General features: G+C 50.2%; 2 protein-coding genes and 1 pseudogene across 2 annotated transcripts; 2 read left to right on the top strand and 1 right to left on the bottom strand.

The window, feature by feature from the left end:
• Window positions 1–8,386: 8,386 nt before the first annotated feature.
• On the bottom strand, window positions 8,387–9,353 carry LOC147118669 (uncharacterized). Its single transcript, XM_085984534.1, has one exon. It carries the CDS (start codon window positions 9,336–9,338, stop codon window positions 8,580–8,582), a length of 759 nt encoding a protein of 252 aa, XP_085840660.1. The 5' UTR covers window positions 9,339–9,353; the 3' UTR covers window positions 8,387–8,579.
• An 8,639-nt stretch (window positions 9,354–17,992) lies between these two features.
• Window positions 17,993–44,424, top strand: LOC147118668 (uncharacterized). Its single transcript, XM_085983953.1, has 5 exons — window positions 17,993–18,049; window positions 25,590–25,720; window positions 37,080–37,088; window positions 43,435–43,669; window positions 43,894–44,424. The coding sequence occupies exons 1-5, from the start codon at window positions 17,993–17,995 to the stop codon at window positions 44,422–44,424; spliced, it is 963 nt and encodes a 320-aa protein (XP_085840079.1).
• A 13,518-nt stretch (window positions 44,425–57,942) lies between these two features.
• LOC147118667 (uncharacterized) lies at window positions 57,943–59,050 on the top strand (annotated as a pseudogene).
• Window positions 59,051–62,200: the final 3,150 nt, after the last annotated feature.

Genomic DNA, 62,200 nt, shown 5'->3' with positions numbered 1-62,200 from the left:
TTGTTCAGACCTTTAAAAAGGCAATAAAGGCAATGCATAATGACAACATACCACTACAACACAAGGTGGATAATTTCTTGTTTGCTTACCGGAATGCGACACATGCAGTCACCAACCAAGCTCCAGCCATAATGTTCTTCAACCGAAGGCTAAGATGTCGCCTGGATTTGCTCAAACCAAACATAAGACGAGATGTTGAGGATAAGCAATTCCAGCACATAAATGAGAAGCCAACCAGGAGCTTCAAGATAGGGCAACCAGTCTTGGCCCGCGACTACCGAACAGAAAAATGGCAGCCAGGAATGATATGCACACAGCAGGGACCACTAATGTACACAGTGGACGTTGGAGAGAGCATCGTGAGACGCCATGCTGACCAGATTCTAGAGTCACAGGAACAAGCCAAACCCATACCACGAGCAGGTGCACCTGGTAATCAACCCGAAGTACAGAATGCGTCTACCTCAGAAGCAATGGTATTGGAAGCTGATGAACCAACCAATGAAAATGAGCCAGAATCAACTCCGCTGCAAGAACAGGATACTCGAGAAAGGCGCTATCCAGTCAGGATCAGGAAGCCTCCTCAAAGACTGAACTTATAAATGATTATTTCAGTTGATGTATATAATACAGAGAAAATTGTAATTGTAATTAGTTATTATTTAGTTGCTAAATGAATGTTATGTACTGTTTATCTAAAAGGGGAGGAACTGTTGTGTATGTACCTTTAAGAGAAGAACTGATTCTATACTGCAGTACCGGCAGTGACCACCCCTGTATATAAAGCCATAGCAGGCTTCTGTATTTCAGTCTTAAGTTACCCTCTGTTCCAGCATTTCCTGCCTGTGCAGCTGCGTCAGTCAGCAGGAGGAGAAGGAGCAGACAAACCAGGAGAGTGGAGAGTGTAAAGTGGTGGTCTCCTGACCAGGAAGAGGAGGATATCGTTCGACCACCACCACCTCCACCTCCACCATCATCACAGCAACTGAGGTGCCTGGAGAGAGAGGACAGAGGAGGAGGAGGAGAAGGAGAAGGGAGGCCAGCAACAACACCAACCAGGGGAGAGGCCTTTCCCATTACTGCCTCCCCAAATTGGCCTCCATTCCAGGAGAGAGGGGAGAGAAACAACCAACAACTACCAACTGTTTGGAAGGAGGGAAGAACAACAGCATCTTTCAGGTGGGTGTTATTTGGTGCACTCTCCCAAAGACTTTGTATTTTAGGTGGGGGGAGAAAAGAAGAAAAAAGGGCCGGATCATCAAGGGGTGTGTGTGTGTGTGGCTCTTGTAAAACACTAGGCCACACACACCACTAATTAAGCACCCCTTCCTATTGCCTGACCTGGGATAGCTGGAGCTGCCTAGGTGATCAGCCCAATTGTACATCGTTAAGACCTGGTGTGGGACTGAGCCTGGGGCGTCTCCAGTTTTCCCAGGTGAAGACATCTTCTCCCCCTGCTAGAAGACCACCTTCAAAGACTTAAATTTTTCATCGGAGAGTGCACCCCTGCCGACACCCACCCACCCACCATCCTAAGTGGCGACCCTGCCTTTGCGGCCTCCCTCCTTCCCACCCCCCACTCTCTCTCTCTCTTTGTCTTTCTCTGCCTTTCTCTCTGAGGCACCTCATTTCATCTTTAATTATTAATTGCCTATTGAGCAGAGGGGAGAAGGCCCCTCTCCCAATTTCAATCAACAAGGGGTAGAGGTGTGCCTTCAATTTAAACAGCTCCCTCTGCTCAATTGAGGACCAAAAAAATACCTGAGGCCACATTAACACCTTCAGGCCTGTGACTTGGGGTGAGTGTAGCCCTTTTTTAGAAAACACCCCAGAATGGCGACTGCATCTTCGCCAGTGACGGGGCCAGCCAAGACGTATGCGGGAGTGGCAGCCATAGCCACAGCTGTTCCCACTGCTCCTGCTGCCCCGTCACCATTCAGACTAATAACAAAAAAGCTTGCGTTAAAGCCATGGCTGGGGTTGTCGGCCCCTCAGCCATCGTCGCGGCCTCAAAAATGTATGGGAAGGCTGTGTTCTTCCTGGGGTCGGAGCGGGCGGTGTCCCTGGCTGTCACCAAGGGGCTAACCGTGGGCAGGACCTTCCTGCCGGTGGACCCCCTCGAGGCCACCGCGCAGAGGGTGGTTATTTCGAACGCCCCACCCTATGTTTCTGGTGAGCTCCTCCTTCCCCATCTACGTCAACTTGGGGAGGTGAGGTCGGGGATCACACCCATCCCGCTCGGCTTCCGGGAGGCCAGCCTTCGCCATGTCTTCTCCTTCCGGTGCCAGCTGTTCATCCAGCTGGCGCGGGAGGAGGACACTGATGGGGCATTTGTCGTCCACCACGAGGGGACCGCCTATCGCGTCTTCTGGACGTCGGACGGTGTGCGGTGCCACGCCTGCAAGGAGGTGGGGCACATCCGGAAAAACTGCCCCGCCTCCAAGGCCGCCGGATCATCTCGTGTGGCCGAGGCTGGCGCCGCCGACGCTCCTCCCCCCGGATCTGCCCGCGCGTCGGGAACGTCTGATGCGCGGTCGACGTCAGGGGCCGATGCCACCAAGGCCTCCGGCGGGGGGGAGGGAGCTTGTCCGGCCAGAAAGAAGGCGCGGTGAAAAAATAAACACCTTAGGGCAGGTCCCCCCATGGATGGCCAGCCCTTGCCCATTGAGCCCCTCACACCTGCGCTCCTCGCGGAGTTAATTGGGGCAGATGCGAGCGGGAGGGGCCTCGTGCCCGAGCCTGTGGCCGCAACAGCTGCAGCGGTAACGCCGATACCTGCAACCGGGCTCGGGCCCGAGGAACCCGACAAACCTGCTCCGCTGGAGGGAGCTGAGGAGGAGGCCTTTGCAGACATGGAGGTCTCCCTTGCTCCCTCCATGCTAAAAAGAAGGCGCGACCCCCTGGAAGAGGAGCAGGACCGGGAGGAGGAAGGTCCCTCTGAGCAGGGGGAGTCATCACCCACCACGGATACTGCGCACCCCCCCCTGTCATCATGACCAGCGATCGGCAGGGGTCGCCTGTCCCTCAGGAGGCTGAGGCTGATGTGTCTGTCCGGCGCGTGCCTCCCGGGGATGGGGACGAGACCCTGCCCGTGGGGGGGGTCGCGGAACAACCCGCGGCGGAAATTGATATTCTATCCGTGCCGTTACCCCTCGCCGGGTCGGGCGGCCTGGGGTCTGGGTCAGGCGAGCTCGAGGATAATGAGCTCGCCCAATGCAACCCAGACATCTCCCAGGGGCTGCTCGACCTGGTAGAGGGTTTAATTCAAAATACCCCATCTGCTGGGTCGGAGGTTGGTGGCGGGGAGGAGGATGGCCCCCTGGCTGCATCTCTGGTGCCGGACGTACTGGAGGAGCTGGGAATTGTTCTCTCCCCGGTTTCTCCGGTCATTCCGGCGTCTGGGGCGGAGGGGAGCTCTGAACCGCTGCCGTCTTCTGGCCCAGCACCCCTAGAGGAGCACAGGGAGAAATCCTCTGCCACCGATCCTGGGGGTGGGATCCGGGCGGAGGCGGGGCTGGCTGGTGCGGCCGAGCCGTTCGCTGCGCACTGCGTGGCGGATGGGCCGGCCGCTGGTGACGACACCCTGGAGGAGGATGGGGACTCGGTGATGGGCACGGAGGACGATTCAGACTCCAGCGCCGGCGAGGCAATGGATGACCTCATGCCCCTTGCCGAGTCTCCCCTCATTCCCATAAGGGAACTCTGGGATTTTATGGCTACATGCCTGGGTCAGCGCAATAAGGTCCAGCTGGCCCTCGACAGGTGGTCAGAGCTGGCGCTGCTCATCGTATCCGTCCGCGCCGCCGTTAAGATCATGGGCGCGGACGAGGGTGTGAACCCACTCGAGCTGCGTCGGCTCACAACATTTCTCACTGGGCTGCTGAGGAAGTGGCGGCTGACCAGTGGCTGCGCTACCTCCCCCCGTTAGGTGTAGGTAGAGGTTGCACTATGCTTCTGACATGAAGATAATCATAGCCAGCCTCAACATCAATGGCAGCAGGGAGGCGCGCCGCAGATTCAATAACTTCTCGGTCCTTTGGGACGGGAAGTATGCGGTGTGCTTCCTGCAAGAAACCCACACCGTTCCGGGAGACGAAGTCACGTGGCTCCTGGAGTGGCAAGGAGGGGTCAGCATGAGTCACCTCTCCAACAATTCCAGCGGGGTGGCTATCTTGCTCGCCCCGCATTTTCAGCCGGAGATCTTGGGGGTCAAGGAGCACATGCCGGGCCGCTTTCTCCAGGTCACTGTTCGCCTGGGGGGGCATGCCGCTCCATCTAGTGAATGTGTACGCCCCTCAGACCGGTGCGCAGCAAGTGCGCTTCTTTGAATAAGTGTCCGCTCTTTTGGGCTCCGTTGATGTGGGCGAGTGCGTCATCCTCGGGGGGGATTTTAACTGCACCCTCGAGGCGAGGGACCGTTCGGGTCCCCCGCAAAGCCTGGCGGTGATGGAGAAGTTGAGGGACCTGGTTGGGTCCTTCAACTTGGTGGACGTCTGGCAAAATCTCCACCCCGACTCCAGCGCCTTCACTAGCGTGAGGTCTGGGGGAGGAAGGTCCAGAATCGTCTGCCTTTACATTTCCTGGGCGTACGTCTCCTGCGTTCTGGCGGCTTCCATGCGGCCGGTGCCGTGCACGGACCACCACCTGGTGTGGGCAGAGCTCGCTTCACTGCGCGTGCAGGGGGGGTCCGCGTACTGGCATTTTAACAACCTGCTGCTGGAGGACGCGCGGTTCTGGGATTCATTTCGTCTGTTCTGGGCCGACTGGAGAAGGAAGCGGGGGGGCTTCCCCTCCTTGAGGCTATGGTGGGATGTGGGCAAGGCTCACATCCGTCTCTTCTGTCAGGAGTACGTGAAGGGGTCGACCAAGAGGCGGGAGGCCTGGGTCGGGCGGTTGGAGAAGGAGGTGCTCGACCTGGAGTCCCGTCTCGGTCAGGTCGTCGAGGACCCGGCCCTGCGGAAGGTGTATGAAGAGAAGAAGGGTGCGCTGAAGGACCTGCAGCTCGTCGGGTCCCGAGGCGCGTACGTGAGGTCGCGGATCCAGCTCCTGCGGGACCTGGACCGCGGCTCCCCCTTCTTCTACTCGCTGGAAAAAAGATGGGGGGACCGTAAGCAGCTCTTGTGGCTGCTGGCTGATGACAGATCACTGGTCTCGGATCCGGAGGGAATCAGTGCGGAGACCCGGGCCTACTACGGGGCTCTGTTCTCTCCGGATCCGTCCGGCGAGGATGCGCCCAGAGTTTTGTGGGAGGACCTGCCAAAGGTCAGCCCGGAGGGCGCCGAAAAAGTGGATGCTCCGCTAAGCCTGGCGGAGCTGACCGGCGCCCCCCGCCAGCTCTCTAGGGGAAAGTCCCCGGGGCTGGACGGGCTGACCGTGGAGTTCCACAGGGCATTCTGGGACGTCTTGGGGGGCGACTACGTGCGGGTACTGGGGGAAAGTTTGGCAACCGGGGAGATGCCCCTCTCTTGGCGCAGGGCGGTCATTGTCCTGCTGCCTAAGAAGGGCGATCTCTGCCTCCTTAAGAACTGGCGCCCGGTCTCCCTCCTCAGCACGGACTATAAAATCTTTGCCAGGGCCATGTCTGCTTACCTTGGCACTGTGCTGGCCCACATGATCCACCCTGACCAGTCCTACACGGTCCCGGGCCGGACCATCCACGATAACATCCATCTGGTCCGGGACCTGGTCCACCACTCCCAGAGGGCTGGTCTGTCAGTCGCCTTCCTTTCCCTGGATCAGGAGAAGGCGTTCGACAGGGTGGATCACGAGTATCTCTTCGGAACTCTGCACGCATTCGGTTTTGGGACGCATTTCGTTGCCCGGATCCGACTTCTGTACGCCGCCGCGGATTGTCTGATTAAAGTTAACAGGTCCTTGACGGCGCCCCTTCGCTTCGGGAGGGGGGTGCGACAGAGATGCCCCATGTCCGGTCAGTTATACGCCGTTTGCGTGGAGCCATTCCTGCGCCTCTTGCGGAAGAGGTTGACGGGACTGGCTCTGCAAGGGCCGGGCGTGGCAGTGGTCCTCTCGGCTTATGCCGATGACGTGCTCCTCACGGTCACGGATCCCGCTGACTTGCGGAGAATGCGGGAATGCCAGCAGATTTACTCGGATGCATCCTCCGCCAGGATCAACTGGGAGAAATGTTCCGGACTCCTGGTGGGTCAGTGGCGGGTGGACTCCCTGCCGGAGGAGTTCAGGCCTTTCGCCTGGAGCACCACGCACCTCCTCTATTTGGGAGTCTACCTTAGCCCTGCCGAGGACGCCTGGCCGGTGAACTGGCAAGAGCTGGAGGCCAAAGTCACCACTCGCCTAGGACGCTGGACAGGACTGCTCCGAGTGTTGTCCTACAGGGGTCGAGTGCTGGTCATAAACCAGCTGGTGGCTGCCATGTTGTGGTACTGGTTGGTCACTTTGATCCCTCCCCCTGCGTTTGTTGCCAAGGTGCAGAAGAAACTCATCGACTTCTTCTGGGACAAAAGGAAGCACTGGGTCTCTGCCGCAGTTCTGTGTCTCCCGCTTAGGGAGGGCGGTCAGGTGCTGGTGTGCCTTTGCACCCAGGCTGCGACTTTCCGTCTTCAGACACTGCAGAGATACCTGTACGTCGAGAATCCTCCGAGATGGTGTGCGCTGGCGACGTTTTTCTTCCGCCAGCTGCACGGCCTCAATTATGACACGCAGCTCCTGTTCACGAAAGTGGGTGGCTGGCGTGCCGGCCTGCGGGAGCTGCCTGTCTTCTACCAGGAACTGCTATGGGTTTGGAACTACGTCGCTTCCAGGTGGAGCTCTCCCCCATCAGGAGCAGCGGCTCTCCTTCAGGAGCCGCTGCTCACGAATCCGCACCTCCACGAACGCAGGTTCGGGCGGCTGGCGGAGGGCAGGGCTGTGCTTGGCAAGGTGACCAGAGTTGGGGACCTGCTCGATGGCGGAGGAGCGGGCTGGATGGCGCTGGAGGAGCTGGCGCAGCGCCTGTCCTGGGCCAACGTCCGGCTCGCGGTCGAAGCCATCGAATCGGTGAAAGTGGCACTGGGCCCCGACTCCACTAAGTGTATCGAGGCGGCTCAAGCACGTGGGGCGATCCCGTCCGAGCTTACCCCCGTTCGGACGGAATTCCTCATCGGCGCTCGGCCCCGAAACTCCCCTCGGGAACTGGCGCCTCACAACTTGAGCTGTCTCGAGGAAATACCCTCCGTGCCTTTTCATTCCGCGCGGAGGGGTTTCCTGTACGGGCTGCTCCTGCACACTCTCCACTTTGCCATCTTCGTCTACCATCCGGACACGCCTTGGCGTGGCGTCTTGCCGACTGGCGGTGGCGGAGGTCCCCAATAGAGGGCTCTCTATGCGGGAGTCCTCCCTTGTTCCATCGGGGACTTGGCCTGGAGGGTGTTGCACGGAGCGGTCCCATGCAATAAGGTTTTAAGTAGGTTCACGGACTCCCAGGCCGCCTGCATTTTTTGCGGCCTGGAGGAGTCCGTGTTTCACGTTTATATGGAATGTGAGAGGTTGCAGCCCCTCTTTCACTATTTGAAGGGGCTGCTCCTCGATTTTTGGTTGCACTTCAGTCCCACGCTCTTGATCTACGGTCACCCGGTGCGGAGGGGAGCGGACAGGTTGGAGGACCTCCTTGTGGGCCTGCTCCTGGGCCTGGCTAAAAGAGCCATCAATTGGTCCAGGCAGCGGGCGGTCGAGGGGGTCGTCCAGCCGGATTGCCTGCCTCTCTTCCACGGCCATGTTCGCGCCTGGGTGGCCCTGGAGATGGAGCACGCGGTGTCCGCTGGTGCGCTTGAGTATTTCCGCGACCGGTGGGCGCCGCGGGGACTGGAGTGCATCATCAACCCGGAAAACCAAATTTTAATTTGATTTGTTAAGTTTTAGTTGAACTTTTGTTTACAGTCCAATTTTTTTTTTTTTGGGTACAAACAAAAGTGTTACCCTCTGTTCAGTAAATACCTGTTATTATTGTTCTCCTGCAGTCCGTGTATTATTTATACTCGGACACTACAAACACCACTTCCCACCTTCCGCCCGTCTAAGTAAATACCTTTAACTCTTCCCATCACTATAACTGGACTTGTCTCCATTCCCGTGCCGAGGGGATTGCTGTACCAGACGGGAGGAGCAACATTTGGGGACTCTCGATTCTCCACCAATTCCCATTCCCCTTCTTTCTGGTGGATAATGGAGGTGCCATTGTGTGTAATGTGCAAGTCAGTAAGAATTGTCAGCAAGGATTAAGCAGCACTTTCTAATTGGAGATGTTAATCAGTGGAACCTTTCAGGCACTGAATTGTAGATTTTGTACCAAAGATTAATATACGATTGAAGTAAAAGTCCATAGTTTTATTGTAAAATAATTCAGGGACTCTCATCAGAAATTAACGGGAAAGATCAGACAGCGGTTCTTAAATGAACACTGCAGCCCCGACAAGTCAATCAACTTATATCCAGAATATGAAACTGCAGCCCAGTTTTAGGGGTTATTAATGCCAGCAGAAACAAACCCCAACTGTCAGAATGAACATGGTTCAGTCCTGGATGTGATTAGCAGCAGCAACAACACCAGAATTCAACCTCTGCAGTCACTTGTGAACTTGCTGGTGTCTCAGATGGGTGGATGACCGGGTGAATCCGTTCCCACACACGGAGCAGGTGAACAACCTCTCTCCAGTGTGACCTCGCTGGTGTGTCAGCAGGTTAGATGATCGACTAAATTCCTTCCCACACACGGAGCAGGTGAATGTCTTCTCCCCAGTATGAACACACTGATGTGTCCGGAGACTGGACGAGCAAGTGAATACCTTCTCACACATGGAGCAGGAGCATGGTCTATCTCCAGTGTGAACTCGCTGGTGTGTCAGCAGGTGAGATAACTGAGTGAAACAATTCCAACACACGGAGCAGGTGAATGGCCTCTCCCCAGTGTGAACTCGCTGGTGTGTCAGCAGGTGAGATAACTGAGTGAATCTGTCCCCACACATGGAGCAGGTGAACGACCTCTCCCCAGTGTGAACTCGCTGGTGTAGAATGAGGTTGGATGACTGCTTGAATCTCTTCCCGCAGTGAGTGCAGCTGAATGGTTTTTCGTCAGTGTGAACTCGCAGATGTGTCTGGAGATAGGATGGGTGAGTGAATCCCTTCCCACACATGGAGCAGGTGAACGGCCTCTCCCCGGTGTGACAGCATTGATGATTTGTCAGCTCAGACGGGTAATTGAATCCTTTCCCACACACAGAGCAGGTGAACGGCCTCTCCCCTGTGTGAATGCACTGATGAGTTTCCAGCTTGGATGGGTAATTGAATCCCTTGCCACAGTCCCCACATTTCCACAGTTTCTCCATGGTGCGGGTGTCCTTGTGCCTCTCCAGGTTGGATGATCAGTTGAAGCCTCGTCCACATACAGAACATGTGTACGGTTTCTCCCGCAGTGAACGGTGCGATGTTTTTTCAGGCTGTGTAGCTGGTTAAAGCTCTTTCCACAGTCAGCGCACTGGAACACTCTCACTCGGGTGTGTGTGTCTCGGTGCTTTTCCAGTCACACTGATGTTTGAAATCTTTTCCCACAGACAGAACAGACAAACATTTCTCCTTCCACATTCAAAGGCTGATGATATTCAGGTCCTGATGAATTGAGTGACTCTGTCAGATCTTGACGTGATGTTTGGTTTGAGTTTCACATCTGCAAATCCTCCCCTTCTAATACCCTGTAAAAGGAGTTTACAAAAGTCATCACTGTAAGTACAGGATAGAAATTCAGAACAGACAATTCTAGTTTCTGTGCAACATTCTTTCCTCTCTTGTTCCCCCAAAGCTGTAAATCCCTGTCCCACACACTCTCCCTCCTCCCTGTGCTGAAATCCAAACCCATCGCACCATCTCCAACATTTCTTTCCTCCACTCCCAGTTTTCCCCCTCCCTCTACTCTGGTTGGGTTCAGTTCTACAGCCGCTGTGTGCAGAGTGAGAATAAAATCAATCAGTCAATGATTGACTCTCCTGGCACCCTGAAGCCCCGCCCACTCCCTGCCCAAGATGGCTGCGCATGCGCTGTGATCCCGCCCTGTCCAAGATGGCGGCCAGTGACCCCGCTGACCCGGGTGGCCGAGCCTGTCACCGCGGGGCTAACACGGGGCCTGTGGGCTCTTATTCGGGGCTTGAGGCCGATACCAGGTGTTCCTGAAGCTACCTAGCCCACCCGCGGCTGCAATTCCTCCCCGAGCCCACAATCTCCTACCGCCTGCCAGAAACGTGTCTCCCGATTCAATCCATCGAGACCACTCGCACTGTGTATGCTCAGAGCACTGCCTGGTCCTGCGCCTGTGCAGTGGGCTCCTGTAGTCATAGATAGGCACATTCTGCCATGCGGTGGATTCTGGGTAAAGACCCCACCATTGAAAGCCCCAATTGGTGCAAAGAACATTTTTTATCATCCCATCGAGATTGAGGCCGGAGGGGCAATAAACAAAATTAATTTTAAAAAGAGCCTGGTCCCTCAGCCATCGTGCAACCCTTATACTCACTGGAGTTTAGAAGAATGAAAGGGAATCTCATTGAAACTTATAAAATTCTAACAGGACTAGACAGACTAAATGCAGGAAGGATGTTCCCGATGGCAGGGGAGTCCAGAACCAGGGGTCACAGTCTAAGGATAAGGGGTAAGCCATTTAGGACAGCGATGAGGAGGAATTTCTTCACCCAGTGTGTGGTGAACCTATGGAATTCTCTGTCACAGAGGCCAATTCATTAAATATATTCAAGAAGGAGTTAGATATATTTCTTAAGGCTAAAGGGATCAACGGATATGGAGAGAAGACAGGGACAGGGTACTGAATTTGGATGATCAGCCATGATCTCATTGAATGGCGGAGCAGGCTCGAGGGGCCGAATGGCCTACTCCTGCTCCTATCTTCTATGTTTCTATGAAATGTGCTTCCGACCACATATCCGCAGCATAACAAAGACTGCCTACTTCCACCTCTGTAACATCGCCTGTCTCCGCCCTTGCCTCAGCTCATCCGCTGCTGAATCCCTCATCCATGTCTTTGCTACCTCTAGACTTGACTATTCCAATGAACTCCTGGCTGGCCTCCCACATTCCACGCTATGTAAACTTAAGGTTATTCAAAACTTGGCTGCCCATGTCCTAACTCGCACCAAGTCCTGTTCGCCCATCACCCATGTGCTCGCTAACCTACATTGGCTCCCAGTTAAGCAGTGCCTCAATTTCAAAATTCTCATCCTTGTTTTCAAATCCCTCCATGGCCTTGCCCCTTCCTATCTCTGTATCTCCGCCAGCCCCACAACCCCCTGAGATATCTGCGCTCCTCTAATTCTGCCCCTGTGAGGATCACTGATTATAATCTCTCAACCTTTGGTGGCCGTTGTTAAGTCTGTGAGTTGTTCAAGTAATTAATACTCAGACTTAATCAGTAACAATAAAACAGGTCTTTACTGGTTGGAGGTAGGGACTACACTGAATACAAGATTACTGCACAGTGCTTATATACCGGTGTGTTCACCCCCGGTATTACGTCTACAGCAGCCTGAGAAAGTAGTACATCTCTTAAGGTGGAACAGGCTTAAGCTCTCTTAAGGTGGAACAGGTTACATACACAACACTCCTCCCTTCTTAGCTTTATAGTCATCCCCCCCATTTAACATAACGTAATAACATATATACATATATAACTTCATGTTTAACGTAACATATCACAGATTCAGTCTCTGCGGAAAACAGTTCACAGATTCAATCTCTGTGGTGTAGTCGGTTCACGTTACTCATTCAATAGTCCTTTCATGGATTTAACAGCTTGAACTTCCGAACTGATTTGGCTCCGTTCGGAGGGACCACGTGTGTGATCTGGTCGAGGTGATAATGGTTCAGATGGGTCATCTTCTGTTTTTACTTTTCCTTTTCTGCTTCTTGGAGACTCTCTGGGCTCCATTGTCAGCTGCCACAGCTGCCAGCTGCATGCGCAGTTCCTCCTTCTCTTCCTCCTTTTTTCGTAGTAGAGCCACCTTCTCCCGATGTTCCGTAGACTTTCGGTGCTCCTCCATGATTTCTGTATGGTGGGAGTCGAAGTTACAAGTTGGGCAGGACAGGACATAGTAATATTCGGAGTCGTCCGACAGGTCAGCGAGAGGGTCATCTATTTCCTCCATACCCAGCTGGACGTTAGCCAGCTCTTGTTCCAAATCCAGATATCTTTCCTGAAGAGACTTCTTCATGTGTACCTCTGCATCCAGCTTTTTCTGGGCTTTCAGCAAGTCGTTTACTAGTGACCTCATTTGTGATTTTAATACTTCAACTTCCTTTGGAGATTGATTGATCGGACTATGCAATCCCTCTACCGGAGCAGCTGTTTCAGCGGTCTGTTGTTCTACATTGACGTGAGTCAGCGTACTTTTGGCATCCAATGGCTGCTCTGTTGCAGTCGTTTCAGTCTGTGTCGTCACATCAGCCATCTCAATGACTTTTGAGAGCTCTGAACCCCTTTCGTTTGAATATTGAAGTTCGTGTTCAAGTTTTTCCCATTTCAGAGTCCTGTCCCTCAGCATATGAAGGAGTTGGCTGACCGTTAACTCTTCTGACACCAGATTATGGCACGCACCTTCAGAACCTGAATCAGCTTTGATTCGTTCGGCCTCCTCGCGCAGATGGTTGGTGTGCTCCTGCTCCATTTTCTCCATCAGTCGCTTCTGTTGCCTTTCCAGATTCTCCCACTCTGTAACAAAGAACTTTTTTATTTCATTCATCTCTTGCTCAAAACGGTGAATCATTTGTTCTAATTGCTGTTGTAGTTTGAAATGGAGTTGAGTTCGAGCCCAGTGTCCCTCAAAAATGTGCATATCAGTAGACTTGACAGACTCAGAATTCTCTGTTAAACTATGTTGTTGTTGCTCAGTGGAATTCTGTGCTGAAATTTTGTCTTTTGCACATGGGTTGGTCTTACCATCATCAGTTCTAGAGTCTGGGCTGATTATCTGCACCGAGTTCTCACTCTTTATGGCTTTTAGCGAATGCCAGTCCATATTTATGTTTCTAAACCACTCCCGGCCTAGTAGTGGTGGACCTCCCTCCGGTAGCACATATAAGTCCATTATTTGACTTCCTTCGCCCTTATTGGCCACTGCAACCTTTATTGTCCCAATGGGGTACACTCTCTGCCCCGTGTAGGTTGTCAATATAATCTCTGTATCCTGTAGGGGAATATGTTGGAATAACCTTCTGTAATCTTTCTTATTCATGACCGACAATGCCGATCCAGTGTCCAATTCCATTTTTACTTGGACTCCTTCTATCTGAAGAGTAACCCAAATTGTCTGGAGGTCTGCACCCTTACCAACGTTGAGTACCCTTAAGCTAGCCAGTTCAATACTGCTTAAGCCAGCCAGTTCATTACTGCTAGCGTCTGAATCGGACTCCTGTTCGGCCACCTTGTGTACTTTTGCGTATTTTCCTTGCGGTGACTTCTTGTTGCTGGTCTTCTTCCCTGACCTGCATACTCTAGCTATATGTCCAAGCCTACCACAAGTTCTACATTCTTGGTTTTTAAACCAACACTGGTTCTGATCATGCGTTGTCTTTCCACAACAATGACATTTGCCAGAACTCACACCCAATTTGTGTGCACTGAGCTCCGGTGACCGTAGCTGCATTATTGCCGTGCCTCTCGCTGCGGCTTCGTGTGCTGCTGCCATAGTGACCGCCTTCTCAAGCGTCAGCTCATTCTCCTCGAGCAGTCGCTTTTGTGTATCCTGTTTAAATAAACCACACACAAATTTGTCTCGTAGTGCATCTGTCAGTCCCGTTCCAAACTGGCAATATTTCGCTAATTTACGCAATTCCAGCAAATATTCAGCATTGCTTTCATGCTGTAGCTGCCTTCTGTCGTAAAATTTAAATCGTTCCGCTAGCATCAGCAGCGTGGGGTTTAGATGATCTTTCAGGACAGTAACAATCTCATCGAACGTCTTATCTGCCGGTTCATCTGGTGATAACAGGTGTTTCAATTGCCCGTATGTCTTCGCACCCATTAAATTTAATAATGTTAGTGCTTTATCAGCCTCACGAATTTTATTGGCCTTACAATAATTTTTAACTCGTTCAACATATATGGCCCAATCTTCGATGTCACTATCAAAGTTGCTAATATTCCCGTATTTAGGCATTGTAGTACTTTATCAGATTAGCAATTTCTCAGATTTTTTTTTTTACTGCTATCCAAGATGGCGGCTTCCCGCTCTTGCCGTCGTCCTCCGCCCACAAAATGGCGGTTTTCCCGCGCTTGGCGGTCTTCACCCGTCCCCCGACGCCGTCTCCCTTCAGCCCCGAGTGCGGCCCTTATCTCCGCCGCGATCGATGGCCCGCGCTTTTCACCGCGGCTCTCGCGCCTTCAGTGTCTGCCGACGCTGCGCCTTTCAGCCCGAGTGCGGCCCTTATCAGGGATTGCGATCGATCGCCCTTCTACCTCCGACTTCCCCCAGCCCTGTCTTTGCAGCCAACGCTGCTTGGTTTACCCACCACCGAGGTTGAAAAAGAAGCTGCAGGATGTCTTCTGTCCTCCAGTTTTTAGTCGCTGATGGAGGCTTCAGGGTCCTAATGCCTGTCGCTTCCAGTGGGGTGGTGAGATTTGAAACCTCTCTTCAACGTCCTGTCTGTGGACGAAGCCGCCCTGGAATAACTGCCGCAGGGTAAGAACCTGACTCGTCGCCAGTGTTAAGTCTGTGAGTTGTTCAAGTAATTAATACTCAGACTTAATCAGTAACAATAAAACAGGTCTTTACTGGTTGGAGGTAGGGACTACACTGAATACAAGATTACTGCACAGTGCTTATATACCGGTGTGTTCACCCCCGGTATTACGTCTACAGCAGCCTGAGAAAGTAGTACATCTCTTAAGGTGGAACAGGCTTAAGCTCTCTTAAGGTGGAACAGGTTACATACACAACAGCCGTGCCTTTTGTTTCCTAGGCCCTAAGCTCTGGAATCCCCTGCCTAAGCCTGTCGACCTCACTACCTCTCTTTCCTCCTTTAAGATGCTCCTTAAAACCTACCTCTTTGTCCAAGCGTTATGTCACCTGCCCTAATTTATCTTTATGTAGATCGGTGTCAAATTTTTTGACTTAAAAAAGTCCTGTGCAGCTCCTTGGGATGTTTCACTACGTTAAATGCGCCATATAAATAAAAGTTGTTGTTGTTGTTGAAGTACGATGGCCGCCAATTTTCAGTTAGCAACTCGTACCTCAGGCCCCACCCAGTCTGGTGTAATTTTTTTAAATTCGTTCATGGGATCTGGGCGTCGCTGGCAAGGCCAGTCTTTATTGCCCATCCCTAATTGCCCTTGAGAAGGTGGTGATGAGCTACCTTCTTGTGTTAACCCCTCGCTTCTGTGAGGAGGATCAACTCCAAACTTGGGGAATCAAGGTTCGCTGCTTTAGGAGACTCAACACGCCGGTCAGTCTATTGTCACTTTCTCAGTAATACACAAAGTCAGAAACTGTAAAATAAGTAAAGTTTTATTCCGGTAACCAGTACTGGACTTCACTCTGAGAAACCCCTTGTGTTTGCACACAAGGAAGTCTCCTCTAGAGTGCGCCCTTAGACTCACGGGGCTACATTATTTTTACATTTTCATAAATTGCAAGTCATCATGAGAATACACAAAACTAGGCGATCACACGCTGCACAAGTCATTTGTTTCTTTTTACAGAGTTCTGTTTAAAATTCACTTTTGCTTTCAACAAAATTCGACCATGAGACTGTCTCCAACAGTTATCTAAACATTCTGTTCCTGTCCTTTCTTATCTATGTGTACTGCATTCCCACAGCCCTGCATCAGTTTTTACATTTAAACTATTCACTGCATGTCAAGTAGTCCATCATGCCTTGCGAATCATTGGTACAGCAGTATTGGATTAACACCTAGCTTAACATTTGAACTGCTGCAGTCCATGTGATGAAGGTACACACACAGTGCTGTTAGGGAGGGACCCAGCAACGATGAAGGATCAGTGGTATACTTCTAAGTCAGGATGGTGTGTGACTTGGAGGGGAACCTGGAGGCGGTGGTGTTCCCAAGCACCTGCTGCCCTTGTCCTTCTAGGTGGAAGAGGTCACGGGTTTGGGAGGTGCTGCTGAAGAAGCCTTGGTGAGTTGTTGCAGTGCATCTTGTAGATGGTACACACTGCAGCCACGGTACATCGGTGGTAGAGGGAGTGAATGTTTAAGGTGGTGGATGGGGTGCCAATCAAGTGGGCTGCTTTGTCCTGGATGGTGTCGAGCTTCTTGAGTGTTGTTGGAGCTGCACTCATCCAGGCAAGTAGAGAGTAATCCATCACACTCCTTACTTGTGCCTTGTAGAGGGTGGAAAGGATTTGAGGAGTCGGGAGGTGAGACACTCACAGCAGAATACCTAGCCTCTGACATGCTCTTGTTGCCACAGTAATTATGTGGCTGGTCCAGTTAAGTTTCTGGTTAATGGTGATACCAGGATGTTGATAGTGGGGGATTCGGTGATGGTAATGCCATTAAATGTCAAGGGGCGGTGGTTAGACCCTCGCTTGTTGGAGATGGTCATTGCCTGGCACTTTTGTGGCACGAATGTTACCTGCCACTTATCAGCCCAAGCCTGAACATCGTCCAGGTCTTGTTGCATGCGGGCATGGACTTCTTCATTCTCTGTGGAGTTGTGAATGGCACTGAACACTGTGCAGTCATCAGCGAACATCCCCATTTCTGACCTTATGTTGGAGGGAAGCTCATTGATGAAGCAGCTGAAGATGGTTGGGCCTAGGACACTGCCCTGAGGAACTCCTGCAGCGATGTCCTGAGGCTGTGATGATTGACCTTCAATGACCACAACCATCTTCCTTTGTGCTAGGTACGACTCCAGCCAGTGGAGCATTTCCCCCCTGATTCTCATTGACTTCCATTTTACTAGGGCTCCTTGATGCCAGACATGGTCAAATGCTGCCTTGATGTCTTGGCGGAACCCAAACTGGGCATCAGTGAACAGGTTATTGGTGAGTAAGTGCAGCTTGATAGCACTGTCAATGACATCTTCCATCACTTTGCTGATGATTGAGAGTAGACTGATGGGGTGGTAATTGGCCGCGTTGGATTTGTCCTGCTTTTTGTGGATAGGACATACCTGGGCAGTTTTCCACATCATCGGATAGATGCCAGTGTTGTAGCTGTACTGGAATAGTCTTCTCTTTTCCAGGGAAAAGAGCCACTGGCTGCTCAATCTTGCTTGATAGTTGCATCCTCCTAATTCTGGTAACATCCTTGTAAATCTTTCCTGCACTTTCTCCAGTGCTTCAATCACATTTTTGTAGTATATAGATCAGAACTACATGCAGTGCTCCAACTGTGGTCAAACACAGGATCCATATAAAGTTAACATTACCTCCCTGCTTTTTTATTCTATTCTAGAAATTAATTCCTGTACATTCTTTGCACTCTTTATAGCCTTATCAACGAGTAGATGGAGAAATGGTACAGATCACCCAAGATCTAATTGAATGGTGAAACAAGCTAGATGGACTCAATGGCCTCCTCCTGTTCCTATGTGCATCCATTTTATGATCCAAATGATTGTGGACAAAAGTGGTCCCAGCACAGATCCCTGCATGACACCACTTTTCACTTTCTGCCAGTCCCGTTACTACTACCCGCTGATTTCTGTTTTGTAGCAAAAGTTCCATCCATTCTGCTCATTGGACCTTGAATCCAAACGGCCTGATTTTGGTCATCTTGCAGATGGTGCATACCACAGGGTTCGGGCACTGTTTTACAAAAAGAAAGTTATTTATTACTTTTATTTATTTCCCATCCGGCCCCAAACTCGATGGTTTGAAAAAAAAATTCTGTTCAACAACTGGAGCTTTCAATGGCGGGATATTTACCCAGATGCCCCCGCGCAGCAGAATGTGCCCTATTATTGACTACAGGAGCCCAGTGCGCAGGCAGGGAACCGGGCGGTGCTCTGAGCATGCGCAGTGCGAGTGTTCTCGATGGTCTGAAGCGGAAGAGACGGTTCTGGGAGTCGGTAGGAGATTGTGGGCTCGGGGAGGAATTGGAGCCGTGGGTGGGCTGGGAAGCTTCATAAACACACGGTGTAGGCCCCAAGCCCCAAATAGGAGCCCACAGGCCCCGTGTTTGCCCCGCGATGACAGGCCTGGCCGCCCTGGTCAGCGGGGTCACTGGCTGCCACCTTGGATAGGGCGGGATCACGGCGCATGCATGGCCATCTTGGCCAAGAACAGAGAGTGGGCGGGGCCTCAGGGTCTCTGTTCCCAACCGGGTCCCAGTGCCCGGGAGATGGAGCATCCTGGTGTGGTAAACCACTGTTATTGTTGTTCACCGTTGTTGTTGTTGTTGCACACTGTTGTATCTATGCATGCCTCAGCTGGCTCCGCCCCTGGCTCCACCCACATGCCCAGGTATAAAGGTGACTGCTCTGCAGCCCCCTGCCCTCTTGCAAACCAGTCAACCACGAGAGGCATGCTCTGTTCTTTGTTAATAAAAGCCTTTTAGTTACTCTCCTAACTCTCCGTCTTTTATGAGTAATTGATAGCGCATCAATTTTATTAAAAAAAACAAAATGTCGGCACCAAACGCTGAGCAGCAGGCGCTGCAGCAAATGACAGCACCAAACGCTGAGCAGCAGGCGCTGCTGCATGCCCTCAGACCAACACGCCTGGACCTAGACCCTCAAGAGGCGGGTTCGTCTACCAAGTTCGCACAATGGCTGCGTTGCTTCGAAGCTTACCTGGAAGCCTCAGCCATGACACTAGATGGAAACAAACTAAAAATCCTGGCCTCCAAGGTGGGCCACCAAGTCTACACGCTCATCCAGGATGCGACTACCTACGCGGCGGCTATTGATCTGCTAAAAGGACAATACACACGCCCGGTAAATATGGTTTATGCCAGACACCTCCTGAGATCCCGCAAACAGCAGTCCGGGGAATCGGTGGAGGCATTCCTACGGGCACTACAGATACTCGGCCGAGCCTGCGATTGTAAAGAGGTATCGGCCGTGACACACACGGAGGGACTTATCCGAGATGCTTTCGTTGCGGGCCTCAAGTCCGACTACCCCCAGCAGAGACTGCTGGAGAAGGGCGAAATCAACCTGAAGAAGGCAGTGTCCCTCGCGCTCTCGCTAGACGCGGCCCACCGGAATATGGACGCATTCTCCCCTAACCACTCCGCACCGTGGACGCCGCAACCTTGGGTCATGGGACCGCCACCCCCGGCACCAACTGCTGCAGCGATGTCCAAGGGCCCGAAATGTTACTTTTGTGGCCAGGCAAAACACCCCAGAGCACGCTGCCCGGCGAAAAATGCTACCTGCTCTGGCTGCGGGAAGAAAGGACACTACGTCAGCGCCTGCAAAGGTAAAACCGCTAACGCCAGCAGCGCCGCGTGTGAACCGTGGGGGCAGCCATCTTGTCCGCCATCTTGGACACCTCCAGCCGCGTGGGGATCGGGACCATGGGCGCAGCCATTTTGTCCACCATCTTGGACGCCTCCAACTCCAATCGCGGGTGACCCAGACTCAACCACCGCCTTGTCTGACGACCACAGCGACTCGCTCGACCAAACGCTGGCCTCCGTGACGCTGGACCAATCTCTCCCTCACCAACTGTCCAGGTCCATGATGGACATTACGGTAAACGGCCGCACCACTACCTGCCTTTTCGACAGCGGGAGCACGGAGAGCTTTATCCACCCCGACACGGTGCGCAGTTACTCTCTCCCGGTCCTGCCAACATGCCATCGGATCTCTATGGCTTCCAAATCCCATTCAGCAGACATCAGTGGCTACTGTGTAGTGACCCTTTCAGTAAGGGGCACAGAATACAAAAATTTTAAACTTCTTGTCCTGCCCCATCTCTGCGCTGCCGTTCTACTGGGGTTGGATTTTCAGTGCCACCTTAAAAGTGTCACATTAGCGTACGGCGGATCCCTCCCCCCACTCACAGTCTGCAGCCAGCAGCTTTTAAATCGCCCGCCGCGCACCAGTTGCAGCCTCTCCACGCTTAAAGTCTCCACCCCGCTTGTTCGCTAACCTCACCCGCGACTGTAAGCCCATCGCTACCAAAAGCAGGCGGTACAGTTCCGGGGATAGGAGCTTCATTAAATCCGAAGTAGCAAGACTCCTGAAGGAAGGGATTATTGAGGGTAGCACTGGCCCATGGCGAGCACAAGTGGTGGTAGTGAAGACTGGCGAAAAACAGCGCCTAGTTATTGACTACAGCCAGACGATCAATCGCTACACCCAGTTAGATGCATACCCACTCCCCCGCATATCTGACATGGTCAACCAGATAGCACAATACCGGGTGTTCTCGATGATTGATCTGAAGTCGGCATACCACCAGCTCCCCATCAGGGCTGAGGACCGCCAGTACACAGCTTTTGAAGCTGACGGTCATTTCTACCACTTCCTCCGAGTCCCCTTCGGCGTCACCAACGGGGTTTCGGTCTTCCAAAGGGAGATGGACCGAATGGTTGACCAGAACGCGCTGCAGGCCACCTTCCTCTATCTAGACAACGTCACCATCTGCGGCCACGACCAGCAGGACCATGACGTTAACCTAGAGAAATTCCTCCGTACGGCCCAGTGGCTGAATCTAACATACAACAAGGACAAATGTATGTTTCGCACCACGCGCCTCACCATTCTTGGCTGCGTAGTGGAGAACGGAGTCATCGGCCCCGACCCCGACAGAATGCGCCCCCTTATGGAGCTCCCCCTCCCCCACTGCCAAAAAGCACTGAAGAGATGCCTAGGGTTTTTCTCTTACTATGCTCAGTGGGTGCCCAACTATGCGGACAAAGCCAGACCCCTCATCAAGTCCGCCTCCATCCCCCTGACAGCACAGGCATGTGCAGCCTTCATTCTCATAAAAAGAGATATTGCGAAGGCCACAATGCACGCAGTGGATGAGTCCATCCCTTTCCAAGTGGAGAGCGATGCATCCGACTTCGCCCTAGCTGCAACCCTTAACCAGGCGGGGAGACCCGTGGCCTTTTTCTCAAGGACCCTCCAGGGCCCTGAGATTCGACACTCCTCTGTCGAAAAGGAGGCCCAGGCCATTGTGGAAGCGGTGCAACATTGGAGGCATTACCTGGCCGGAAAATGATTTACCCTGCTCACTGACCAGTGTTCAGTAGCTTTTATGTTTTACAATAAGCAGATGGGCAAAATCAAGAACGACAAGATCTTGAGGTGGAGAATTGAACTCTCCACCTACAATTACGATATCTTGTACCGGCCCGGGAAACTCAATGAGCCCCCAGATGCCCTATCAGGTGGTACATGCGCCAACGCGCAGGTTGATAGACTGCAGACCCTCCACAATGACCTCTGCCACCCGGGGGTCACCAGGTTCTTCCATTTCATCAAATCCCGTAACCTGCCCTACTCCATCAAGGAGGTCAGGACCATGACCAGGAACTGCCAAATCTGTGCCGAGTGCAAACCGCATTTTTATAGGCCAGACAGAGCAAGCCTGATCAAGGCCACTCGCCCATTCGAGCACCTGAGCGTCGATTTTAAAGGGCCCCTCCCCTGCTCTGACTGCAACGTGCACTTCCTCAACATAATTGATGAGTACTCCCGTTTCCCATTTGCCATCCCTTGCCCAGACATGACCAGTACCACGGTCATTAAAGGTCTGAATGACCTTTTCGCCTTGTTCGGCTTCCCTAGCTATATCCATAGCGACCGGGGCTCATCCTTTATGAGCGACGAACTCCGTCAGTACCTGCTCACGAGAGATATTGCTACAAGCAGAACCACCAGCTACAACCCCCGGGGGAACGGCCAGGTGGAAAGAGAGAACGCGACGGTTTGGAAGGCCGTCCTCTTAAACTTAAAATCTAAGGGCCTTCCGACCTCTCGCTGGCAGGAGGTCCTCCCTGCAGCGCTCCACTCCATTCGGTCACTGCTTTGTACGGCCACCAATGCCACCCCCCCATGAAAAAATGTTCACTTTCCCCAGGAAGTCCACATTGGGGACCTCGCTACCGACATGGCTGACGTCTCCAGGACCCGTCCTACCGCGGAAGCACGTGAGGTCCCATAAAATGGACCCCCTGGTCGAGAGGGTGAGCCTCCTCCATGCCAACCCCCAGTATGCTTACGTGGCGTACCCGGACGGGCGGGAGGACACAGTCTCCATACGAGACCTCGCACCTTTGGCTGCCCCTGAAACACTACCATTGCCATCCACCACTACCCACAACCCAACCCCTGTAGACGGCATGCCGCAGCCCCAGGACCCGTCATTGACCACCCAACCACTCAATGAGACGCCAGATTCAACGTTGGATGCTGCGCCATCACCGCCGCCACCACGACGATCAGGATGGCATACAAGGCCACCTGATAGACTTACTTACACGAACCTTTAGTACACTTCACCCCGCTGGACTCAATTTTAAACAAGGGGTGAATGTGGTAAACCACTGTTACTCTTGTTCACCGTTGTTGTTGTTGTTGCACACTGCTGTATCTATGCATGCCTCAGCTGGCTCCGCCCCTGGCTCCACCCACATGCCCAGGTATAAAGGTGACTGCTCTGCAGCCCCCTGCCCTCTTGGAAACCAGTCAACCACGAGAGGCATGCTCTGTTCTTTGTTAATAAAAGCCTTTTAGTTACTCTCCTAACTCTCCGTCTTTTATGAGTAATTGATAGTGCATCACCTGGGCAACACGTTTTTAATCACCTTCACCCACTCCTAGGCCGCATGTGATGTTTGCGGCCTAGAGGAGTCCATTGGCCGTGTATATATTCAGTGTGAGAGGTTGCAGCCCCTGTATAGTTACCTGAAGGGGCTGCTCCTCAACTCTTGGTTACACTTTAGCCCCACGCTCCTAATCTTTGGCAGCCCAGTGCGGAGGGGGGTGGGTAAGTCGGTGGATCTTCTCCTGGTCTTGTTCTTGGGCCTGGCGAAAACAGCAGTTTGTAGGTCCAGAATGGGCGGAGCCCATGGTGGGGGGGCGGTCACTCTGGCTGCCTGCCTCTCTCCCGTGGTCAAGAAAGGAGGGAGAGAGAAAACGGGGAACTACAGGCCAGTTAGCCTAACATCAGTCATTGGGAAAATGTTGCAATCCATTATTAAGGAAGTGGTAACTGGGCACTTGGAAAATCATAATATGATTAGGCAGAGTCAACATGGTTTTATGAAAGGGAAATCATGTTTAACAAGTTTATTAGAGATTTTTGAGGATATAACTAGCAGGGTGGATAAAGGGGAACCAGTGGATGTAGTATATTTGGATTTCCAAAAGGCATTTGATATGATGCCACATAAAAGGTTGCTATGCAAGAGAGCTCAGGGAGTTGGGAGTAATATATTAGCATGAATAGAGGATTGGTTAATGGACAGAAAACCGATAGTTATTTTCCGGTTGGCAGGCTGTAACTTGTGGGGTGCCGCAAGGATCAGTGCTTGGGCCTCAGCTATTTACAATCTATATTAATGACCTAGATGAAGGGACCGAGTGTAATGTATCCAAGTTTGCTGATGATACAAAGCTAGGTGGGACAGTAAGCTGTGAGGAGAACACAAAGACTCTGCAAAGGGAGATAGATAGACTAAGTGAGTGGGCAGTAAGGTGGCAGATGGAGTATAATGAAGGGAAATGTGAGGTTATTCACTTTAGTAGGAAGAATAGAACAACAAAATATTTTTTTAAATGATAAAAACTAACAAATGTTGGTGTTCAGAGAGGTGTCCTCATACAGGAAACACAGAAAGTTAACATGCGGGTACAGCATTAGGAAGGCAAATGGCATATTGGCCTTCATTGCAAGGGGGTTGGAGTATAAGAGTAAGGAAGTCTTGCTACAATTGTACAGGGCCTTGGTGAGACCACACCTGGAGTACTGTGCACAGTTTTGGTCTCCTTATCTAAGGAAAGATATACTTGCCTTAGAGGCGGTGCAACAAAGGTTCACTAGATTGATTCCCGGGATGAGAGGGCTGCCCTATGATGAGAGATTGTGTAGGATGGGCCTATACTCTCTGGAGTTCAGGAGAATGAGAGGTTATCTCATTGAAACATACAATATTCTGAGGGGGATTGACAGGGTAGATGCTGAGAGGTTGTTTCCCCTGGTTGGAGTGTCTAGAACTAGGGGTCACAGTCTCAGGATAAGGGGTCAGCCATTTAAGGCTGAGATAAAAAGGAATTTCTTCTCTCAGGAGTTGTGAATTGTTGGAATTTTCTACCCCAAAGGACTGTGGATGCTGAATTGTTGAGTATATTCAAGGCTGAGAGAGAGAGATTTTTGGACTCTAGGGGAATCAAGGGATATGGAGATCCGGCAGGAATGTGGAGTGAAGGTCAAAGATCAGCCATGATCTTGTTAAATGGTGGAGCTGGCTCGAGGGGCCGTATGATCTATTCCTGCACCTAATTCTTATCGTCTTTTGTCTTGTCCATGCCCGAGAGGCCCTGGAGAGGGAACATTCAGTGTCCACGGGTTCACTTGATAGCTTCCTCGACCGGTGGGCACCTCAGGGTACAGAGTGTCTCTCAGATACTGGGAACAACATTCTGGCTTAGTTGGAAGGGTCCCTTTGCTTTTGTTGGGACTTTGTTGCTTATTTTGGCTTCTTTTCGTTTGATTGGACCACATGTTTGTGGGAATAAGAGAAGAATGAATGTTCCATAGAAACTAAAATTGTCTGTTCTGAATTTCTACCCTACACTTACAGTGATGACTTTTGTAAACTCCTTATACAGAGTATTAGAACGGGAGGATTTACAGACAGGAAACTCAAACCAAACTTCACATCAAGATCTGACGGAGCCACTCGATTCATCAGGACCTGAATAGTATCGGCCTCTGAATGTGGAAGGAGAAATGTTTGTCTGTTCTGTCTGTGGGAAAAGATTTCAAACATCCATGTGACTGAAAAAGCACCGAGACACACACACCCGAGTGAGAGTGTTCCAGTGCACTGACTGTGGAAAGAGCTATAATCTGTTACACAGCCTGAAAAAACATCGCACCATTCACAGCGGGGAGAAACCGTACACGTGTTCTGTGTGTGGACGAGGCTTCAACCGATCGATCAATCTGGAGAGACACAAGGACACCCGCACCATGGAGAAACCGTGGAAATGTGGGGACTGTGGGAAGGGATTCAGTTCCCCACCCCACCTGGAAACTCATCGATGTAGTCGCACTCGGGAGAGGCCGTTCACCTGCTCTGTGTGTGGGAAGGGATTCACTCAATCATCCCAGCTTCTGACACACCAGCAAGATCATATTGGGGAGAGGCCATTCACCTGTATTGAATGTGGGAAGGGATTTAATGCTTCATCAAGCCTCCTGGCACACCAGCGAGTTCACACTGATAACAGACCTTTTAAATGTGTTTACTGTGAGAAGAGCTTTAAAAGCACTAATGGTCTGCTGAGACACCAACGCAGTCACACTGGGGAGAGGCCGTTCACCTGCTCTGTGTGTGGGATGGGATTCCCTCTGTCATACACCCTGGTGAGACACCAGCGAGTTTACACCGGGGAGAGGGCATTCACCTGCTCCACGTGTGGGAAGAATTTCACTCTGTCACACCACCTGCTGAGACACCAGCGAGTTCATGCAGAGGAGAGGCCGTTCACCTGCTCTGAGTGTGGGAAGAGATTCACTCAGTCATCCCACCTGCTGAGACACCAGCGAGTTCACAAGTGACTGCAGGGGTTGGCTCCTGCTGTTACTGCTGCTGTTAATCAAACCCAGGACTGAACCATGTTCATTCTGACAGTTGGGGTTTGTTTCTGCTGATGTTAAACTCCAGCCCAGTTATAGGGGTTATTAATATTCTGGCAATCTGTTTGCTTTAATGTGTAACCTTTACTCTTCAAATAAAGTCACCCTCTTCGGTCTATTCTCTAGGTTTCTTGGGATGAAACCGAACATTGATTTACTTGTACTCCTTTCAATTTAGTATATTGTATTCGCTGCTCATGATGTGGTCTCCTCTACATTGGGGAGACCAAACACCCATTGAGTGATCCTTTTGCTGAACACCTCCGTCCAGTCTGCAAGCGTTACCCTGAGCTTCCGGTCGCTTGCTATTTTAATTCTCTGCTCCACTCCCACTCTGACCTCTCTGTCCTCGGCCTCCGACACAGTTCCAATGAAGCTCAATGGAAGCTGGAGGAACAGCACCTCATCTTTCGATTGGGCACTTTACAGCCTTATGGACTCAACATCGAGTTCAGCAATTTCTGTACCAGCCGAGAGTTGTCAGGATCTGGAACGCTCGACCTTAAAAGGTCATGGAACCTGAATCCATAAATAATTTTAAAAGGGTGCTGGACAGGTACTTGAGGATGAGGAACAAAAGGTGTGTGTGTGGGCCTGAGCACAACTACTCCTTCAAAGACACAGGCACGACAGGTCGAATGATCTCCTGTGCTGCATGTTTCTGTGATTCGAGGAGTTGGCCATTCAATGTGATCATGGCTGACCTGGAAGGGTTCAGGTGAAGGGGAATTTAGAAAGTCAAAGAGAAAGGAGAAGGCAATGAAGCAGGGTGGGGACAGGATTAATGATAACCAGAGTGTGACAGGAGGAGACAGAGCATACCAACATAAGCGGGCACCAGCAAATAGAGTCAGAGTAGGGAAAAATGGTATAAAGAAAACATTTAAAGCTCTTTATCTGAATGCACGCAGCATTCATAACAAGATAGATGAGTTGATGGCACAAATAGAAATAAATGGGTTTGATCTGATAGCCATTACAGAGACATGGTTGCAAGGTGACCAAGGCTGGGAACTGAATATTCAGAGGTATTTAACATTTCAGAAGGATAGGCAGAAAGGAAAAGGAGGTGGGGTAGCTCTGTTAATAGAGGATGAGATCAGTGCAGTAGTGAGAAATGATATTGGCTTAGAAGAGCAAGATGTAGAATCAGTTTGGGTGGAGATAAGAAATAGTAAGGGAAACAAGTCACTGATGGAAGTGGTCCACAGGCCCACTAACAGTAGCTACATTGTAAGACAGAGTATAAATCAAAAAATAATAGGGGCTTGTAAGAAACATCATCTCCCTTTGATTTCTATTTCTGACACCAGGCAACAGAAAAAGGTCATTACAACACGACATAAACAGACTCTTCAGATGTGAGACATCAGACTTCAGAACAACACGTCTGCCAGCTCTGGCCACAAACCTCAGTACAGTCAACCTTTCAGCAGCTGCAGCCCTGATTAAATAACTAGTAGTTTAACATGTCCAGTAGAGCTTTTGTATCAAAATAGAAGAAATGTATTTGTGACACACACACAATTAATAATTAAATCACAATGTGATTGTCAGGGTTGATTATCACCTCTTGATACCTTCCGTGCCCACCAGTCGAGGAAGGTATCAAGTGAACCAATGGACACCGCCTGCTCCATCTCCAGGGCCATCCGGGCAGGGACAAGACCACGGGAGAGAGGCAGGCAGCCAGAGCGACGCCCCCATGGGCCCCGTCCATCCTGGGCCTGCAAATTGCTGTTCTTGCCAGGCCCAAGAGCAGGTCCAGGAGAAGATCCTCCGACTTACCCACCCCCCTCTGCACCGGGCGGGCAGAGATTAGGAGTGTGGGGCTAAAGTGTAACCAAGATTTGAGGAGCAGCCCCTTCAGGTAACTATACAGGGGCTGCAACCTCTCACACTGAATATATACACGGCCCATGGACTCCTCCAGGCCGCAAACATCACATCTGGCCTTGGAGTCCAGAAAGGAACTTAAAAATTGTTGCACACGACAGCTCCTTGTAACATTCTCCACCCCAGATCCCCAATGGTGCAGGGAAGGACACCCGCGTAGAGAGCCCTCCATTGGGGAACCTCGCCTCCGCCAGACAGCAAGATGACCCGCCCGTCTGATTCAGATTGGGCAATAAACTAAATGAATCAATAAATGATACAGAAACCTGAGTACGTGGGACACCTTTCTTTAAAAAATTATAAGAATAACTTGCTGCTGAAAAAAATTAATATTTTAAGAATTTTAAAAATGGTCATCGCAAAAAATTATGAAAGACAATTTTTGTCACAATAACAGGACACATTTTGAAGTCAAAATGTATGGTGACATAAACAATGATGAATGTTAAAAAAATCAGCTTCAGTTCAGAGCCATGCTGGCGACCAATTTTCCGTTAGTAACTTGCACCTCAGGCCCCGTCCAGTCTGGTTTAATTGCTAAATGTTTTCTAACTTGGGTTCAGGCCTGTCATTCTGAGGGAAACAAGGCCTCATTTATTGGTGTGTCCCACCCGAGCGGCTGTTAATGGCTTTAATAAACTGGCAGCAAGGTTTTTTATTTAAAGGTGGAAAGTGGTGAAAAACACCACTAGTGATGCCTCAAAACTCCCGGACAGAGAAATCTACTTCATCAGCACCCCTGCCACAGGACTCAATAACCACCCCCTCCACCACTGGTGCACTGTGTCTGCAGTATGTACGGTCTACAAGATGACCACGGTCAGGCCGTGTGGAGTCAAGGGTCAGGCAGCAGAATGGATGGAAAGATCGCAACAAACTTCCCTTAACTCCAACCCTCTGATTTCTGTTTTGTAGCCAGCTTTCCATCCATTCTGCTGCCTGGCCCTTCACTCCACACGGCCTGACCTGGGTCATCTTGTCGATCTTACAAACTGTTTATGGATCGCAAGCTGGTTACAAAACAGGAAACAGAGAGTAGGGGTTGGGAGTAGCTACTCAGACTGACAAAAGGTGGGAAGTGGTGTTCCACAGGGATCGGTGCTGGGACCACTGTTGTTCATAAATGATTCGGACTCGGGAATCAGAAGTACAATTTCAAAGTTTGTTGAGGACACCAAATTGGGAGGTAGAGTTAATTCTGAGGAAGACAAAATGCAAGAAGATATTAATAGATTTCAGAATGGGTGTGAATTGGCAAATGAATTTCACTATAGATCAGTGTGAGGTGGTGTGTTTTGGTGGGAAGAATAAGGAGGCCACTCACTACTTGGAGAAGGGGGTGAAATTGGGTTGCTTTGTGCCTCCCGCGATATTCAGTGGGAGGTTAGTGGCGGCGGTAGCCGGTAGCGCCCCGCGGCACTGCACCACCGGCAATGACGTCATCGCCATGCGCAGCGCCCCAGCTGCAACCTTGGGTTGTGACCCCTGACCTATCGCTGGACGATATATCCGACAGGGTCAGGGGTCGTTCCTGCAGCCGCGGCGGCACCACTTAAAGGGCAGGTGTCGGGCAGCAACTTTTTATTTTGACCGACTGCCAGCACCTGCACCCATCCCCTTTCTTCTTCGGGGTGCTGGCTGCGATCGCTCAGCCTGGCGCTCCACTTGATCTGACACCCCACTCCCCGGTGGTCCAGCAGGGCCCCAGTGTGCGCAGTGCTAGGCCCCTCCCCTTTAATCGGGGAGAGAGGTCTGCTATGATGCGGTGCTATGTGCCGACGGGCGTGGTGCTGTTACACAAAGTGCCGTGAAATTCACTGGTAGCGCCTCGAGGGAGGAGAGCGCTTCCAGTAGCACCCCGCCTCCTGCCTGGGGCGCTACCACTGAATTTAATGCGCAGGGGCGCTAACTTTTTCGGGGCACTAAGATTAGCCCCGGCGACGTTAGCGACCCAAAGTGGGCGCCACCGAATTGTTCCCCTAAGAGTCTAAATGTGCTGGAGGAGCAGAGGGATCCGGGGATACAGATACACTAATCACTAAAAGTAGCGACACAGGTTAATAAGGCCATTAAAAAAAAAGCACTGGGGTACATTCCTAAAGGAGCCTTCTGTTCCATGCCTAGGAGCTCTGAACCATGGCAGAGAGCAGCTGGGACACGTTTCTCACACGCCTCGAGATTAACCCGCATGGAGCCTTTGCTGTCAGTGAAGAGAGATGAGAAAGGCCAAAATGCCGTTTGCCCCTCTCAGTGTGGCCCTGAAGGACTGTGTCCAGGCTGAAGTTCTGTTCCCGCAGTACGATCCTCCCCCAGATTGTCCTTTCTGATCTCCAGCCAGGTGATGCTAAACACTCAGGTGGGAAAGAAGAAAAGCTACAACAATGTGTTTAAAACAAAGCTGATTTATTTGACATCTATCCAGAATATTAAACACCAGCCCAGTTCCTGGAGTTATTAACATCAGCAGAAACAAACCCCAACTGTCAGAATGAACATGGTTCAGTCCTGGATGTGATTAACAGCAGCAACAACAGCAGAATCCAACCCCTGTAGTCACTTGTGAACTTGCTGGTGTGTCAGCAGGCTAGAGTGTTGAGTGAATCCCTTCCCACACACAGAGCAGGTGAACGGCCTTTCCCCGGAGTGAGTGCGCTGATGTACATTGAATTCAGATGACTGCCTGAACCCAGTCCCGCAGTGAGAGCACCTGAACGGTCTCTCGTCAGTGTGAACACATTGATGGCACATCAGTTCCCCAGAACTTTTATAGCACTTCCCACATTCCGGGCATTTAAAAGGTCTCTCATCAGAGTGAGCGCACTGATGTTTCAGTAGGTTGGATGAACGAGTAAATCCCTTCCCACACACAGAGCAGGTGAACGGTCTCTCCCCAGTGTGAACTCTCTGGTGTCTCAGCAGATGCTTTTTGTTTTTAAATCTCTTCTCACAGTCAGAACATTTAAAAGGTCTATCATTGGTGTGAACAAGTTGGTGTGTCAGCAGGGTGGATGAATGAGTGAATCCCGTCCCACACACTGAACAGGTGAACGGCCTCTCCCCAGTGTGAGTGCGCTGGTGGACAGTGAGTTCAGAGGACTGCCTGAACCCAGTCCCGCAGTGAGAGCACCTGAATGGTCTCTTGTCAGTGTGAACATGTTGATGGCACATCAGTTCCCCGGAACTTTTATAGCACTTCCCACAGTCCGAGCAGTTAAAAGGTCTCTCATCAGTGTGAACTCGCTGATGATTCAGCAGGTTGGATGACTCAGTGAATCCCTTCCCACACACAGAGCAGGTGAACCGCCTCTCCCCAGTGTGGACTCGCTGCTGTCTCAGTAGGTGGGATGAATTAGTGAAACCTGTGATGAAATATATTTCATTCATCACTGCCTGTTTTCTGTGTCTTGTAACTGCCTGCTTTCTGTGTCTTTTCCCTTCCCCCAGTCCTCATGTATTATGTATTGGAATATGCTGGAACTGGTTGTGTGCAGGGCTCCGCCCATACCTGGCTCCTTTGTAATCTAAGTTCAGTCGGGCATCAGCCTCCTGAAGGAAGACATCTCTCTATTTTACGTGTTATGTTCTGAGTTAATAAAAGCCTTACTTTTGTTCTGCTAACTCCGAGTCTCGGAATAATTGAGGCACATCAATTTTATTAACTCAATTTTCAACACTATGGATCAACTCCTGAAACCCGAATGTTTGGATTTGGATCAACATGCTCCAGACGCATCAGCACGCTTCGGACACTGGTTTGACTGTATGGAATTCTTCCTGGACAATTCCGCAGCCGTCAAAGACGCTACGGACACTGCGAAGATGAGACTCGGAATGCTACGGAATTGGGTAAGCCACCGGGTTTACCCCCTCATCCAAGACGCCGATACGTACCTGGCCGCCTGCAACACCTTAAAGGCGCATTACCAGCAGCCTACGAATGAGGTGTATGCTAGGCATCTACTCGCTACTCGCGCACAGCGACCTGGGGAATCGGTGGAGGAGTTCCTAAGCATCCTGAAAAAGCTTGGCAAGGACTGTAAGTGCCAAGATGTAAAAGCCGCAGTGTACACCGACGAGCTTGTTCGCGATGCCTTTATCACAGGCCTCAGCTCCACTCACATCCAGCAAAGACTGCTGGAAAAAACAGAGTTGGACCTGAAACAGGCTGCGGACACCGCGCGGTCCCTGGAGATGGCCCAGAGAAACTCGGACGCCTACTCTTCAGCCCGCGCCGCCAACGCCACCATGTGTGCGCCGAGGGCGCCGCCATCTTGGAAGGCATCTTCCCCGCCCGGCAGCCCGACACCGGCGGGGCCCAGCTCTCCCCCCAGAAGCCCTACGACAGCCGCGATGCGTCAAGGACCCAACTGCTACTTCTGCGGGCAGCCAAAGCACACCAGAAACCTGTGCCCGGCGAAAGGCACCACCTGCTTTAAGTGCGGTAAGAAGGGGCACTTCAGGAAGGTGTGCAGAGGGAACCCCGCCGGAAAACCAACCGCCGGAAAACCCGCCACCGCCGCGTGTGCGCCGTGGGAGCGGCCATCTTGGACGCCATCTTGCCCGACCTCGTGGGGTCCGCCATCTTATGAGCAGACAGCGTGGATGCCATCTTGTCTCGATCAGGGCCCTACAGTGGCATCGGTCACAGTGGACCAGACCAGGCCGCATCCGCTATCCAAATCAATGGTGGACATCGAGGTAAACGGGTGCCGGGTTAAATGCTTAATTGACAGTGGAAGCACGGAGAGTTTTATCCACCCTGAACTGGCACAACAACTCTCCCTAAAGGTGGTCCCTGCTCAGGGTACCATCTCTATGGCCGATAAAACCCAGACATCGACCATTCTGGGTTACTGCATGGTACAATTGTGCGTTAACGGAACTGTGTATGATAATTTTAAAGTATTAATCATGAAGAATCTATGTGCGAGCGTGATCTTGGGTTTGGATTTCCAGTGCAACCACCAAAGCATCACGCTGAAGTACGGTGGGTCCCAGCCGCCCCTCACAGTGTGTGGTCTGGCTACCCTGAAGGTAAAGCCGCCTTCGCTATTCGCGAACCTTACCCCTAACTGCCGGCCAATAGCGACCAAAAGCAGGAGGTACAGCTGGGAGGACAGGCGGTTTATCGCGACCGAGGTAGACAGGCTCCTGAAAGAGCGCATTATTGAACACAGCAACAGCCCGTGGCGCGCCCAAGTGGTAGTGGTAAGGGGTAGCGAGAAGAAATGGATGGTGATCGACTATAGTCAAACGATCAACAGGTACACCCTACTAGACGCCTACCCGCTACCCCGCATATCAGAAATGGTGAACCAAATCGCCCAATACCGGGTGTTCTCCACCATCGACCTCAAGTCAGCGTACCACCAGCTCCCTATCAGACCAGAGGACCGCCCGTACACCGCCTTCGAGGCGAACGGACGCCTCTACCAATTCCTCAGAGTCCCCTTTGGGGTGACGAACGGGGTCTCGGTCTTTCAGAGGGAGATGGATCGCATGGTCGATGACCACCACTTGCAGGCAACCTTCCCCTACCTCGACAACGTCACCATCTGCGGTCACAACCAGCAGGATCACGACTCGAACCTCGAGAGGTTCCTGAAAACTGCACAAAAACTCAACCTCACCTATAACGAGGACAAGTGCATTTTCAAAACCACGCGCCTCTGCATACTGGGCAGCGTGGTGGAGAATGGGGAAATCGGACCAGACCCCGACCGATTGCGCCCCCTACGGGAGCTGCCCCTGCCCAACACTCCCAAAGCCCTGAAAAGGTGCCTGGGGTTATTTTCTTACTATTCCCAATGGGTCCCCAACTACTCCGACAAAGCCCGCCCCCTCTTGAAAGCATCCTCTTTTCCACTCTCTGCTGAGGCCCATGCCGCCTTCAAAAGCATTAAGCAGGATATTGAGCGGGCCACGCTACAGGCAGTGGACGAGAACACTCCATTTCAAGTGGAAAGTGATGCATCCGACTTCGCCTTGGCGGCCACCCTCAGCCAGGCGGGGCAGCTCGTAGCTTTCTTCTCGAGGACCCTCCAAGGCCCCGAGATCAGACACTCCTCCGTGGAAAAGGAGGCCCAAGCCATCGTGGAGGCAGTGCGCCACTGGCGCCACTACCTAGCCGGCAAACGCTTCACCCTACTTACCGACCAGCGGTCGGTAGCGTTTATGTTCAACAATAAACAGAGGGGGAAGATTAAAAATGATAAGATTCTTAGGTGGTGGATCGAGCTCTCCACTTTCGAGTACGATATCATTTACCGGCCAGGGGCCCTTAACGAATCCCCTGACGCCCTCTCACGAGGGATGTGTGCCAGCGCCACCGAGGATCGGCTACAGACCCTCCACAACAACCTCTGCCACCCAGGGGTCACGCGTCTGTTCCACTTCATAAAGTCCCGTAACTTACCCTACTCGATTGAGGAAGTTCGGTCTCTGACCAGGAACTGCCGCACTTGCGCTGAGTGCAAGCCTCGGTTCTACCGCCCAGATAGAGCCCACTTAATCAAAGCTACACGGCCCTTCGAGCGGCTCAGCTTAGATTTCAAGGGCCCCCTCCCGTCCGTCGACCGCAATGTTTACTTCCTGAACATTGTGGACGAATACTCCCGTTTCCCATTCGCCTTCCCCTGCCCAGACATGACCAGCGCCACGGTCATTAAATGCCTCAACAGCCTGTTCTGCCTGTTCGGTATGCCGAGCTATATCCACACGGATAGGGGGGCGTCCTTCATGAGTGAAGAGCTACGCCAGTACATGCTGTCCAAGGGGATCGCCACGAGCCGTACCACCAGCTACAACCCCCGGGGTAACGGCCAGGTGGAGCGAGAGAACGGGACAGTGTGGAAAGCAGTCACTCTAGCTCTAAGGACCATGGGCCTCCCTATCTCCCGCTGGCAGGAAGTCCTCTCGGATGTGCTCCATTCGATACGGTCGCTATTGTGTACGGCCACTAATGCCACGCCTCATGAACGAATGTTTGTCTTTCCTCGGAAATCCACCTCAGGCGTATCCATGCCGTCATGGCTCTCCACCCCAGGTCCGGTACTCGTGCGAAGGCATGTGAGGGGCCACAAGACGGACCCTCTCGTGGAGCCAGTACACCTACTCCACGCCAACCCCCAATACGCATATGTCTGGCACGCCGACGGAAGGGAGGACACCGTGTCCATAAAAGACGTCGCCCCAGCCGGCATCGACAACAACCACGGCAATAGCAGCGACGACGATCACAGCAACCCTTACCCACCCACTATTCTTTCATCACCCCCGGAAGAACATCGACCAACGGCACCCCCACCAACTACCCCTTCAACAACCCCAGCGGCACCCCCGGCAGAGACCCAGGAGGCTACCGGGGACACCCAGCCGACACCCGCGGCACCACAACAGCCACGTCGGTCGCAGAGGACTATCAAACCCCCGAACAGACTAAATCTATAGAAGGGGTGAATGTGATGAAATATATTTCATTCATCACTGCCTGTTTTCTGTGTCTTGTAACTGCCTGCTTTCTGTGTCTTCTCCCTTCCCCCAGTCCTCATGTATTATGTATTGGAATGTGCTGGAACTGGTTGTGTGCAGGGCTCCGCCCATACCTGGCTCCTTTGTAATCTAAGTTCAGTCGGGCATCAGCCTCCTGAAGGAAGACATCTCTCTATTTTACGTGTTATGTTCTGAGTTAATAAAAGCCTTACTTTTGTTCTGCTAACTTCGAGTCTCGGAATAATTGAGGCACATCAAAACCCTTCCCACACTCAGAGCAGGTGAATGGTCTCTCCCCGGTATGACTGCGCTTGTGTCTCAATAGGCCAGAGGGTTGGCTGAAGCCTTGCCCACACACAGAACACATGTACAGTTTCTCCCCACTGTGAACAGTGCTTTTTGCTTCCATGTTCAGAGGCCGATGATATTCAGATCTGATGAGCCGAGTGACTCTGTCAGATCTTGACGTGATGTTTGGTTTGAGCTTACCGTCTGTAAATCCTCCCCTTCTAACATCCTGTAAAATGAATTTAAAACAGGGAGCGTGAGAGAGAACCCAGAAAAACAGGTTGTGAAATTGAGCTCAATGAATCTGGTCATTTGTGGGGCCGGCAGCAGAAACAAGTGACCATGAAAGCTGCTGGATTGTCATAAAAACACAACTGGTTCACTAATGTCCCTCAGAGAAGGGAATCTGCCACCTGGTCTGGGCCTTCACACGACTCTAGCCTCTATGGGAGGAGAGAGAGAGAGGTGGGAGTGGGAGGGGGAGGGGTCGAAGGAAAGGAACTTTATACATCTGCAACTTTATCAGAACTTTGACAGAACATCCCAAACCCGCAACCTCCACCACCTAGAAGGACAAGGGCAGCTGTTGCATGGGAGAACCATCATCTCCAAGTTCCCCTCCAAGTCACACACCATCCTGACTTAGACATATTCATCGTTGCTGGGTCAAAATCCTGGAACTCCTAACCTAACAACATTGTAGGAATACCCTCACCACACGGACTGCAGGAGTTCAAGAAGGCGACTCACCACCCCCTTCTCAACGGGCAACTGGGGATTGGCCATATTTGCTGCTCTTGCGAGCGGCGCCCACATCCCAAGACTGAATTAAAACAAATCTGCAGATGTAAACTGGATTAAAAACCTCTGCAGAAATACTTGTTCCTAAAACAATACTCTTTTACATTGTAGGGACAGCGTCTGTTTAACAACCTAATCTCCCCCAGGATCCACCTCCCTTCACAGTCCCACATTGGAAATTGTTGGGTCCTCCTGGGCTCAGAAGTACTGGGTATTAAACCCAACAGCATCTCCTCCATCTCCACTCCAGCTCAAACTGAAGCAACAAAAAGACCTACACAGTCGGCCAGGGACCAACCTTCCGTCAGCCTGCAATAAAACTCTTCCCGACAGCCGCTGACTAATGGCGTCCGCAGCACCCACAATTCCCCGTGCCACAGAAACCGCTCTATCCAACGCGCTGATTTCCCCGCTGAGAGTGCGCATGCTCCCCGGGGCCGCGAGCCATTCTGGGATCCTGGCTCCTGTCCTTTGTCCAGAGTCGGACTCGGTCGAACCGACTGAAGAAACTGGGAAATGGCAGCTCGGATGGGGGAGGCGCTGCACCCTGGGCTTCCTGGTGCCGGGGCCCTGGCCGCACGTCCGCCGGGCCCGGCCGCTCTGATTCTGATTGAGGTTTTTAATGAGGTAACAGAGAGGGTTGATGAGGGTAATGTGGTTAACGTGTTGTACATGGATTTCCAAAAGGTGCTCGACAAGTGCCACGTAATAGGCTTGCCAGCAAAGTTGAAACCCATGGAATAAAAGGGACAGTGGCAGCATGGATATGAAATTGACTAAGTGACAGAAAACAGAGAGTAGTGGTGAACGGTTGTTTTTCGGACTGGAGGAAGGTACACAGTGGTGTTCCCCAGGGGTCGGTACTATACATCTGCAACTCTACCAGAACTTTGACAGAACATCCAAAACCCGCAACATCCACCACCTAGAAGGACAAGGGCATCTGTTGCATGGGAGCACCATCATCTCCAAGTTCCCCTCTAAGTCACACACCATCCTGACTTAGAAATATTCATAGTTGCTGGGTCAAAATCCTGGAACTCCTTACCGAACAACATTGTAGGAATACCTTCACCACACGGACTGCAGGAGTTCAAGAGAATGGCTCACCACCCCCTTCTCAACGGGAAGCTGGGGATTGGCAATATTTGCTGCTCTTGCTAGCGGCGCCCACATCCCAAGAATGAATTAAAGCAAATCTGTCTATGTAAACTGGATTAAAAGCCTTTACAGAAATACTTGTTCCTAAAACAAGATGCTTTTCTTGATATATATTAATGACTTGGACTTGGGTGTACAGGGCACAATTTCAAAATACGCAGATGACAAAAAACTTGGAAGTATAGTGAACAGTGAGTAGGATAGTGATAGACTTCCAGGGGACATAAACAGGCTGGTGGAATGGGCGGACATGTGACATGTAAAATTTAACGCAGAAAAGTGCGAAGTGAGACATTTTGTTAGGAAGAACGAGGAGAGGCAATATAAACTAAAGGGTACAATTCTAAAGTGGGTGCATGAACAGAGAGACCTGGGGGTATGTGTGCACAAATCATTGAAGCTGGCAAGGCAGGTTGAGAAAGCATTTAAAAAAGCATACGGGATCCTGGGCTTTATAAATAGAGGCATAGAGTCCAAAAGCAAGGAAGTTATGATGAATCTTTATAAAACACTGGTTCGGTCTCAACTGGAGTATTGTGTCCAAGTCTGGGCACCGCACTTTATGAAGGATGTGAAGGCCTTAGAGAGGGTGCAGAAAAGATTTACAAGAATGGTTCCAGGGATAAGGGATGAGGGACTTCAGTTACCTGGATAGACTGGAGAAGCTGGGGTGGTTCTCCTTAGAGCAGAAAAGGTTCAGAGGAGATTTGATAGAGGTGTTCCAAATCATGAGGGTTCTGGACAGAGTAGATAGAGAGAAACTGTTCCCATTGGCGGAAGGGTCGAGAACCAGGTGACACAGATTTAAGGTGATTGGCAAAAGAACCAAAGGCGGCATGAGGAAAAACTTTTTTATGCAGCGAGTGGTTAGGATCTGGAATGCACTGCCTGAAAGGGTGGTGGAGGCAGACTCAATCACAGCTTTCAAAAGGGTATTGGATAAGTACCTGAAGTAAAGAAATTTGCAGGGTTACGGTGAAAGGGCGGGGAGTGGGTCTAGCTGAAGTGGTCTTGCAGAGAGCTGGCACGGGCTCGACAGGCCGAATGGCCTCCTTCTGTGTTGTAACCATTCTATGATTCTATAAAATATTAGAAAGTTTGTTGTACAGAAGCATGGGGTATATCTGCTTTTATTCATGAATTTAAAACGTCTCTATTAAAACCTGAGCCAGTGTGTTGTGAGACAAAGAGCCTTGTGTCCAATAAGGGGAATAAAGGCCCACAGCCTCCCCTGGCCCCGGGCCCTGAACAAGGGACTGGAGAAACTCGCTGCCCTGCGGATCAGACAATCAGCTGACGCGAGTCCCGCCCCTCGGGCTCCCCGATTGCTTGGAGGACCCGCCGCCGGCTCGCTCCTCCAGCCCCGCCCCGCTCGCTCCCTATTGGTCGGAAGCTCCCGTCAATCAGGCCGTGGGTCCGGGTCACGTGTCCCCGAGGAGATCACGTGAACCGTCCAAATGACGCCGCTCGGTCCGGGGCCTCGCGGACTCTCAGGTTTTTCTATTTCACTTTATTCTCTCCCGATCCACCCCTCCACCCACCCCACGCGAGTCACCACCCATTCGGAGCGGAGAAAACTTACTTTGCGTCACTGATCACGACTCTGTAACCGACACCAAGGCCTTTCCCCGGAATGCCCCGCGCCGACTCCGTCCGACAGGACCCAAGTGTGCAGACGCAGCTCCGAGTGGGGCAGGGGTTTTGTCTCCTCTGGACATACGCGGTTATTACCCTTGGTGACCGGGAGGGGTCGCTGTGCCGGACTCGGCCCAAGCCATCACGTGTGCGCATGCGCGGACTCTGGGCTGTCCCCAGTCGGAGCAGGAGTGGCCATTCAACGAGATCATGGCTGATCATCGACCTCAACTCCATTCACTGGCCCTATCGCCACATCCCTTGATGTACTTACTGGCCAGAAATCTATGGACTTCTGTTTTGAATATACCCAATGACTCAGCCTCCACAGCCCTCTGGGGCAGAGAATTCCAAAGATTCACCACCCTCTGTGTGAAGACATTTCTTCTCATCTCAGTCCTGAATGGCCCACCCTTTATCCTGAGGCTGTGGCCCCTGGTTCTAGGCTCCCCAGCCAAGGGAAACATTCTCCCAGCAGCCACCCTATCAGCCCTGTAATCATTTTGTATGCTTCAATGAGATCCCCTCTCATTCTTCTGAATTCAAGAGAATAAAGGCCTAGTTTACTCAATCTCTTCTCATACGACAGTCCCGCCATCCCAGGAATCAATCTCGTGAACGTTCGTTGCACTCCCTCTATGTCAAGTATATCCTTCCTTACGTAAGGAGACCAAAATTGTACACGGTACTCCAGGTGTGGTCTCACCAAGGCCCTATATAATTGGAGTAAGACTTCTTTAGTCCTGTACTCAAATCCTCTTATAATGTCAATCAACCATCAGCTAGAAGAGGTCGCTGGTGAGATCAGTGAAGAAACAAAGACTTGCATTTATAAAGCACCTTTCACCACCACCGGACATCCCAAAGTGTTTTACAGTCAATGAAGTACTTTTGAAGTGTAGTCACTGTTGTAATGTAAGAAACACGGCAGTCAATTAGCGCACAGCAAGCTCCCACAAACAGCAATGCGATAATGACCAGATAATCTATCTTTTTATGTTGATTGAGAGATAAACATTGGCTAGGAGACTGGGGATAACTGCCCTGCTCTTTCCCACATTACAACAGTGACTACATCATTGTAGTACTTCATTGGCTGTAAAGCACTTCAAGACATCTGGTGGTCATGAAAGCACTGTATAAATGCAAGACTTTCTTTCTTGAAATAGTGCCATGGGATCTTTTACATCCACCTGAGAGAGCAGACGGGGCCTCAATTTAATGTCTCATCCAAAAGACGGCACCTCCGACAGTGCCACACTCCCTCAGTACTGCGCTGGAGTGCCAGCCTGGATTTTGGTGCTCAAGTCTCTGGAGTGGGACTTGAACCCAAAACCTTCTAATACAGAGGTGAGAGTGCTGCCCACTGAGTCACAGCTGACACTAAAGAACAAGCAGTTCTGACGAAAGGTCATCGACCTGAAACATTAACCCTGTTTCTGTCTCCACAGATGCTGCCTGACCCACTGAGTATTTCCAGCAGTTTCTGCTTTTATTAAAGAAACGAGGGAGTGATTGCTGGCAGGAAGAATGTTGGGTTGTCCTGCGCATGTGCACCTCCCTGGCGGCTGAGACGAAACATCGACTCGCCCCCACCTGAGCCGCACACCAGTACCAGATGTTGTGGCTCTGCATGTGCGCCCGATGTTCATGGAAACTTAAAAACATAGAAGATAGGAGCAGGAGTAGGCCATTCGGCCCCTCGAGCCTGCTCCGCCTTTCAATGAGATCATGGCTGATCATCCAAATTCAGTACCCTGTTCCTGCCTTCTCCCCATATCCCTTGATCCCTTTAGCCTTAAGAAATATATCCAACTCCTTCTTGAATATATTTAATGAATTGGCCTCCACTGCCTTCTGTAGTAGAGAATTGCACAGGTTCACCACTCTCTGGGTGAAGTAATTCCTCCTCATCTCTGTCCTAAATGGCTTACCCCTTATCCTTAGGCTGTGACCCCTAGTTCTGCACTCCCCTGCCATCGGGAACATCCTTCCTGCATCTAGTCTGTCTAATCCTGTTAGAATTTTATAAGTTTCAATGAGATCCCCTCTCATTCTTCTAAACTCCTGTGAATATAAGCCCAATCGACCCAATCTCTCCTCATACGTCATTCCTGCCATCCCAGGTATCAGTCTGGTGAATCTTCGCTGCACTCCCTCCATGGCAAGAACAATACTCAAGGTGTGGTCTCACCAAGGCCCTGTACAACTACAGCAAGGCATCCTTGTTCCTGTACTCAAACCCTCTCGCTACGAAGGCCAACATACCATTTGCCTTCTTAGCCGCCTGCTGCACCTGCATGCTTACCTTCAGCGACTGGTGCATAAGGACACCCAGGTCTCGTTGCACTTCCCCTTTTCCCAATCTATTTCCGTTCAGATAATAATCTGCCTTCCTGTTTTTGCCACCAAAGTGGATAACTTCGCATTTATCCACATTACACTGCATCTGCCATGCATCTGCCCAATCACCCAACCTGTCCAAATCATACTGGAGTTTCTCGGCATCCTCCTCACAGCACACACGCCCACCCAGCTTTGCATCGTCTGCAAACTTGGAGATATTACATCTAGTTCCCTTGTCTAGATCATTTATATATATTGTGAATAGCTGGGGTCCTAGGACCGATCCCTGATGTACCCCACTAGTCACTGCCTGCCACTCGGAAAAAGACCCATTTATTCCAACACTTTGCTTCCTGTCTGCCAACCAGTTCTCTATCAAAGTCAGTACCTTGCCCCGAACCCCATGTGCCTTAACTTTACACGCTAATCTCTTATGCGGGACCTTATGGAAAGCCTTCTGAAAGTCGAAATACACCACATCCACTGGTTCTCCCTTATCTATTTTACCAGTTACATCCTCAAAAAATTCCAGTAGATTAGTCAAGCACGATTTACCTTTTCTAAATCCATGTTGACTTTGTCCGATCCTGTCACTGTTTTCCAAGTGCTCTGCTATTACATCTTTTATAATGGACTCTAGCATTTTCCCCACTAGCGATGTCAAGCTTACCGGTCTATAATTCCCCGTTTTCTCTCTACCACCTTTTTTGAATAGTGGGGTAACATTAGCTACCCTCCAATCCATGGGAACTGTTTCAGAGTCTATCGAATTTTGGAAGATGACCAGCAATGCATCTACTATTTCTAGGGCCACTTCCTTAAGTACCTTAGGATGTAGATTATCAGGCCCTGGGGATTTATCGGCCTTCAATCCCATCAATTTCCCTAACACCATTTGCCTACAAATACTGATTTCATTCAGTTCCTCCCTCTCATTAGAACCTATGTTCCTGGACATCTCTGGGAGGTTATTTGTGTCCTCCTTTGTGAAGACAGAAACAAAGTATGTATTTAATTGGTTGCCATTTCTTTGTTCCCCATTATAAATTCCCCTGATTCTGACTGCAAGGGACCTTCGCTTGACTTCACCAATCTTTTTCTCTTCACATATCTATAAAAGCTTTTACAGTCAGTTTTTATGTTCCCTGAAAGCTTACTCTCATACTCTATTTTCCCCCTCTTAATTAATCCCTTTGTCCTCCTTTGCTGAATCCTAAACTGCTCCCAATCCTCAGGTTTACTGCTTTTTCTGGCCAATTTATATGTCCTCTCCTTGGATCTTATGCTATCCCTAATTTCCCTTGTTAGCCACGGTTGAGTCACCTTTTTTGTTATATTTTTATGCCAAACAGGGATGAACAAATTCTGTAGTTCATCAATGCAATCTTAAATGTTTGCCATTGCCTGTGCACCATGAGGTTTTGTGTGCTGAGCATGCGCGCTGCGGACCACTCGGGATGGGCGATTGTGGAGCAGGAGGGAGAGTGCGGGGGCCATGAGGTGCATGCGCGGGACTCAGCATCAACAGAGCACTTTCTGCAGCTCGGGGGCTTGTGGGTATTACAGCCACCATTACTGCTGATCCATTCAACCAACCTGTGCAGCAGCTGGAGCCTGAAAATCAGCTTCACTGCCCCTAGGGTCGGAAAGAGGAAAATTAAACAACAGTTTGCCTCTGATCCTTTTTTGAACTCAATTTACAGGGTTATAGAAGTGGAGCAGTTACAGGCGGGAAGCTCAGATCAAACATCACATCAAGATCAGACAGAGTCGCTCAATTCATCAGGACCTGAATATCATCAGTCTTTGCACATGGAAGGAGAAACAGCGATCGCAGCGATGACAAACTGCACACGTGTTTGGTGTGTGGACGCGGATTCAGCCAATTGCCTGACCTGGCAAGACACGTGCACCGTCACACCGGGGAGAAACTGGGTAAAGGTGGGGGCGGCGGGAAGGGATTCAGTTCCCCGTCTGCATTGGAAGTTCAACGGCGCAGTCGCACCAGGGACAGTCCGTTCACCTGCTCCATGTGTGGAAAGGGATTTGTTTGTTCATCCCACCTGCAAACACACCAGCGAGTTCACACTGGGGAGAGACCATTTCAGTGTTCTGACTGTGGGAAGAGCTTTAAAAGCCCCGGGGAACTGAAGGGACACCAGCTTGTTCACACTGGTGAGAGACCATTTCAGTGTACTGACTATGGGAAGAGCTTTAAAAGCCCCAGGGATCTGAAGGGACACCAGCTTGTTCACACTGGGGAGAGACCATTTCAGTGTCCTAACTGTGGAAAGAGCTTTAAAAGCCCCCAGTATCTGAAGCAACACCAGCGAGTTCACACTAACGAAAGACCCTTTAAATGTTCTGAGTGTGGGAAGAGTTTTAAAATCCCCGGGAGCTCAAGCAACATCAGCGCCTCCACACTGGGGCGAGACCATTCACCTGCTCCGTGTGTGGGATGGGATTCACTCAGTCATCCAACCTGCAGACACACCAGCTTGTTCACACTGACGAGAGACCCTTTAAATGTTCTGACTGTGGGAAGTGCTTTAAAATCTCCGGGGAGCTGAAGAGACACCAACTTGTTCACACTGATGAGAGGCCGTTTAACTGTCCTGATTGTGGGAAGAGCTTTAAAAGCTCCGGGGATCTGAAGGGACACCAGCTTGTTCACACTGCGGAAATTCTGTTCACATGCTCCGCATGTGGGAAGGGATTCGCTCGGTCCTCCACCCTGCTGAGACACCAGCTTGTTCACACTGACGAGGGACCATTTAACTGTTCTGAATGTGGGAAGAGCTTTAAAAGCTCCGGGGAGCTGAAGAGACACCAGCGAGTTCACACTGGTGAGAGGATGACCACCTGCTCTGTGTGTGGGAAGGGATTCACTCAGTCATCCCACCTGCTGGCACATCAGCTTGTTCACACTGACGAGAGACCCTTTAAATGTTCTGACTGTGGGAAGAGCTTTAAAAGTCCCCAGTATCTGAAGGGACACCAGTGAGTTCACACTGACGAGAGACCCTTTAAATGTTCTGACTGTGGAAAGATCTTTAAAAGCTCCAGGGAGCTGAAGAGACACTGGCTCCTCCACACTGGTGAGAGGCCATTCACCAGCTCCATGTGTGGGAAGGGATTCACGGAGTCACCCACCATCCTGTCACACCAGCTTCTTCACACTGACGAGAGACCGTTTAAATGTTCTGACTGTGGGAAGAGCTTTAAAAGTTCTAAGAACCTTAAGGGACACCAGCGTCTTCACACTGATCATAGAATCTAACAGCACAGAAGGAGGTGATTTGGCCCATCGTGTCTGTGCCGGCTCTTTGAAAGAGCTGTCCAATTTAGTCCCACACCCCAGCTTTATCCCCAGAACTCTGCAAACTAGTCCTCTTCAAGTACATGTACAATTACTGTTTGAAAGTTCCTGTGGAACCTGATTCCAGCATCCTTTCAGATGGTGCGTTCCAGATCTTAACAACCCTCTGCGTGAAAACAATTCTCCTCATTCCCCTCTAGTTCTTTTAGCAACTATTTTAAATCTGTGACCTTTGGTTACCAACCCACTTGCCAGAGTGAACAGTTTCTCCCTACTTGCTCGATCAAAACCCCTCATCATTTTGAACACCTCTATTAGGTCTCCTCTTAACCTTCTCTGCTCTAAGGGGAACAATCCCAGCTTCTCCAATCTCTCCACATAACTGAAGTCCCTCATTCCTGGTACCACCCTGGTCAACCTCCTCTGCACCCTCTCCAAGGCCTTGACATCCTTCCTAAAGTGTGATGCCCAGAACTGTACACAAGACTCCAGCTGAGGCCAAAACCCTGCAACTGTACAAAACCCTGGTTAGACCACACCTGGAGTACTGTGAGCAGTTCTGGGCACCACACCTTAGGAAGGATATATTGGCCTTGGAGGGAGTGCAGCGTAGGTTTACCAGAATGATACCCGGACTTCAAGGGTTAAGTTACAGGGAGAGATTATACAAATTAGGGTTATATTCCCTGGAATTTAGACGGTTAAGGTGTGATTTGATCGAAGTTTTCAGGATATTAAGGGGAACAGATAGGGTAGATAGAGATAAACTATTTCCGCTGGTTGGGGATTCTAGTACTGGGGGCATGGTCTAAAAATTAGAGCCAGACCTTTCAGGAGTGAAATTAGGAAACACTTCTACACACAAAGGGTGGTAGAAGTTTGGAACTCTCTTACGCAAATGGCAATTGATGCGAGATCAATTGTTAATTTTAAATCTGAGTTTGATAGGTTTCTGTTAACCAAAGGTATAAAGGGATATGGGCCAAAGGCGGGTATATGGAGTTAGATTGCAGCTCAGCCATGATCTCATTGAGTGGCGGAACAGGCTCATGGGGCTGAATGGCCTCCTCCTGTCCTATGTTCCTAACTAGTGATTTGTGAAGGTTTAGTGTAACTTCCTTGTTTTTGTATTCAATGACCCTATTTACAAAGCCAAGTATCCCATACGCTTTCTGAACTGCCTCACCAACTTGCCGTGGCACTTTCAAAGATTTGTGAATTTGGACCCCCAGGTCCCTCTGCTCTTGCACCCCCTCAGAATAGTCCCATTTAGATTATACGGCCTCTCCCTGTTGTTTCTCCCAAAGTGCATCAATTCACACTTATCCTCATTTAATTGCATCTGCCTTGTGTCTGCTCATTTCACAGTCTGTCTCTGTCCTTCTGAAGTCTGCTACTGCTATGCTCACTATTTACTACATTGCCAAGTTTTGTATCATCTGTAAACTTCAAACTTGTACACCTATACCCAAGTCCAGGTCAGTTATATATAACAAGAAAAGCAATGGTCCTAATCCCGACCCCTGGGGGAGCCCACTGCATACTTCCCTCCAGTCAGAATAACATCCCTCAGCACTACTCACTGCCTCCTCTCCCTTAGCCAATTATACCCAAATTACCATCAGCCCTTTAATTCCCTGTGCTTCCATTTTCCGAGTAAGTCTCTTATGTGGTACTTTATCAAATGCCTTTTGAAAGTCCATATACACAACATCTGCTGCACTACCTTCATCAACCCTCTACAAAGAACTCAGTCAGGTTAGTCAGACATGATTTACCTTTAACAAATCCATACCGGCTGCCCCTTATTAACCCATGCTTCTCCAAGTGAGAATTAATTTTGTCCTCGACAATGTTCTCTCGTCGTTCACCCACCACTGACATTAGACTGATTGGCCTGTAGTTACCAGGTTTATCCCTCTTCTCTTTATAAACAGGGGTGTAACATTTGCAATCCTCCAGCCTTCTGGCACCACTCCCATATATCTGAGGGAGATTGAAAGATTGTGGTCAGAGCTTCTGCTGTCTCCACCCTAGCTTCTCACAGCAATCTAGAATGCATCCACCTGGACCGGGTGACTTGTTAACTTTGAGTGATGACAACCTATTTAGCACCTCCTTTCTATCTATTTTTATCCAATTTCTCTACTCCCCCCTCCTCTACTGCGACATTAACTTCATCCTCTTCTTTTGTGGAGACAGATGCTAAGTACCTCAGCCACGCCCTCTGCCTCCGTATGATGAGCTCCTATTTGGTCCCTAATCGTCTGCACCATTCCTTTAACCATCCTTTTACTTTTCATATGTTTATGAAAGATTTTTGGGCTCCCTTTTATGTTACCCACTAATCTTTTCTTGTACTCTCTCCCTTGTGTCAGCTGTGGCTCAGTGGGCAGCACTCTCTAGGTGGGAGGGGCTAGGAGTGAGTCAGGTGTGACTGGTTGCCTAATTGCAGCTGGGTGTTGGAGGAAGTTTTGTAAAATGTTGGTGGAGGGTTTTGGGGTGTTGTTTTCAGGTTTTAGGGCCTTTTAGCCCACAAAAAACAGCCAGATGGCTGCTGAGGGGTCCGGAGCACCAGGCCCCTCAGAGGACAATATTCCCAAGAGGAATTTTATTAGGGAAGAAACTGTGGTGGGAAGGGGGAAAAAAAGGCCCAAAGATTTGGGCCGGGACCTCAGGAGGTTTGGTAAAGAAAATACGGTGGTGGTGCAATGTGAAGATAAGAAGATTCGAGCCTGGGATATAATCCAGGCGGTTCATGAGGACTGTGGTGAGGGAAGCTGTTTTGCCTGCCGACCAAAACCAAATGTGGGATTTGAGGTGACGGTCAGTGGCCGTGAGGAGGTGGAAAAACTGCTGCTCAGTCTGAAAGTTGGGAGAAATTTTTGGAGGTGACTCTGCTATATTCAGAGGAGGTGGTGGTTTCATTTTTGAACTTGCCTGTGTACATCGAGGACAAAGTGCTGAGCAAAAAGTTGGAGTCGTGGGACATTAAAATCTGTTCCGAAATAAAGAGGAGGTACTATCCAGGAACACGGGTAGCAGACGGAACCCGGCATGTAAAGGTACGGTTCCCAGAGGGTTGAGGTCTTTGCCTTACAGTATGAAGTTCGAGACACTGGAAGGAGTACAGTACTTTCGTGTGCTGCACGATAACCAAGTAAAGGTGTGTTACTATTGTCTGGGACATGACCATCTCGTAAGAAACTGTCCTGATTTGTATTGTTACAATTGCGGTGAGTCGGGACATATCACGCAGAGCTGCAAGGCAGAGAGCTGTGGGGTGTGTCGTAAAAGCCCCACCCACTGTGAGTGTGTGGCAGAAGGGAGCGAAATGAGTGATGAGGAGATGGGAGAAGGAGCAGGGGAGGAGTGTGGAATGGCCGGAGGTGCGGTGCAGTCGGAGGACACAGCCGGTAAAATGAAGGAAAAAAGGAGCACAGGAAGAGGCAGAGGTTGACGGAGCGGAGATCGAGATGGAGATGGTGGAAAACACGACGAGTGCTATGGAGGGGAACAAAGACAGCAGCGTGCAGCAAGGGTCGAGTGCAGACTCGAGCCTTAGTGCAGTTCGGCTCCCCCTGGGGAGTCTGGTGTCTGCGGGGGGAGAGGAGGCAGGAGCAGGGTGTGTGGTGGAAGTGAGTGCTCCGGGGAGAGGCGGGGAGTCGGATATTTTGGTGAGCGGGAGGGGGCAGGGCGGGGAGAGGGTGCAAGAGGCAGGAGCCTTAAAGGGACAGCAGAAGGGGATCAGTGAGATAGAGACGTCAGAAGGGAACAATTTAGGTGCGCCATTGTCCCATGGAGTGAGGCAACAAGGTGCAAGGGTCAGAGGTAGAGACATGGTCGAAGGGGGCGGCACAGTGGGAGAAACTGCGATAGCAGGAAGACTCTCTATGGGAGATGAAGTATCTGACAGGGAGCAGAATTATGTATCTGACGGGGAGCAGGCACAGGGGGTTGCAGAAGAGCTTGAGTGTGAGGAATTAGAGGGGGACAGAGATATGGAAGTCGGGGATGGGGTGGCATCATGTGGAAAAGAAAAGGTTAGTTAGGGGCAGAAGGAGGGAGAAAGGGCAGCTCCTGGGTCCAAACTTAAGGCAAGGAAGAGGCTGAAACAGCAGGGAGGGGTCAAACAGGACGGGGAAAAGAGCCAGAGGCTGCAGGAAAAAGCAACAGCTGCCCGAAAAGTTGAGAAGGAGCATGAGAGGAGGGAAGAGCCAGAGATTAAATGATGGGGAGATTATTGGGCATACTTCCCTTCTTTGGAGCCATTATTACATTGGTCTCGATCAATGTGAACGGACTGAGGGGTGAGAAGAAATTGCAGCAGTTGTTGCAGGGTTTTAAAGGCACGGACTTGTTGTGTCTGCAAGAAACCTTTTGGGATGAGGATATTCTAGAAAGAGTTCAGAAGGTTTGGAAGGGAGAGGTGTTTGCAAGTTGTGCAAACAATAACCGTAGAGGGGTGGTTGTTTTGGTGAGTCCGTCCATAGAAGAGAACATTGCCTTGGTGGACAAGGACACTGAGGGAAGATTTTTATGGCTAAGGGTAAAATTGGAGGGATTTAATTGTGATTTTTTAATATTTATGCACCGAATGACCATTGCAAGCGTTGCGAGTTTTTTCGGGGGTTATTCACTGAAGTGGCAGAGGTGGAAAACCCTTGTGTAGTGGGGGATTTTAATGTATTTTTTATCTCGGATGGACATTTCAGCCCAGATGACCTTTAAGGATGATAACTCCAGAGGGATGATTATAACAATAATGGCAAATTTAAATTTGAGAGACTTATGGAGGGATCGGAACCCCATAAAAAGGGAGTTCTCCAGAGCAGGTTGGGTGGGTGATGTTTTAAAACAGAGCCGAATAGATTTTGTGTTAATGCGGGAAGGGTTAAGTTCGGAGGTGATGGAGATTTATTATAAGAAAGTATTTTTTAGTGATCACTCGGCTTTGGTTCTTAGAATCAGGAACAGCAGAGTTAAGATCGGTTCAGGGGTGTGGATTTTAAACAATCAATACCTGAAGGAAAGTGCTTATAAAGAAGGGATTATAAATATAATAAAGAATGCTCAGAAGGAACTTTTGTTCTTGAAAGAAAGAAGAGTTTGGTGGGACAATTTCAAATATGAGGTAAAAGTTTTTTCGGTACGTTATGGGAAAAAGAGGGTGGCAGCTAACCGGCATCGAGAAGAGAATATAATCAAAAGGTTTACGGATGTCTGTAAAGCAGTTGACGGAGGGGATAAGGGAGCTGAGACTAAGTTTCGGGTGCTAAAGGAAGAGTGGGAAATATTGCAAGCTGAAAAATGCAAGGGGGCCATTCTCCGTGCAAAGGCTAGAGATGCATTGGAGGGCGAAAGATGCACTAGATATTTTCTAGAGCAAGAGAAGCTGTGACAGAGATTATCGTTAATTGAGGAGTTGAAGGTTGGGGAGAAGATCATTCATGAAAGTGAGGAGATTTTGGAGGCGGCTAGCAGCTTTTATCAAGAGCTATATACAAAAGAAGACATTTCCAATTTGGCGATGGAGAAGGTTACTGCTTTTATTGAAAAGGGTTTAAAGGAGGATGAGAGAAGCATGTGTGATAAAGAAGTAGGATTAACGGAAATAAAAATAGCAATAAGTGGAATGAAGGGGGGGAAAAGCCCAGGGTCCGATGGACTAAGTGCAGAATTTTATAAGGAATTTTTCGAGATTTTAAGTCTATTGCTCTTAGAAGTTTTTAAGGAAATTAAAATTGAGGGAAGCCTGGCCCCATCTATGAGGAGAGGTATCATAAGCTTAGCTTATAAAAATAAAGGGGATAGACGGGATCTGAAGAATTGGAGGCCCATCACACTATTAAATGTGGATTATATGATATTGGCGAGGGTTATGGCAAATCGTTTGAAGAAGGTGTTACCGGAGATAGTTTGGCCCTCTCAGTCCTATGGAGTCATAGGCCGGGACATCGCAGACTCTGTGGTCTCAATCCGAGATGCGATAGAGCTCATGGAAGAGAGTGGGAAGGAGGCTTATGTATTAAAGATAGATCAAGAGAAAGCCTTTGATAGGGCCTCTCATGAGTTTTTATTGAAGGCTTTGGAAGCATTTGGTTTCAAGGAAAATTTCATTCAGTGGATAAGGATTTTTTATTCAAACATATTTAGCTGTGTTAAATGTAATGGTTTTTTATCTAAGTATTTTCTGATACAGAGATCAGTGAGACAGGGTTGTCCCCTGTCCCCACTGCTGTACACATTGGTAGCAGAACCATTAGGTTACATGATGTGAAAGAAACAAGGTGTAGTTGGGATTGTGGTACCCAGTTCCGGGCTGGTGTCAGTGATACACCAATATGCAGATGACACAACCTTAACATTGAGAAATGGGGAGTCAGTGAGGAAAGCTATGGAGGTAGTGGAGGAATATTGTAGAGCTTCAGGTGCCAGAGTGAATTATAGTAAGTCCCAATGCCTGGTTGCAGGGAGGGGTAGGGGGGAATGGTTGGGGGAATGTCCCTGTAAGGTGGTGGAGGTTTTGGAAGTCCTGGGGGTGCATATGGGGTGCAAGAAAGACAGGGAAGAAGTGGATCGATTAAATTGGGAACCGAAGGTAATGAAAATTAAAAAGATTTTGGGAAGATGGGAAAGAAGGTAGTTGAAAGTGCAAGGAAGAGCGACAGTGGCATCTGCTCTCCTGCTATCTAAGCTATGGTACTTATTGACGGTGGAGGATATTCCTGAGTGGGTAGAAAAGTCCATCCGAGAGGCTTGTGTGAGGTTTTTATGGGAAGGGAAACCAGCCTTGGTGGCTTACAATACCATCATTGGACGGAGAAATCAGGGAGGACTCAATTTCCCAGATATTGATTTGAAGAAAAAATCCTTTAGAATCAAATGGGTGAAGAGATTTCTTCAGAAGTCAAATTCAAGTTTTTGGAAGAGTTTTGAGCATTTTTTAAAACGAAGTGGGATAGGAGGGCACGGGATATTGTATATGGAATGCAATAATATGTTTTTGAAATCGATTAAACTTCTCCCTAGGTTTTATAAGGGGGTTGTAGAGACTTGGGCCCAATTTTTAAAGAGTGTGCAGTTTATGCCCAAGGGGGCTGAGGAATTTTTAGAACAGCCCTTAATTTTGAATAGGTGGGTCAACATCGAAGGAAAGGTTTTATTTAATGAAGCTTTTATAAAAGCTGGGTTTATATCGGTGAAAGATGTATTATACGAGGTGATTCCAGGTTGGTTGCCGGAAGCGATAGTGAGGGACATGGTGTGGGAGGAGGATCAGGAGGTAGAAGGAAAAGCAATAGGAATCATGTATGAGAAGATTGTGAGGGCAATGCCACAGGATTGGATGGAAGAAATAAATGCGGAAATCTCCAAAGGAAGTAAAATGCGTCCTGCTTTTCCAAGCTTTGTACTGGAGAAAGGGGGAGAGTTAGTCCAATTTGACAACTCTAATACTCGAGATTTCTATGAGGTATTCAGAGAATGGAGATTCAATACACCTGCTGGTCAGGAGTTTTGGCAGAGTATATACCCACAACTGGACTTGAACAGGATTTGGAAGGGAGTGTGGGCGAATTTTAAATGCCCAGAATGGATTGAACTGGATTTCAAATTGGCTCATAACCGGACTTTTACCATGATGGTCTTGTGCAAGATTGGACGAGTGGAGGCGGCAACTTGCTCAATGTGTGGGACACAGGATGAGACTCTGTCCCATTTACTGGTGTTATCTCTGCAGTTTAATGACTTTAAGTACTATGTTCGACAGTTGTGTGAAGCTTTTTTGCTGGGTGGGGACCGAACAGCGAGAATGGGAATCCTGTGGGACTCAATTTTTGAGATGGGGATTGCAGGAGAGTCTGCCAGAGTCTAGCGGAGCGGCAATTAATTTAATGTTCAGTTTGGCTAGATTCGTGATTGTGCAAAGAAGGAATGCTCTGTTTTTTAAGGGGAGGAGAATCAATCTAAATGAATATTTTAAATATAAGCTAAAATATAAGGCTCTGTGGATGTTTTATTCAGAAAGTAATTTAAGGACAGTATTTTACAACCAATTTTTAAAGTACAACCGATTAATATGTGTTACAGGTGACAAATTAAACTTTAGGTTTTGATGTTAAAATGTGGTGGCGGAATGGCTGTGCAGAGTGGTGGAATTGATTTGTATCATACAATGAAATGATCAATATGTTGTAAATGTTCTTAATGTTCAATAAAGTATATTTATTAAAAAAAAGTACACTCGCCTCTGAGTCAGAGGTTGTGGTTGTGGGTTCTAGTCCCACTCCAGGGACTTGAGCACATAAAGCTAGGCTGACACTCCAGTGCAGTGCTGAGGGAGTGCTGCACTGTTGGAGGTGCTGTCTTTCTGATGAGACTTTAAATTGAGGCCTCGTCTGCTCTCAGGTGGATGTAAAAGATCCCATGGCACTATTTTGAAGAAGAGCAGGGGAGTTATCCCCGGTGTCCTGGCCAATATTTATCCCTCAACCAACATAACAAAAACAGATAATCTGGTTATTATCACATTGCTGTTGGTGGGAGCTTGCTGTGCACAAATTGGCTGCCGTGTTTCCCACATTACAACAGTGACTCCACTTCAAAAGTTCTTCATTGGCCGTAAAGAGCTTTGACATGTCTGGTGGTCGTAAAAGGCGCTATATAAATGCAAGTCTTTCTTTCATATATCCTTTTTCAATTCCCCCCACTCTCTGTATTCTCCTGTTTTTTGACTGTATTCTGTACCTGACATTTGTCATAAACCTCCTTTTTCTGTTTTATTCTAACCTCGATATCCTTTGTCATCGGGAGCTCAAGCTTTGGACGCCCCATCTTTCCTCCTTATGGGAATATGCTTGGTTTGGGTGTCAAATTTTATTTTATAACGTTCCCATGAAGCGCGTTGGGACATTTTACTACATTAAAGATGTTATATAAATACAAATCGTTGTTATTGTCTGAAACTATTAAAACCTGAGCCAGTGTGTTGTAAGACAAAGAGCCTTGTGTCCAATAAGGGGAATAAAGGCCCACAGCCTCCCCTGGCCCCGGGCCCTGAACAAGGGACTGGAGATACTTGCTGCCCTTCGGATCAGACAATCAGCCAACGCTAGTCCCGCCCCTCGGGCTCCCCGATTGCTTGGAGGACACTCCGCCGGCTCGCTCCTCCAGCCCCGCCCTACTCGCTCCCTATTGGTCGGATGCTCCCGTCAATTAGGCCATGGGCCCGGGTCACATATCCCTGAGGAGCTCACATAATCATTCCAACTGACGCCGCTCGGTCCGGGGCCTCGCAGACTCTCAGGTTTTCCTATTTCTCTTTATTCTCTCCTGATCCACCCCTTCCCCCCACCCCGCGCAATTCTCCACCCAATCGGAGCGGAGAAAACTCACTTTGCGTCACTGATCGCGACTCTGTAACTGACACCAAGGCCTTTCCCCGGAATGACCCGCGCCGACTCCGTCCGACAGGTTCCGAGTGCGCAGGCGCTGCCTGAGTGGGGGAGGGGGGATGGTGTCCTCTGGGCATGCGCAGTTATTTCCCTTGGTGACCAGGAGGGGTCGCTGTGCCGGATTGGTTGGAGGACTCGCCGCCTGCTCGGTCCTCCAGCCCCGCCCCGCTCTTCCTAATGGTCCGAAGCTCCCGTCGATCACCCAGGCAGTGTGAGCTGTGCATGCGCGGACCTTGGCAGCAGCCGCTGACACATCAGGTGAGAGAGCTCAGGGGGCGGCTTCATGAACCCTGGGGGGACGCGGGCTGCTCACACCCCGAGCTCAGGGAGCGGGTTCATGAACCCCGGGGGGACGCGGGCTGCTCACACCCCGAGCTCAGGGAGCGGGTTCATGAACCCCGGGGGGACGCGGGCCGCTCACACCCCGAGCTCAGGGAGCGGGTTCATGAACCCCGGGGGGACGCGGGCCGCTCACACCCCGAGCTCAGGGAGCAGGTTCATGAACCCCGGGGGGACGCGGGCCGCTCTCACCCCGAGCTCAGGGAGCGGGTTCATGAACCCCGGGGGGACGCGGGCTGCTCACACCCCGAGTGCGGCCCCAGGCCCCATTATTAAAACACTCAACATTATCCGCTTTACAAACACCCGGGGTGGGCCTCAGGCCCCGAGCAAGAGCCTCCGGGCCGGGCGTTTGCCCGAGCGGGGCGGTAGCTGCAGGGCTTTCTTCCGGTGACAGGCCCGGGTTAACGGCCACCATCTTGAGAGGCTCAGGGGGCAGCAGGGCGCATGCACGGCCCCCTTGGCCAGGAACCAGGAGGAGAGAATCTTGTCAATTTCTATCCTCGACTCACAGTGATGGCTTTTATAAACTCTTTTTACAGGCTGTGAGAAGGGCAGCATTTATACACTGCAAACCCAGAACAACAACAACAACTTAACTTTCTATAGCACCTTTAAAATATCACAGTATTGCAGTCAGACATTAATTGACACACATACTTTGTTTGTGGTCTAGTACACTAACAGAAAGTTCCTTCACAACTGTAACAATTTTATTGCGGTTGCTGTGAAGGCTGCGCTCACTCTGCTCATACACCTGGTCTCCAAAGGAGGCAAAACAGGACTAATGCTGCCGAGCTCAGCTCTTCTTGATCAGAAAATATCAACTGTTTAGCCTCGCCAGGAAATGCACAAAAGAGGCAGCACAGCAGTGCTCATTGACAAAGACCTATTTAGAGTCATAACGGCACAGAAGGAGGCCATTTGGCCCATCCAGTCCATGCCAGCTCTCTGTAGAGCAATCCAGTCAGTCCCATTCCCCCACTCTAACCCTGTAGCCCTGCAAGTTTATTTCCCTCAAGTGCCTATCCAGTCTCCCCTTGAAAACATTGAGTGTCTTCGCTTCCTCCGTGTCCGTCGGCAGCGAATTCCAGGTCCTCGCTACTCGCTGTGTAAAAAAGTTTTTCCTCACATATCCCCTGTATCTCTTGCCCAAAACCTTAAATCTGTCTTCTCTGGTCCTTGTACCATCAAGTAGTGGGAACAGCTTTTCTCCATCTAGCCTATCCAACCCTGTCATAATCTTGTGCACCTCTATCAAATCACCCCTCAACCTCCTTTGCTCTAATGAAAACAAATCCAACTTCTCCAACCTGTCCTTGTAGCTAAGATCCCCCATCCTCGGAACCATTCTGGTAAATCTCCTCTGCACCCTCTCAAGGACCTTAACATCCTTCTGAAAGTGTGGTGACCAGAACTAGACACAATACTCCAGTTGTGACCTAACCAGCGCTTTATAAAGGTTCAGCATATCTTATCTACTTTTGTACTCAATACCTCTATTTATGAAGCCCAAGATCCCATGTGCTTTGTTACCCACTTTCTCAATATGTCCTGCCACCTTCAGGGACCTATGCACATTAACTCCCAGGTCCCTCTGTCCCTGCACATTCTTTAAAACTGTGCCATTAAGTGTATATTGCCTCTCCCTGTTCCTTCTGCCAAAATGCATCACCTCACACTTCTCTGTATTAAACTCCATCTGCCACTTGTCTGCCCATTCTGCTAGCCTTTCTATGTCCTGTTGCAGTAGATTGGTATCATCCTCACTGTTTGCCACACCCCCAAGTTTGGTGTCATCGGCAAATTTAGAAATTCTACTCTGTATTCCAATATCCAGGTCATTTATATATATCAAAAAAAGCAGTAGCCCCAGCACTGACCCTTGGGGAACACCACTGTCTACCATCCTCCAGTCTGAAAAACAGCCATTTACCACAACTCACTGTTTTCTGTCCTTAAGCCAATTCCATATCCAAGCTGCCACTGACCCACCTATTCCTTCAGCCTCAATTTTGTTAACCAACCTTCTATGTGGTACTTTCAGACACCTTCCAAAAATCCATGTAGACAACATCCATTGCATTCCCTTCATCAATCCTCTCTGTTACTTCATCAAAAAATTCAATTAGATTAGTCAAACACGATCTTCTTTTTACAAACCTGTGTTGGCTCTCCTTAATTAGCTTAAATATCTCCAAATGCCCGTTAATTTTTTCCTTGATTATTGTTTCTAAAATTTTACCCACCACTGATGTTAAACTGACTGGCCTGTCGTTACTAGGATTGTCCTTACACCCTTTCTTGAACAATGGTGTCACTTTGCCACTTTCCAATCCTCAGGCACCTCCCCTGCATCTAGGGAAGATTGGAAAATTATGCCAAGCCCTTCTGCTATCTCCTCCCCCAATTCCCTTAGCAACCTGGGATGCAAGCCATCTGGACCAGGTGACTTATCCATTCTAAGCATACCCAGCCTTTCTAGTACATCCTGTCTATCAGTTTTCACCCCTTCCATTCCTTCTACCTTTTCCACTTCTACCTATATTTTGTCAGCATCCACCTCCTTAGTAAACACCGATACAAAGTACTCATTGAATATTCTAGCCTTGCCCCGTGCATGTAAGCATATATCACCTTCTTTGTCTCTAATAGGCCCCACCCAGCCTCTTACTACCCGCTTACTGTTTATATGCTGGTAGAAGATTTTTGGGTTCCCTTTTATGTTAACTGCCATTCTACTCTCATGTTCTCTTTGCAAATGTGATTTTCATCTTCACTTCCCCTCTCAACTTTTTGTATTTAGTTTAAACTCCTTCACCCAGAGAGTGGTGAGAATGTGGAACTTGCTGCCACAGAGAGTAGTTGAGGCGAACAGCATGGATGCATTTAGGGGAAGCTGGATAAAGACATGGGAGAAAGGAATAGAAGGCGATGCTGATAGGGTGAGATGAAGAGAGATGGGAGGAGGCTCGTGTGGAGCATAAACACCACATGGACCAGTTGGGCCGAATGGCCTGTTTCTGTGCTGTACAATCTATGTAATTCTATGTAATAAGAGAGGAAAGAATGTTCCATAGAAACTAGAATTATCTGTTCTGCAGTTTTATCCTGAACTTAGTGATGTCTTTTGTAAACTGCTTTTTACAGGGAATATCATCAGACTTTGAATGTGGAAGGATAAATGTTTGTCTGTTCTGTCTGTGGGAAAAGATTTCAAACATCAGTGTGACTGGAAAAGCACCGAGATACACACACCTGAGTGAGAGTGTTCCAGTGCACTGACTGTGGAAAGAGCTTTAACCAGTTACACAGCCTGAAAAAACATTGCACCGTTCACAGCGGGGAGAAACCGTACACGTGTTCTGTGTGTGGACGGGGCTTCAACTGATCGTCCAACCTGGAGAGACACAAGGACAACCACACCATGGAGAAACCTTGGCAATGTGGGGACTGTGGGAAGGGATTCAATTACCCATCCCAGCTGGGAACTCATCGACGCAGTCACACTGGGGAGAGGCCGTTCACCTGCTCCACGTGTGGGAAGGTATTCACTCAGTCATCCAGTCTGCTGACACACCAAAGTACTCACACTGGGGAGAGGCCTTTTAACTGTTCTGATTGTGGGAACTGCTTTAAAAGCTCCGAGGACCTGGTTAAACACCAGTTCGTTCACACTGAGAGACAGTTTGGTTGTTCTCACTGTGGGAAGGTGTTCAGACAATCACACAACCTCATTGAACACCAATGCAGTCACACCGGGGAGAGGCCGTTCACCTGCACCATCTGTGGGAAGGGATTCGCTCAGTCATCAATCCTTCTGACACACCAGCGAGTTCACACTGGGGAGAGGCCATTCACCTGCACCGTCTGTGGGAAGGGATTCATTTCTTTAACCACCCTCAGTGCACACCAAATTGTTCATACTGATGAGAGACCTTTTAAATGTTCTGAATGTGAGAAGATCTTTAAAACCACAAGACATCTACTGAGACACCAGCGAGTTCACAGTGGTGAGAGACCGTTCACATGTCCTGTGTGTGGGAAGGGATTCACTCAGTCATCCAGCCTTCTGACACACCGACGCACTGACACTGGGGAGAGGCCGTTCACCTGCTCCATGTGTGGGAAGGGATTCACTAATTCATCCCACCTCACTGAACACCAACTTGTTCACACTGATAACAGACCTTTTAAATGTTCTGACTGTGAGAAGAGCTTTAAAAGCACAAACGATTTGCTGACACATCAACGCACTCACACTGGGGAGAGGCCGTTCACCTGCTCTGAGTGTGGAAAGGGATTCACGAAATCATCCCACCTGCTGACACACCAGCGTGTTCACACTGGGGAGAGGCTGTTCAGTTGCTCTCATTGTGGGAAGAAGTTCAGGCACTCATCCAACCTCATTGAACACAAGCGAGTTCACACTGGGGAGAAACCGTTCACCTGCCGCGTGTGTGGGGAGGGATTCACTGTCATCGCACCTGGTGACACACCAGCGAGTTCACAAGTGACTGCAGGGGTTGGACTCTGCTGTTATTGCTGCTGTTAATCACATCCAGGACTAAACCATGTTCATTCTGACAGTTGGGGTTTCTTTCTGGTGATGTTAATCACCCTACAACTGGGCTGGAGTTTAATATTCTGGATATATAGCTGATTGTGTTCTTGGGGCTGCAGTGTCCCTTTAAGAACTGCTGTCTGTGATCTTTTCCCTTAATTCAGGAATTCCCATCAGAAATTAGTTCACAATAAAATTATGAACTTTTACTTCAATCCTAAATTAATCGTTGGTACAAAATTTACAATTTATTGTCTGAAAGGTTCCACTGATTAACAGCTCCAATTAGAAAGGGCTGATTAATCCTCACTGACAATTCTTACTAACTTGCACATTACAAACAGTGGCACCTCCATTATCCACCAGAAAGAAGGAGAATAGAAATTGGTGGAGACTCGAGCATCCCTAAATGTTGCCCCTCCCGTCGGGTACAGCAATCCCCTCGGCACGGGAATGGAAACTTGTCCAATCTAAGTAACAGCTGAGATTAATCTTTCTGGGCCAGTGGGGTTGGTTTATATCAGACAGGAGGAGATTGATGTCAGTGACTGTGGGGTTGGTTTATATCAGACAGGAGGAGATTGGTGTCAGTGACTGTGGGATTGGTTTATATCAGACAGGAGGAGATTGGTGTCAGTGACTGTGGAGTTGGTTTTTATCAGACAATATACTTGTCAAAGTTGGAGATCGATCTGTCTGTCTGTCTGTCCGTCTGTCCGTCCGTCTGTCTGTCCGGCTATACACTCTAAAGTTACAGAGTGTACCTACACGTGCGTTACATCAAAAGAAAGCTTACGATTCCGGAACGGTCATAAGCGTATTTACATTTTGGCGAGACAAAAATTGCGCACGCAGTATACGAAAAACTTTCAAAATGCCGCTCATTATCCGCTCATTAGCATCGAGTGATGTCGAGGTTGACCAATCGTACGGTCGAGCGACCCGACGGTCAACCAATCGCTGCGTCGCGGGGGCGTGTTCGTCACACGTGCGGGCGAGCCCTCCTAGAGTCGAGTGACAGGACGATTGACCAATCCTACGCTGCGGTGACATGACGGTTGACCAATTGGTGCATGTGTGGGCGGGCCTTATCGTTCTGACCCGAGGTGAGTGGCCGCCATCTTGATTCCAAACTGTTCATTTCTTTTTCCCAGTTTCTGCGTGTTTCTTTTCAAATCTACATTTCTAGCAAAAAAAAAGTTGTTTTTAAAACACACATTGTTTTTAAAAAAAGTTAATTAATTTGTAAATCTTTTCTCTAACCTCTATAATTTTCCTACCTTTCACCGTTTTTCCAGGCCTGGGGCCTAGGCTTCTCCAACTGCCAGCAGCGCAACTCCAGTCCCAGGCTCCCAGCCTAGACAGGGACCAACACTGGCAGAGGGGAGTGGGTGTGCTGCCTCAGCTCCATTCCCGGGGTCGGTAGGTGGGGAGGCTTCATAAGCAACTGGGGTAGGTCGCAAGCCCTGAATAATAATCTGAAGATCCTGTGTTTGCAGCTGATGGAATTTCTTCTGCTGACAGCCCCAGGTTAATGGCAGCCACCTTTGTCAAGGAGGGAGAAAAGTTTCAGTGCGACGCCATTTTGATTCAGTGTGAAACAGAGTGCATGCGCGGCCATCTTAGTACAGGAACATAGAGTGGGTGGGGCTACAGTGCTCCCAATCGGGTCCTGGTGACCGGGACAGACAATCGACTGTGTGGACGGGGCCTAATCATTCCAACTGAAAAGCAAGCGGCAGCCATTGTTTGTGATACAACACACTGACAGGTGAGGACCCCTTTTTTAATAAAAAGATTGGTGAGGTTGTAAAGTGTATGTTATAGAAAGATTTATCAAAAATGTTTTATAAGTACTTTAAGTTTCATGTTTCAAGGTATTAAAAGGTAGGCTGGGCCATGTCAGTGCAGGGGCCTGAGGCCGAGGCTTAGGCTTCTCCAACGGCCAGCAGCGCAACGCCAGTCCCAGGCTTCTGGCCCAGACAGGGACCAACACTGGCAGAGGGGAGAGGGTCTGCTGGCTTCCCCCCTCCCATCACCCCCCTTCCCCCACACCCCCTTCCCCCCCAAACCCCTCTCATTGCCCCCCTCCCCTCCCTCTCCCCCTCCCTTTCCAACCCCCCACCCCTCCTTCCCCCCCCACACACCCTTCCCCAACCCACACCCCCCACCCCCTCCCACCTCCCCCTCCACCACCCCCACATCCCCCTTCCCCCCACCTTCCCTTCCCCTTCCCCCAACCCCCCTTCCCCCACCCCCCTCCCCCCCAACCCCTTTACCACCACCCATTCCCTTCCCCCCACCCCTTCCCTTCACCTTCCCCCACTTCCCCTTCCCCCACTTCCCCTTCCCCCACCCCTTCCCCATCCCCCACCCCCCTTCCCCTACCCCCTTCCCCTTCCATCCCACCACCCTTCCCTTCCCCCCCACCATATCTTCCCCCCCATTTCCCACCCCACCCCCCTTCCTTCCCTTCTTTCCCATCCCCCCACCCCCCTTTCCCCACCACCCACCCCTTTCTCCCCCACCCCCCCCACCCACCCACCCCTTTCTCCCCCACACCCCCACCCACCCACCCTTTTCTCCCCCCCACCCACCCACCCCTTTCTCCCCCACCCACTCACCCCTTTCTCCCCCACCCCCCCACCCCTTTCTCCTCCACCCCCCCACCCACACCCTTTATCCCACCACCACACTCCCACCCCACCCCACCCACCACTTTCTACCCCCACCCTTCTCCCCAACCCACCCCCTTTCTCCCCCACCCACCCCACACTTCTCCCCCACCCACCCCTTTCTCCCCACCCTTGCTCCCCCACCCCTTGCTCCCCCACCCCTTGCTCCCCCACCCCTTGCTCCCCCACCACTTGCTCCCCCACCCCTTTCCCCTTTCTCTCCCACCCCCTTTCTCTCCCACCCCTTTCCCCTTTCTCTCCTTCCCTCTCTGTCTCTCTCTCTCCCTCCCTCTGTCTCTTTGTCTCTCCCTCTCTCTCTCCCTCTCTCTCTCTCTCTTATTCCCTCTCTCCCTCCTTTGCTCTCTGTCTCCCTCTCCTTCCCTCTCTCTCTCATTCCCGCTATCTCTCCTTCCCTCTCGCTCTCCTTC

This window comes from Somniosus microcephalus, chromosome 4 (genome assembly GCF_052327205.1).
Source record: "Somniosus microcephalus isolate GS21.2 chromosome 4, FLI_Smic_1.0, whole genome shotgun sequence".
Classification (NCBI taxonomy): domain Eukaryota; kingdom Metazoa; phylum Chordata; class Chondrichthyes; order Squaliformes; family Somniosidae; genus Somniosus; species Somniosus microcephalus.
This window is presented reverse-complemented; position numbering and strand designations above follow the sequence as displayed.

Excerpts from the sequence above, each read along its gene's own strand:
- LOC147118669 (XM_085984534.1), bottom strand. The coding sequence starts at position 9,338 with ATGGAGAAACTGTGGAAATGTGGGGACTGTGGCAAGGGATTCAATTAC.
- LOC147118668 (XM_085983953.1), top strand. The coding sequence starts at position 17,993 with ATGCGCAGTGCGAGTGTTCTCGATGGTCTGAAGCGGAAGAGACGGTTC. Across the intron at positions 18,050-25,589 it reads AGAGACGGTTCTGGGAGTCG|AATTTCACTCTGTCACACCA; the intron begins GTAGGAGATTGT and ends ACGTGTGGGAAG. Across the intron at positions 43,670-43,893 it reads ATCTGAAGGGACACCAGCTT|TCATCCAACCTGCAGACACA; the intron begins GTTCACACTGGG and ends GGATTCACTCAG.